At 48.7% G+C, this 72,089-nt stretch overlaps 2 protein-coding genes across 2 annotated transcripts; both read right to left on the bottom strand.

Moving 5' to 3' along the window:
- Window positions 1-24,635: 24,635 nt before the first annotated feature.
- On the bottom strand, window positions 24,636-26,746 carry LOC142310601 (uncharacterized). The gene is made up of 2 exons (XM_075348118.1): window positions 26,736-26,746; window positions 24,636-26,586 (listed from the first exon to the last, which is right to left on the bottom strand). The coding sequence occupies exons 1-2, from the start codon at window positions 26,744-26,746 to the stop codon at window positions 25,665-25,667; spliced, it is 933 nt and encodes a 310-aa protein (XP_075204233.1). The 3' UTR covers window positions 24,636-25,664.
- Window positions 26,747-64,372: 37,626 nt separating this feature from the next.
- Window positions 64,373-70,523, bottom strand: LOC142310461 (uncharacterized). The gene is made up of 3 exons (XM_075347986.1): window positions 70,406-70,523; window positions 70,209-70,322; window positions 64,373-67,234 (listed from the first exon to the last, which is right to left on the bottom strand). Exons 1-3 carry the CDS (start codon window positions 70,488-70,490, stop codon window positions 65,979-65,981), a joined length of 1,455 nt encoding a protein of 484 aa, XP_075204101.1. The 5' UTR covers window positions 70,491-70,523; the 3' UTR covers window positions 64,373-65,978.
- Window positions 70,524-72,089: the final 1,566 nt, after the last annotated feature.

Here is a 72,089-nt window from a genome sequence, read left to right as displayed (position 1 = left end):
CTCCACCTGCAGAGCCGCACACTAGATATATAATACCCTGCACCTACCTCCACCTGCAGAGCCGCACACTAGATATATAATACCCTGCACCTACCTCCACCTGCAGAGCCGCACACAGATATATAATACCCTGCACCTACCTCCACCTGCAGAGCCGCACACTAGATATATAATACCCTGCACCTACCTCCACCTGCAGAGCCGCACACTAGATATATAATACCCTGCACCTACCTCCACCTGCAGAGCCGCACACTGGATATATAATACCCTGCACCTACCTCCACCTGCAGAGCCGCACACAGATATATAATACCCTGCACCTACCTCCACCTGCAGAGCCGCACACTGGATATATAATACCCTGCACCTACCTCCACCTGCAGAGCCGCACACTGGATATATAATACCCTGCACCTACCTCCACCTGCAGAGCCGCACACAGATATATAATACCCTGCACCTACCTCCACCTGCAGAGCCGCACACTAGATATATAATACCCTGCACCTACCTCCACCTGCAGAGCCTCACACTAGATATATAATACCCTGCACCTACCTCCACCTGCAGAGCCGCACACTAGATATATAATACCCTGCACCTACCTCCACCTGCAGAGCCGCACACTAGATATATAATACCCTGCACCTACCTCCACCTGCAGAGCCGCACACTAGATATATAATACCCTGCACCTACCTCCACCTGCAGAGCCGCACACTAGATATATAATACCCTGCACCTACCTCCACCTGCAGAGCCGCACACAGATATATAATAACCTGCACCTACCTCCACCTGCAGAGCCGCACACTAGATATATAATACCCTGCACCTACCTCCACCTGCAGAGCCGCACACTAGATATATAATACCCTGCACCTACCTCCACCTGCAGAGCCGCACACAGATATATAATAACCTGCACCTACCTCCACCTGCAGAGCCGCACACTAGATATATAATACCCTGCACCTACCTCCACCTGCAGAGCCGCACACTAGATATATAATACCCTGCACCTACCTCCACCTGCAGAGCCGCACACTAGATATATAATACCCTGCACCTACCTCCTCCTGCAGAGCCGCACACAGATATATAATACCCTGCACCTACCTCCACCTGCAGAGCCGCACACTAGATATATAATACCCTGCACCTACCTCCACCTGCAGAGCCGCACACTAGATATATAATACCCTGCACCTACCTCCACCTGCAGAGCCGCACACTAGATATATAATACCCTGCACCTACCTCCACCTGCAGAGCCGCACACTAGATATATAATACCCTGCACCTACCTCCACCTGCAGAGCCGCACACTAGATATATAATACCCTGCACCTACCTCCACCTGCAGAGCCGCACACTAGATATATAATACCCTGCACCTACCTCCACCTGCAGAGCCGCACACTAGATATATAATACCCTGCACCTACCTCCACCTGCAGAGCCGCACACTAGATATATAATACCCTGCACCTACCTCCACCTGCAGAGCCGCACACTAGATATATAATAACCTGCACCTACCTCCACCTGCAGAGCCGCACACTAGATATATAATACCCTGCACCTACCTCCACCTGCAGAGCCGCACACTAGATATATAATACTCTGCACCTACCTCCACCTGCAGAGCCGCACACTAGATATATAATACCCTGCACCTACCTCCACCTGCAGAGCCGCACACAGATATATAATACCCTGCACCTACCTCCACCTGCAGAGCCGCACACAGATATATAATACCCTGCACCTACCTCCACCTGCAGAGCCGCACACTAGATATATAATACCCTGCACCTACCTCCTCCTGCAGAGCCGCACACTAGATATATAATACCCTGCACCTACCTCCACCTGCAGAGCCGCACACTAGATATATAATACCCTGCACCTACCTCCACCTGCAGAGCCGCACACTAGATATATAATACCCTGCACCTACCTCCACCTGCAGAGCCGCACACTAGATATATAATACCCTGCACCTACCTCCACCTGCAGAGCCGCACACTAGATATATAATACCCTGCACCTACCTCCTCCTGCAGAGCCGCACACTAGATATATAATACCCTGCACCTACCTCCACCTGCAGAGCCGCACACTAGATATATAATACCCTGCACCTACCTCCACCTGCAGAGCCGCACACTAGATATATAATACCCTGCACCTACCTCCACCTGCAGAGCCGCACACTAGATATATAATAACCTGCACCTACCTCCACCTGCAGAGCCGCACACTGGATATATAATACCCTGCACCTACCTCCACCTGCAGAGCCGCACACTAGATATATAATACCCTGCACCTACCTCCACCTGCAGAGCCGCACACTAGATATATAATACCCTGCACCTACCTCCACCTGCAGAGCCGCACACTAGATATATAATACCCTGCACCTACCTCCACCTGCAGAGCCGCACACTAGATATATAATACCCTGCACCTACCTCCACCTGCAGAGCCGCACACTAGATATATAATACCCTGCACCTACCTCCACCTGCAGAGCCGCACACTAGATATATAATACCCTGCACCTACCTCCACCTGCAGAGCCGCACACTAGATATATAATACCCTGCACCTACCTCCACCTGCAGAGCCGCACACTAGATATATAATAACCTGCACCTACCTCCACCTGCAGAGCCGCACACTAGATATATAATACCCTGCACCTACCTCCACCTGCAGAGCCGCACACTAGATATATAATACCCTGCACCTACCTCCACCTGCAGAGCCGCACACTAGATATATAATTCCCTGCACCTACCTCCACCTGCAGAGCCGCACACTAGATATATAATACCCTGCACCTACCTCCACCTGCAGAGCCGCACACTAGATATATAATACCCTGCACCTACCTCCACCTGCAGAGCCGCACACTAGATATATAATACCCTGCACCTACCTCCACCTGCAGAGCCGCACACTAGATATATAATACCCTGCACCTACCTCCACCTGCAGAGCCGCACACTAGATATATAATACCCTGCACCTACCTCCACCTGCAGAGCCGCACACTAGATATATGGCTGCTCTGTGCTTACAGGACCTGTGATGATGTCACATGGAGGGAAGGAGTCAGGGGTCACATGATCAGCTCCTCAGTGTATGCAGGGCTCTGCTGTGCTGGTTGTCATGGTGCTGGGTGAGGGGATGTTTATGTGTGGGGTCTGGAGGGATCTACAGGGGGTACGGGCCAGCTACATCGGTCGCTGACAATTCGTTGAGTTGTGACTGAACCCGCACCGCTGCCTCCCCAATTAATGAAAGCTGAGAAATAAAGTTACTTTCCTCCTGGCCGAGGGGGCTCTAAGTGCCAGCGCCAGACAGGTTTGTACCGCCCCACGGGCTCGGCTGCGACCGGATCCATGCTCGTACTGCGGGTGGTGGCTCGAGCCTCTCACGGACCCGGGGGTCACGTCGCTCTGCAAGGGAGTTGGCGCTACACGCGGGGATTTGGGTGTTTGGTTTGGGATGTAAGTTAGTGACGCCACCCACGGGTTGTGGTGATTGTAGACACCACCGCTGCGGTGAAGGTATGGGGGCTTCCGGGAGCGGTGTAATGGCGCAGCTAGGTGCTGACCCCTCCGTGGGTAGGGGGTGTTGGTCCCGGGGCCCGGTAGGCGAGGGTCGGGGTGCAGGGTGAAGTGTTGCAGTGCAGTGCGGTGCCTGATGGCACTGGTGTACTCACTCTGACACAACACACTGGAGTCGCTGGTAAACCAAACGGAGTAATGAACAGGGCCCGCAGCCAATTGCAGCTTCTCCCAGAATAGGTTGGTGGTTTCCGCCTTTCTCCTGCACCTCTGTGTGTAAATGTTTGACTCCTATGCCTAGACAACAAGAGTCCACTCCCCGACTGGTATAAGCCGTAGGAGCCACTTTGCCCGCAGACGCTGGCCCTTTGGGTCTCTATGCCTTGGCTGTGGCTTTACCCTGTATGGTTGGGCTGTTGTCTTCTAACGGGACTTGTGTGGGATAGGTCCTTAAGTCCAGCCCGCAATCAGTTGATTCGACTCGGCCCTGTCGGTTCAGGGCTTTGTACTGGGTCTGAGTACCCTGCCTGGTGCTCCGGTATCCAGTTGGCTCCCCGGTTCGGTTCCGGCGGGCCACTACCCTGTCCCGGTCCCTTACGGTTCCACCGGTCATCTTCCCGGTCTCCTGCAGGTGGCCACCACCGTCTGCCTCCTTGCCAATGGTGACTGGGCCCCAACCCAGCCACCTGGTAGTCTCTTGGCAGCCTGTACATAAGACTGTCTGTGAACTTGTCTGTTCTACACCTCCTCCAGACTACTCTCTCCTAGAACTTGAACTTGACTACTCGTTTTCCCGCGTCCAGGCCTGTGAACTCCTCGGTGGGCGGAGCCAAACGCCTGGCTCCGCCCCCTGGTGTGGACATCAAACCTGGAGGGTGGTGACAAGGCTTTTAGTTTGACTAGTGTTACCTAATCGGGAGGGGGGTGTGGTGTTGTGTGTGACTACCTGGGACGACCCGAGTAGTCCGGGACGTCACAGGTTCACAATGCTATTAACCTGTAGATTAACCCCTTGTCTGCAGGTTATTAGTTTTTTTTTACCTGACCCATTCCTTTTAAATATCCCAGCAGTAGTGGACTTTCTGGAATGCATATAAAATCAAAACTGAAAATGATATAAACATATACCCTGCTGTAACTAATTAAAAGTATAATGCATAAAGATAAACATAGGGGACTTAGTAAACACTATTTTTGATCAGAAAAGCGTAAAGCCATCCCACCGCGTCAAGGTATACCCAAATCGGGATAGTACCTACACTCGCTAATATTAAACCTCACTATGTGTCAACAGACATCAATCTGAATAAGGGCAGAGAATGGCTAGATCCCGACTGGACACACAGAAATGCAAGAAGCACTAGATGAAATGCCCAACTCACTGAGAAGGGGGCCGCACCCTATTTGTACTGAGTACAAAAGACTACAAAAGAAAACAAAAAAGTGAGCCGGTGTATGAGTTGGTGTGCATGTGTAGCACCCAGGGATATGGGGTACTCGGTTCCGGGTAGTACAGGTTTTGGGGATGTCACGGTGGTGGCCGTTACCCGGTTCTGTGCCCTGGGCCCTTTTTGTAATGGGGATATTTACAGGGGAGAATATGATAATGTTCACATGTGACGCCACTTGCGGTGTTGCGGCTAAGTGTAGGGAGCCGCCGCTGCAGAATGTCTCTACTGGGGATGATGGTATTAGTAGCTAGAATGGTAGTCCCTCCGCAAGTAGGGTATTGTCCCAGCGGGTGTATGGTGCAGTGGGCGTCGGAAGAAGGAATACAGACAAGTGTTCAGTGCAAGTGGTTTACTCACTGATGAAGATGTTAACTGGTTGCCTGAGGCTGGCTGGTTTCGCCTCCAGGTCCCCTTCGTCCCAGTGCCAGTCTGGTTCTCTGGTACCTACTTCCCCTGCACCTACTTCTGTTAAGTGGGTTCCCGTGGTATAGAACACTGGGGATCCCTGTTCTGTGGTTTGTCCACTTCTGTCCGCCTGACGGTAACGTGAACCCTGTGGGATTGGAGTCTCTGGTCCTGTCCCCGTTTCTCCCTTTGCTCCTGAGTCTTCTGATCTTTAGGGTCAGCAAGGTCCCTGATGGTCTCCTTGCTGTGCATGTGTTAACAGGTCGGCTTGAAGCTCTTTCCTGTCATGAGGTCCTGTAAACCGTCGGTGCGTAGTTCTGGGAGTACTCCACCGTACTCCACCGGCAACTACTTCTCCTGGGTACAAGGTCACCATCAACCCGAGTTGCTTTCCACATTCACACCTCGCATGTCTGACACTCATCTGACTACACTCCACAGTCTGCCCCTCCCACCTGGTTAACTAGTGGACTGGAGTGGCTCCACCTCTAGTCGGCCATCCATTGGTCCCACCATAGCTGGGTACCATTGTATGGGGGAATGTTGGGAAAAACTGGGATTACCTGGGTTTTTTGTTGGTACCGGCACTGGGGTTCTGGGTCCCTAAGGAGGTAGGCCCTGCATCCTTGTGGGGATGCAGAACCTTGTAGCACCTTGATGTGTTCAGGGGCGCTACACATGCAGCTTGTAAGCTCATGTTCACACTGGCCATAAGACATAAAAAAAACAAAACTGAAAACAATATAAACATATACCCTGCTGTAACTAATTAAAAGCATAATGCTTATTAATAAACATAGGGGACTTAGTAAACACTATTTTTGATCAAAAAAGCGTAAAGCCATCCCGCCGCGACACGGTGTACCCAATCGGGACAGTAACACCCAGTCTCTAATGTTAAACCTCACCATGTGTCAACAGACATCAATCTGAATAAGGGCAGAGTGGCTAGGTCCCGACTGGACATACAGCCATTTGGAATGCATATACTGTACAGCTGAGCCGTTATGTGCATAGAGATCTGTGTGTGATAAGTGTAGCTGCAGCAGACACATGTACCAAATAACATAATTCTGCATGAAGAGCCAGTATGACATTCCTTCATGAAGTTGCCAATGTGGCGCTCAGACCAATCTCTGCTTGACAAAATTGGGACTCATAGCTGAAAAGGGCAGACCTCAGTTCTGTTTTTTTGTACTTATTTTCTCTTTATAAAACCTCTTTTCTCTTTATAAAATTAACATAAATGTGTCACAACCTGATGTGATTTTGGGGGGATCTTGGATCAGAACGTCACAGCGTATTGTTGATAGCAGATCCTCCTTAGTACCCTCTCGTCATTTACCCTGAGTTAGGCTATGTCCGCACGTTGCTTTTTACCTGCTTTTTACCTGCTTTTTTGCTGCTTTTTCAACTGCAGCGTTTAATGCCAAAATGGTTGTGTTCTGCTTTTCAAGCAAAGTCTATGGGAATTTGGGTTTCTTGTCCGCACTATGCTGTTCAAACTGCAGCCTTTTTGTTGCAGAACTTTGGTCAAAAACTCAGCTTTGCAGTGCAAAACCCAAATGGCAAAAACAACTGACATGTCAATTGTTTTTGCCATTTGGGTTTTGCACTGCAAAGCTGAGTTTTTGACCAAAGTTCTGCAACAAAAAGGCTGCAGTTTGAACTGCATAGTGCGGACAAGAAACCCAAATTCCCATAGACTTTGCTTGAAAAGCAGAACACAACCATTTTGGCATTAAACGCTGCAGTTGAAAAAGCAGCAAAAAAGCAGGTAAAAAGCAGGTAAAAAGCAACGTGCGGACATAGCCTTAGAGTGTATCTAATTCCATCTGGTACTGAAGGGGTTAAGATGCATTTCTATCCTGCAGAAATCTAAAAGTTAGTAGTAATCCTAGTTGCAGCCACTCACTTCTGCTATAAATGTGACGCCCCTGGAGTAGTCAAGGTGTCACAGGGTACTCCACGCTCTTTATCTCCCAGTGCAGAACTCAACCCCTCTTGGTTCCGGGTTCCCAACTTGCAGCACTGCCTCCATCAGCATCCAAAAATCCCAATCACACACCACACCCTGTCAGGCACACCAGTGGGCTGCTAAGCTGGAATAGGGCCGTCCACCTAGGGGTCAAGCAGGGAGGTGGGAGGTGACAAGTGAGTTGAGTTGTAGCCCTCGAGCAGTGAGAAGCTAGGAGGGAGCATGTGGCTCCCAGAGAGGAGAAGATTGGGTTGCAGACGGTAGTCTGGACCCGGAGGAGTCAGAGACCAGGTCGCGGGATATTGGGACTGGGTGCCTGGCTTAGTCTTGGAGGACGGTCAGCAGCAAGTACAATAGCTGGTCTAGGACCGAAAGCACGTCGGGGAGAGGCTTCAAGCAACTCGGCAATTAACCTGCGGAGGATAGGGCCTTTATGGACTGTCCCCACGAAGCTCAGAGATCGGGGGCACTAGCGTAACGAGGGGGATAGGGCTTTCCAACCAAAGCAGCCCACTGAAATCCCAAGCGTGAGCTCCTGAGAGCACAGCTCCTTCACACAAAAAGTGGGGAGCGGGGCCCGGATAGCTTCAAGCTTACGGGCCACTTGAACACTACTAAAATTTGTGCACGGAGGCAGGCTCCGGACCATCAGCTAGTACTGCAGGGGACGGAGACCCGGACAAGCTCCCCCAAGAGGGTAGTGTGGCGCCCTGGACTAGCTAAGTCGTCATCACACACCCCCACCCTGAGACAGGCACATCAGCCAGACACAAAATCCTTGTTGCCTCCCTCCAGGGGCTGATGTCCACACCAGGTGGGGTGGAGCCAGGCGGTTGGCCCCACCCACTGAGGAGTTCACAGTCCTGGAGGCAGGAAAGGAGCAGTGAGAAGTAGAGTTCAGAGCAGATGAATTAGGGAAGAGAAGGAGTGAGGAGTGAAGTGGAAGTGGAGGAGCAAACTGACCGTGTCCGGGTGTGTGGCCCGGGCACCAAGAGCAAGGTTGGCAGACGGTGGTGGCCGTCTGCAGGAGAAGTGAATCGACGCGGAACCGTGGGACCGGGGTCGTGTGGTGGCCCGCCGGTCCCGAACCGGGGAGCGAAGTGAAGCCAGCACACTCAGGCAGAGCCTGCGGACCCCGACCAGGCTTGGAGCCGCCATTAGAGGTCAAATCCGTCAGTGACCGGAACCCCAGGGGTTTCCTAACAGCCAAGACCCGATTGAAGGCAACCGTCCAACCAGCAAAAGGAAATACAGCTACCGCCACAGCTAGAGTTCTAAGGGCCAGAGCCTGCGGGCAAAAGGGCTCCTCTGGCACATATACACGCTGGGGAGCGGGTTACCGGTGGGAATCCATCGGGACCGAGCATATACAAAGGTGCAGGGAAAGGCAGCCACCACCAACCGTCCGGGAGAAGTCACAGCAGCCGGCTGCGGGACCTGTCCATCCAGCCGTTTGGTTTACCGAGGACTTTGTACATTTCTTACTGAGTGAGTACTACCGTGCCATCCGGCACCGCGCTGCACAGTCCAAGCGACCCTGCACCTTGCCGACCCTGCCTCCCCATCACCTCACCGGGCCCCGGGACCACCAACCCCTACCCACGGAGGGGGAGAATAACATCCCAGCTGCTCCCTGCCATCGCTCCTGGGATCCCCGTCAATAGCAGCGGTGGTGCCCAACCTCACCACAACCTGTGGGTGGCGTCACGGACCAAATCCCCAAACCAAACTACCCCCCTTTCACTCACGGGCGAGGAGCGCCGCTCGAGTCCCCGGATCCGACCCACCGCTCGAGCCACCGAGCAGCCATCGCAGCAGCGCCGGACCCGAGCGTTAGCGAGCGCAGCGGCGCCCTCCCCGCCCGTGACAGCAGCGTCACCCAGAGACTTGGTTTATTACGTTGTCAGCGTCTGCTTTCCTTCTAAGTACCTGATCACCACCTGCTCCCAGCGAGCCTGCACTCCCCTGCAATCCCACCATCCAGAGTCCCGGGGCCTTCCCTACCCATGGAGGGTAATGTCATCTGGCTGCCCCCATTCCATCACCCCTGGTACTCCCAACGGCAGTGCCGGTGCTCCCCATTACCGCACACCATGGGTGGCGTCACAAACCATCTAATCCCCTGTAAATAATCCATTACATTTTAGAGTGACCCTGAGCCCCCGCCTCCGGAGACCCTTGAGCCATGAGTAGCGACACCCGGATCAGAGTGGTTCGACCGCTGCTGGGGTGGTACATAAATATCTGCTCCTCACTCCACCCTATGTCGGCTATAGCGCAAACATTGGCTGTCCATGTTGTAGGAGCTTGTCTCTGCAGAGCTGTGGTGTTGCTACAGTTGCAGCTACAAAGTTCCTGCTAAAGAAACCTTGGAGAATTCATTGTTGTGACTTTCCCCACCTGTTTGTTTGACCTACCTGGTGTCATCTTATTGCAGTGGCACGACTAGCGTCTTGTTAGCCATCACTAGTCAGGGTGAGTTCAAACACATATTTTTGAATATTTAATAATAAAATGTTATAATGCACTGTTTCATACCAATTTTAGTAAGAAATATGTCCTCCTTTAGCAGATATGAGATTTTCAATGCGTTTTGGCATTGATTCTACCAAGTTGTTGCATAAATTCTTCAATTCTTCATCTTGGAACCACACTTGTATGGCGCTGTTTATCATGCGTTCTTTGGTTGTACAGTCCATTTTGCCAAAACGTCTCTTCACAATGCCCCACAAATTTTCTATAGGATTTAAGTCTGGTGAATTGCCAGGCCAGTCCAGCACTTTTACTTTATTTTCTTCCAGGAAATTCTTCATACACTTGGAATTGTGGCATGGAGCCCAATCTTGTTGGAATGTCCCTTCAAATTTACGCATGAATGGCACAATAAAATGTTTTAAAACGTCTATGTATTTGGATGCATTCATCATACCACCTACAGGAAATAAGCTCCCTGCACCATCAGCTGTAAAAAAAAGCCCAAAAACATCTGTTTTTTATGATGTTTTACAGTTTGTTGAATATGATCAGCTCGCAATGGTTTATTTTTGCTTCTTCTAACAACATTTGCTCTGTACCCTTGAACAAAAAGATAGGTTTCATCACAGAAAATTACCTTTTTCTACTGGCTAGTTGTCCAAGATTTATATTTTGTTGCCCATGCGAGTCGTTTTGCCTTCATAGGAGTTGTCAGAAGTTGTTTCTTAATTGGCTTTGTTGCCCTATGACCAACTTCCAGAAGACTGCGCCGAACAGTCAAATCGCTAATATCAATACCTGCAGCGAACAAGTCTCTTTGGAGGTCTTTACTTGTTTTTCTTGCATTAATTTTACTATTTCTGATAAGTGTTTTATTTGTTCTTGGTGTTGTTTTTCTTTTTCTTCCACATTTCCCTTTTCGTTTTAGAGAAAACGATCCAGTTTCATTGGAGTAACATCCATTTTTACAGGCACGAATCACACTGAGAGAGAAACTACAGTAAACCACTCGTCACAGAAACAAGCTCTCAACTGAAGCTGAGGGGCAGCTAGCTGTTATTTTCTGACTAAAACCAGTCAAACCACATTTTGTTACTCAAGGTTGTACACAGACCTGTTCAAAGTAGTTAAAACTGGTTTGAATCACTGACTGGTAACCTACTTACAATTTTACTTAAAAAATGTGTCACGAACCACCGGGGGGGGTCACTCAGAAATCCCCCGCGCTGGCTACCAGTACGTCACAATCGGGGGGTAACAAGTGGGGGTCACCCCTCCTTTATACCTCCCGACCGACAGACAGAGCACGTGACGCGCTCTCTAGCGCCCCTCTTATAGTCAGGCCAATTATGGAATTGCCCGACAATAAGCAAGGAGGCCGCTATACTACTTATGCCGATTATTGAAGGGTCCCCGGTGAGAGCAGGGTATATATTCCCCCGACCTCCGCGGGCGGAATATATAAAACCTCCCCGAATCTCACTGGCCTCCCCACAATAATCCTTGGCACAACTCGCTGCCACCAACCGCTTCACGGTAACTATTAGCCGAACACACAGACGTGGGATTCAAGATCGAGATAACAGAACAGCCCAAGATTAATTATATAATTTAATCAGCCTAAAGCACACTAGAAACTACAATATATACAATAGGGGATCTACAGAATATACATAGGTCAGAGTACAGTTACAGATAAAGCATGGTTTACAAACAGGCATACACAGTTCCAGCAGTTACCTTGTGCGTCTGGCCACAGGGGGGCGCCGTGGACCAGGTTTCTATGATCCTTCCCACAGATGTTTCCTACACGTGACCCCTGGCGAAAGAACACTGGAAAATGGCCGAAGTAGGGTTATCAACCTGGGCAAATCCAGGTCCCCTCCTACCTTAGTGACCTCACAGGGAAGCACTGCCACTCCCCCCGCTTTGAGTCAGAATTATCCAGAAAGGGGATATTGGCCATAACTTTGCCTGGGAGCGTCGTAGACGGACGCCAACGCTCTCATTGTGACAGTTATGAATTTAGCTACAGAACGAGAGGACTCATGACTTGTCTACTAGTTCCCCATTGGCTGATATCACGCCTGGGGTACTTCCCAAGCTCCCACTTCCATAAAAAAGGTGTGCCAGCATCGTCCGCATGCGCAAACACCATTTTTATGGTTGCCATATTTATCGGAAATATGGCTTGCGAGATATGAACCATATTTTACTGGAGTCGTCCTGTCTGGATACTTCCATAGCCTTGCTAATTAGATAGCAGCCCCTACCACAGGGTCACGGCAGGGAGTCATCCTGTGTCCATTGTTCCCACATCATCTAATCTCCATATCACAGGAGATGGCCATGGGATGTGTTGCTAGGATGTGACACCTTCCAAGATGTTGGACATTGAGAACAAGAAGGGAGGGGGCACGGCCATGGAGTGATGAGAGCGATTATGACTGGAAATCATAATTCCTCTTCATATCCCAGGATTTGCCTCACACCTCCCCCCTTTTGAGGGCGCTAGGGGGCAGCACACTCCGGTGTTCCCCCGTGCGCCCGTCCGCGACCTCTCCTTGTCGGGACAGCCCGTCTGCGTTACCGTGGTCCCAGCCCCTTTTGTGGCGAATGGTGAAGTTGTATTGCTGGAGCACAAGGCTCCATCGCAACAACCGTCCATTCGTCCCAGAGACGGTGTGCAACCAGCTGAGGGGATTGTGGTCCGTCTCCACGATGAAGTGGCGCCCGTATAGATATGGTTGCAGACGCTGCAGGGCCCACACTATGGCCAGGCATTCCTTTTCCATCGTGGAATAGGCCACTTCCCTCGGTAACAGCTTCCTGCTCAGGTACAAGACTGGGTGCTCTTGGCTCGCAGAGTCCACCTGGCTGAGCACCGCACCGAGGCCGAAGTCACTGGCGTCGGTCTGTACTACAAACGGCCGCGTGAAGTCGGCTGCCTGTAGCACGGGCGGGCTGGACAGGGCGTCCTTTAGGGCCCGGAAGGCTGTCTCGCAGTCCATTGTCCAATCGACTGCAGAGGGCAGCTTCTTCTTGGTGAGGTCCGTCAAGGGCTTTGCCAGGCTACTATAGCATGGAACAAACCTACTATAGTACCCAGCGGTCCCCAAGAAGGACATCACCTGCTTCTTGGTCCTGGGGGTGGGCCAGGATGCGATGGCCTCCACTTTCTCAGGCTCGGGCTTCAGTGTTCTCCCGTCTACCCGGTGACCGAGGTACTGGACCTCGCTCATGGCCAGCTGACACTTTCCCGGCTTGATGGTCAAACCTGCCTGGTGGACCCGCCTGAGCACCTGTGCTAGATGCTCTAGGTGATCTTCCCAGGTGGGACTGAAGACGGCAATGTCATCCAGGTACGCGGCCGCGTACCCTTCAAGTCCCTTGAGCAGGGTGTTGACCATCCGCTGGAAAGTGGCAGGGGCATTCCTCATCCCGAATGGCATCACCGTGGACTCGTACAGTCCAAATGGGGTAATAAAGGCAGAGCGTTCCCTGGCCTTGCGAGTCAGGGGGATCTGCCAATATCCCCGGCTCAGATCCATGATGGTCAGGTACTGAGCCCCGGCCAACTGATCGAGCAGGTCATCGATGCGTGGCATTGGGTACGCATCGGCGACCGTGACAGCATTGAGCCCCCTGTAGTCCACGCAGAACCGAGTGGTTCGGTCCTTCTTAGGGACGAGGACTACAGGCGAGGCCCAAGCACTGTTGGATGCCTGGATCACCCCCAGCTTCAGCATCTCGTCAATCTCCTGGCGCATGTGTTGCTGCACCTCCAGGGAGACCCGATATGCTGAACGCCGGATCGGGGGATGATCCCCAGTGTCCACGTGATATACAGCCAAGTCAGTCCTTCCGGGCTGGTTGGTAAACAACCCCCGGAAGGGGTGTAGGGTGGCCCACAGCTGGGACCGTTGGTCCTCCAAGAGCTGGTGGCCAACCTCCACATCCTCAATGGATCCGCCTGCCCTAACCTGGGCTAGCATATCCAAGAGGGTTTCCGCTTCTCCCTCCTCGGGCAGGTTGCACACGGGGAGCGCACATGCCTCCCGCTCATGATGTGCCTTCATCATGTTCACATGGAAGGGCTTCCGCCTTCCACGGGCAGGGTCCAGGGTGACCAGGTACGTCACAGGGTTGAGCTGCTGGTACACGAGGTATGGGCCTTCCCAGGCTGCCTGAAGCTTGTCCTGTGGTACGGGGACCAGTACCCACACCTTTTGACCCACTTGGTAGGTCCTCTCACAAGCGTTCTGGTCGTACCAACGCTTCTGATCGGCCTGGGCTTGAGCCATATTGTCGTGTACCAGTTGCGTCAAGGCCTGCATTTTGTCCCGGAAGCGCATGACATACTCGATAACCGACACTCCAGGGGTGGCCAAATCCCCTTCCCAAGCCTCTTTCACCAGAGCCAGGGGGCCCCGCACACGTTGCCCGTACAGGAGCTCAAACGGTGAGAATCCTGTTGAGGCCTGTGGAACCTCCCGGTAAGCAAATAACAGGTGTGGGAGATACCGCTCCCAGTCACGCCCATGGGAGTCGACCAACATCTTAAGCATCTGCTTTAAGGTGCCATTAAACCGCTCGCACAGGCCATTAGTCTGTGGATGGTACGGGCTGGCCACCAGATGTCGCACCTGGACTTGCTTACAGAGGGCCTCCATCAGCTGGGACATGAATTGGGTCCCCCGGTCAGTGAGCATTTCCTGGGGAAAACCCACTCGGGAGAAAATCTCCAGCAATGCGGTGGCCACCTTGTCAGCCCGAATGGACGACAAGGCCACTGCTTCTGGGTACCGGGTGGCATAGTCCACTACCGTCAGTATGAAGCGTTTCCCGGAGCTGCTGGGGATGGCCAGCGGGCCGACCAGATCCACAGCCACCCTCCTGAAAGGCTCATCGATGATGGGCAGAGATACCAGTGGGGCTTTGGGGTGTGGCCCCGCCTTCCCCACTCTCTGACAGGTTTCACACGAACGGCAGTAGGCAGCCACATCGGCCCCCATTTTTGGCCAGTAGAAATGCTGGTTTAACCTGGCCTTGGTCTTAGCGATCCCTAGGTGTCCGGCCATCGGAATCTCATGTGCGATCCGCAACAACTCCGTCCGGAACGGATAGGGTACCACTAACTGTCGGTCCCTGGGCCACGCCTCCGGTGAACCCTGCTGGACCGTGACCCGGTACAGCCGTCCTTGGTCCCAGACCACTCGCTCCGGGTCCGAGTCCGAGGGAGGCTGTGCCGCCTGCACCTTTAGAGCCAGGCTGTCGTCAGCTTCTAACGCTGCCTGAAACCCCTGACTAGATGTGGCCAGAATCGACGAGACTGTCACATCTTCGGTCAGTACCCCGGGACCTGTGTCCTGGCCTCCACCTGACTCGGCTGCCACTTGGTCAGAAGGGGAAGAGCTATCGGACCTCCGGGAGGCCCCTTGGCTTCCAGCACTCCCACTGCGGGTGACAGCGGCCACAGCCGCTGCGACCGTGGGTCGTGCCTGCTCCTCCTCCGTTCCTGACCAAGTCGCCGGTTCAGGCAGACCTACCTGGCTTCCTGACACCCCGGTTGTGGGGGAACCATGTACCGAGATCTTACCTGGGAGCACTTCCGCTCCTGGACCGGCCCCAATCTCACCTGCCTGTTCCCCCCCTGCAGCAACAGAACCCCGCTGTGAAATCTCTGGAGACCCCACATTGGCTGTGGTAGCCCCCACCCCACACACTGGTCCTCCCCCTGCAGCACCCTGCTCTCTGCTTATCCCTGCAGAGGGCAGCAGATCCCAGCTCACTGGCTGATCACTTGTAGAGGCATGGTCACACCTTTCTCTGACCCCCTCCCCTGTCACAGCTGCAGCTGTGTGTGTGTCTATGGTGTCTATGCAAGCAGAAGTATCAGAGTTCACTCCCTCCTCCCTTACATCATTCATAGATAACACATTAACATTGTCCGGAGGCCTGTCAGTACTGGCTGAAGGTTCAGCCCTTGGGGGGGCCCAAACTGGGAGGTTATCTGCCCCAAATCTGTCCCAAGTAGCACGTTTGCAGGGATCCGATCAGTTACCCCCACCTCTCTCACCCCTCGCCCTGCGCCCCAGTCCACATAAATGCCAGCAACAGGCAGCGCCGGGTCAATGCCTCCAATCCCGGAGACAGCGAGGGTTTTTCCAGGGATCAAGTCTTGGGGGGACACCATCTCAGGCCGCACCAGAGTCACCTCCGAGGCGCTGTCTCGCAGTCCTATGGTCACAGACCGGCCGACGGTGACAGGTTGGAAGCTGTCCAGGGACCTACCACCACCCCCACCCACACAATACACCTTGGGCGGCCCTTGGGACGGGGACGGAGCCGGGGCCTTGGGACGCTGAGGGCACATGGCCTTGAAGTGTCCAGGTTGGTTGCACTGGTGGCACCGTCTTGGTTCTGCCACGGGCCTGGAGAGGGGAGTTGAGGGGGACACCCCCTGCAGTCTAGGGGCAGGTGGGGCAGTCGCAGAGTTCATCTTACCCCCTCTCCAGGTGCTGCTGGTGGCTGCTCTCCTGGCCTCAGGAGCCCGATTGTTGGTGTAGTCATCGGCCAGGGCAGCTGTAGCCGTGGACCCCTTTGGCTTCTGGTCTCGGATGAACTGGCGGAGATCCTCAGGGCAGTTCCACAAGAGTTGCTCCGTGATGAACAAGTCCAGGATCTCCGGTCCGGTGGAAAGCTGCAGGCCTTGGGTCCAGTGGTCGGCAGCTCGGGCAAGTGCCCGCCGGTGGTCAGCCCAGGAGTCCTTTGGTCCCTTTTGCAGGGACGGGAACTTCTTGCGGTAGGACTCCGGAGTGAGGTTGTACTGTTGGATCAGGGCCCGCTTGATGGTGTCGTAGCCCTGATCTGCCTCAGCAGGCAAGTCCCCAAGGATATCCAGGGCCTTACCCCTTAGACGGGGGGTCAGGTATTTGGCCCACTGATCCTTGTCCAGATGGTGCTGCAGGCAAGTCCGTTCAAAAGCAGTCAGGAAAGAGTCCAAGTCTCCATCCTTCTCCAGCACTGGGAAGTCCTCAACACGGACCTTTGGAAGTTTGGTGTCTTGAAGGTCACGTGTGGCTGATGAGGGCTGGAGCTTGGCTAGATGCAGCTGGTGGTCACGGTCTGCCTGTCGCTCTCGCTCTTCACGCGCTGCCTGCCGCTCTCGCTCCGCAGCCTCACGCTCTGCCTGCCGCTCCGCAGCCTCAGCCTCACACGCTGCCCTGCGCTCTGCCATGAGTTCCTTGTAGCCCTCCCGGTCTCCAGCCTGGAGTAGGGTCATAGCCATTTGAAGAAGGCTATCCGAGCCTCCCAGGCTCGGTGGAATGGCCCGTGGTGATCTGCGGCACGCTGCAGAGCTAGGCGATTCACTGTCCCTTTCAGAGCGGAGGACTGGCATCTGGCTCGTTGAGGACCCTTGGGCGAGCTCCTCCTCATCTTGTCCATAATTGCCAGGTTGTGCGCTGTCCTCTGCAGAACGGTTCTCTGGCGTCGGGCTCCTGGAGGACTCGTGGTCAACCTCCTCATTGCTGTCCACAGCACCGTCCTCCCTCTCTTCGGCTCCTGCCTTAGCATTGGCCAGTTGCATAGCTCTGCTCCTGGTGCCATCAGCCATTCTTGCAGACTTTTGGTCACTGACACAGAACTGACACCTGATGCGCCCACACACCTTACAGTATCTGCACTCTGACACTCTAGTGTTGAGCTAGTCTGAAGACCCCAGCAGCCACAGCTGCTGCAGGCAGTCTTTAGTGTCTGGGAGTATGGGTCTCACACTCACACACACTATTATCTCGATCCCACCGCTGCCACCAATATGTCACGAACCACCGGGGGGGTCACTCAGAAATCCCCCGCGCTGGCTACCAGTACGTCACAATCGGGGGGTAACAAGTGGGGGTCACCCCTCCTTTATACCTCCCGACCGACAGACAGAGCACGTGACGCGCTCTCTAGCGCCCCTCTTATAGTCAGGCCAATTATGGAATTGCCCGACAATAAGCAAGGAGGCCGCTATACTACTTATGCCGATTATTGAAGGGTCCCCGGTGAGAGCAGGGTATATATTCCCCCGACCTCCGCGGGCGGAATATATAAAACCTCCCCGAATCTCACTGGCCTCCCCACAATAATCCTTGGCACAACTCGCTGCCACCAACCGCTTCACCATCTCACCAGCAACCTCCCAGCGACTTGCCAGCGATCCTTATCAGGTGGAATCGTTGTCGGGATCGCTGGTAAGTCGTTGTGTGTGACTAGGCCTCTCGAGATCGTTACTACATCACAGTTTCCGGATCGTTGTTAAATTGTTGGTGAGATGTCACACAGTCATTTTCCCAACGATTTTATTAACGATGCAGCGACCTGTATAACGATCTCGTTGGTTGCTGGGACCCTGTCACACAGTATCTAAGTAACGATTCCGACCTCGAATAGTGGCGTAGTGTTTGATGCTGTAAGCCACTTAGGCGTGCTTATGCGTTGCCTTTTCCACACCCCTCCGCTAGGATTGGTGGGCAATACTGCGTTCTGATTAGGCGGCCGGCCTAGAAGGCAACTTTGTATCGCTTCATCCTTTTTCCCTTTTTGAGCCTTGCTTTGAGGATAGAACATGCAATTTCAGCTTCGATCCAAAAAACAAGCAAGCAATCGGGAACAAAGTACGAATGAATCCGGGTGTAGTCGCAGGTTCTATCCTTAAAGCAAGGCTCAAAAAGGAACAAAGCATGAAGCGATACCCAATCAGAACGCAGTACTGTTCTCAGCGCCAACCAATCGGTGCAGAGGGGGCGCGGAAAAGGTGACGCAACTACACGCCTACGTGTCACACTTTAAGTTCTCATCTAGGTCGTTAACGAGATCGTTGGTAGGTGTCAAACATACAGATCCATCCTGCCCAGCAGGACTCCAACGACCAAAAAATGTTTCAGGACATTCAGCAACGACCAACAATCTCACAGCAGGGGCGGATCGTTGGTATGTGTCAAACATAAAGAGATCGCTGGTGAAGTCGTTGTTTCATCACAGAAACTGTGACATAGCAAAGTTGTCGTTAGTGATCGTTAGTTGTTTTCAGTTTATTTTGCATGCAGGGATCTTCCCTTTCAGTTGCTTAGTTGGGAAGCTCCCTGCAGTTTGTTTGGAGTATAGCTCCTATAAGTCCATGTGTTTGTGGCTTTTTGTATTTGTAATGATTCTTGTTTTCTGTTCATTGGTATGACAAGAGCGCCTGGTATAGGACGGAGTGCAGATCGTGCGATCTGAGGGCCCTTTTGTACTATCAGGAATTTGGAATTTTGCAGGGTTTTTCTCTGGCCACCATCAGCCCCTTTCCTGTCCTGTCCATTGTGTTTTCCTATATCACCGCAGTCTTTGAATGTGGGGGGCTTGCTATTCTTTTTCTGTTTTCTGAGGCAGAGAGTTGTTCATCTTTCCTTCCTTCAGTATAGCTAGTTCTCCGGTTGGGTTCGCGGTGCACAGGATGTTAGTTCACCCCTCGGCTACTTCTAGTTGTGATGGTTAGTAAGGGGATGGCGGCCAGATTAGTTGCCAATGCTCTTGTCACCTTCTACCAATGATTGATGGTGGTCTTTCATGGTTCCGGATCATAACACACATCGCTGTGTGTGAAGCCACAGGAGCGAGGAACATCACCTTACCTGCGTCCCAGCTGCAATGAGGAAGGAAGGAGGTGGGCGGGATGTTTACGTCCCGCTCATCTCCGCTCCACTGCTTCTATTGCCCGCCTGCCGTGTAACGTCGCACGACCCACCCCCTTAGGAAGGAGGCGGTTCGCCGGCCAGAGCGACGTCGCAGGGCAGGTAAGTGCATGTGAAGCTGCCGTAGCGATAATTTTCGCTACGGCAGCTATCACAAGATATTGCAGCTGCAACGGGGGCGGGGACTATCGCGCTCAGGATCGCTACCATCGGCTTGCGATGTCGTAGTGTGCAAAGTACCCCTTAGTGTTAAAAAATTTGGCAAAATAGATGTAACCATCGGTATTTTAAACGGGTGCCTTACGTTTTTACGTTGTAATGTATATTCTCATGTATAGGTTGTTACTGAAATACAATCACAGCTTGACTTTTAAGTTATGGTTATTTAAAGCTATAGCTAGGAGTAAAAAGAATTAAGTTGTCAGGCTGGCTGATTTGCACTTATACTGCCTTAACCTTGTAGAGTCCATTATGAATCAAATATTCATAAAAACTCCCTATTTTACAGCAATTAAAGAGAAGAGAATTTTCTACCAGATGTGAGGCCAATCTTAGCTAGAATACACAAGAATGCAGAGGACAGATTTATGACCGGTAGAGATAAGAGCAGCAGTTGAACAGAAAACTAGCAGAGAAATTCAAATCCTTTGTTTTCCCTTAAAATATGAATTGAGGTTTTATGAACTGCATCAATATAATAGATAGGAAAGTCATATTTTCGAATTTGTGGGAAAGTGACAAGCGCTAATCATAGTTCTACGTCACTGGGTGATGACCAGAATTCCACCAAATGTATATTGGCCAGAGAGATGAAAATATCTATGCAATGTATTCATGAACAGAAAATCGTTATAGGAAAGATGATACTAGTATCTTCCGCCTGGGACCTCCATGGGTGAAGATATCATAAAAGTCCTGAGTCTAATAATTTTCTAAGACTAAGACACATCCTATATTTCTCTGAAGTCCAACCCTTTTATGAGTCAGCAGAGGTGATGTATGTCAATGTAACTTGTGTTAAAAAAAAAGTCACTGCCAATTATTATCCTCATTCAATGAAAAGGTGCATTACCGTGTAGGATTGATTCACATTCCATTGGTGTCTTTTCCTCCATAAATCTGAAGCCATTTTTGTGTCCCAGGTTCAGTAATTTTCTTTTGTTATTCCATATTATGTAATTGTATATATTGTATTGTTGTGTTCCCCTTTGTAAGATCTATTGTATATTTTTATAAACCTTGCATACAGAAATGCTATGATATGAAACCCATGATCCCTCCAAAACATTGAATGCTGGTCACGCATATGACACTCAATTAACTTTGATGCTCAAAGTGGCCACCGTCAACTGCAATGCACATCTGGACTCTGGACAGCATACTGTATCTTGCTGCACGTTGTGCAATATGGTAGGTGACACGTTTGCACAAGCATCTGTGATACGTCGTCGTAGGTCCTGCAATGTAGGTGGAGGGGTCGCATACACCTGCTGTTTGATGAGACCTCACAGAAAGAAGTCCAATGGGGTCAGGTCAGGTGAGTGTAGAGGCCACTCCATGCAACCACCATACCCAATGACTTGTAGGAAGGTCTCCATGAGGTATTGCTTCACGTCCGCAGCCTTTTGAGTTTTACACGTTCTACTCATAGCTTTTCTGTATGCAAGGTGTCGATTTGTATTGAATGGATGATGCCCTACAACTTTGTAATTCACTTTTTTTTATCTATCTCGTTTCGTTTTCGAAATAAAAATGCTAACTCCGTTGTTTTACACCAGGTGGCGCTATGGTGGTTTCATTGCGTAGCGCATGGCTACTTTACTATACCTAAACACCACTTCTATGCCTATAGCTGCCGCCATTCTCAAGTTAATGGCGGTGGACATGATATGGGTGGACAGTACACACTGTAGATATAGTCCATGAGATACAAACGGTCGTATATATACTATACTCTTACTGTGAGCTCCCCAATAATCGGCCTACTAGTGGTAACAGTCATGGCCTCATCCAATAAATGTTTTTGTTTTGGAGGGATTATCCGTATTCATTGTAAAATTTTAGGGTTCATTTACATATCAATGTGTGCATGAAGGACCTTCATACCAATATATTAACTGCAGCACTCAAAATGTAGTTTATGTTATTTATTGTAATTTATTGATAAAAATGTATGTGGGGTGTACCACGAGGAAGATTAAAGTTTGCATTTCAGAACACTGATATTTGTTTTTCTAGTTCTTCTCATAATATTTCACATGCTTCCCAACATTTTATTGCTGAAAATTTCCGATACATGAACTTATTTGAAGTTCCAGGTATTTAAAGGATCTCATTATTGATCAGAGGAGGTAATAGAAGATCATTGTTAACCCATAAAGCCTTTTGGATGTACAGTCTTGGAACATGCTATCCTCCGGGTTTTAATGCCCGTAAAGAAATGATGTTTCACTTTTGAATAGTGTTTAATTAATTTGTCATCATTTGCCTATCTCCCTTCATGTTGTTCGATCCTTCTTAGACACCTATTCTTGATTGTGGATTAAGTCCTATATTGTCAATAGTCACATTTTTGTATCTATACTAGCTGCTTCATTTGTTAAACAGCTTTCGACGAAGGTTGCCTGCGTGCATCCAAACGCGTTGCATTACATATGTTTTTTGGATCTGCCTTTCAACCTCTTCACCCCCGGCAAAACACCCTAATGACCGGGCCATTTTTTGCAATTCTGACCAGTGTCACTTTGACAGGTTATAACTCTGGAACGCTCCTACGGATCCTGGCGATTCTGAGATTGTTTTCTCGTGACATATTGTACTTCATGTCAGTGGTAAATTTAGGCCGATATTTTTTGCGTTTATTTGTGAAAATTTAGGAAATTTTGGAAAAATTTCGCAATTTTCAAACTTTGAAAATTTATGCCCATAAATCTGAGAGATATGTCACACAAAATAGTTACTAAATAACATTTCCCACTTGTCTACTTTACATCAGCGCAATTTTCGAAACAAATTTTTTTTCGTTAGGAAGTTAGAACGGGTCAAAGGTCATCAGCAATTTCTCATTTTTCCAACAAAATTTACAAAATAATTTTCTTTAGGGACCACATCACATTTGAGGTGACTTTGAGAGGCCGAGGTGACAGAAAATACCCAAAAGTGACCCCATTCTAAAAACTGCACCCCTCACACTGCTCAAAATCACATCCAAGTAGTTTATTAACCCTTTAGGAGCTTCACAGCAACCAAAGCAATGTGGAAGGAAAAAAATGAAAATTTTACTTTTTAACACAAAAATGTTACTTTAGCCATAAAATTTTCATTTTCACAAGGGAGAAAAGAGAAAGTGCACCCTACAATTTATTGTGCATTTTCTCCTCAGTACGCTGATACCCCATATGTGGTAAAAATCAATTATTTGGGCGCACGGCAGAGGTCAAAAGGGAAGGAGCACCATTTGAATTTTTGAACGCAAAATTAGCTAAACTCATTAGAGGACGCCATGTCGGGTTTGAAGACCCCCTGAGGTGCCTAAACAATGGAGCTCCCCCACAAGTGACCCCATTTTGGAAACTAGAGCCCTCAAATAATTTTTCTAGATGTTTGGTGAGCACTTTGAACCCCTGGGGGCTTCACAGAAGATTATAACGTTGAGCTGTGAAAAGAAAACATTTTTACCACAAAACTGTTGCTTCAACTAGGTAGCTTTTTTTTCACAAGGGTATCAGTAAAAAAATGCACCATAAAATGTATTGTGCATTTTCTCCTGAGTACGCAGATATCCCATATGTGGTGGAAATCAAATGAAAAAAAAAAAAAAATGTTATCACTAAACTGTTGCTTCAACTAGGTAGCTTTTTTTTCACAAGGGTATCAGGAAAAAATGCACCATGACATTTTTTAGTGCATTTTTTCCCGAGTACGACAATACCTCATATGTGGTGGAAAGTAATTGTTTGGGCGCATGGCGGGACTCAGAAGAGAAAGAGCACCATTTGACAGCAAAATTAGTTGGAATCATTAGCTGACGTAATGTTGCATTTGGAGACCCCCTGAGGTGCCTAAACAATGGAGCTCCCCCACAAGTGACCCCATTTTGAAAACTAGACCCCTCAAGGATTTTATCTAGATGTTTGGTGAGCCCCTTGCACCCCCAGGGGCTCCACCCAAGTTGATAACGTTGAACCGTGGAATTTTTTTTTTTTTCACCACAACATTTTTGCATCAACCAGGTAGCTTTTTTTTTTACAACGGTATCAGGAAAAAATGCACCATAAAATGTATTGTGCAATTTTTCCTGAGTACGCAGACACCTCATATGTGGTGGAAAGTAATTGTTTGGGCGCATGGCGGGGCTCAGAAGAGAAGGAACACCATTTGACTTTTCAAACGCACAGATGCGGTGCACTGATCGGCCGCTGCAGGGCGCACGTTTGGATAAGATATAAAAAGCGTCGAGGATACGGAAAAAAAAAAAGTCACGCCAAAAATTGAGCAGGGATGCCGATCCATTATGTGCATCCCTGATCAGCGCTTGGCGGGACGCACGGACGGATGCGATACAAAACGCGTTGGGGGTATGGGGAAAAAAAGTCACGCCAAAAATTGACCACGGATGCAGATCCGTTATCTGCATCCCTGATCAGTGCTTGGCGGGACGCACGGACAGATGAGGTGTAAAAATGGACAGGATACAGGAAAAAAAAAGTTATACTCACAGTACCCACAGGATTAGCAGGAGGATCACTTACCAGAAGAACTGCAGGAGGAACAGAAGGCAAGCGAGATAGACAGCTGTACAGGAGCTGCAGGCAGGACGTTGGACAGATCAGCAGAAGACCCAGGAAGAAGGACCCAGCGATGGAGGCAGATGTGATCGGGCCAGTGAAGACCTCGGACGACCCGGTGAAGGCAGGTAAGAGGACGTCGAGGGGAGGGGGAGTGGGAGGGGGGAGAGCAGAGGGGGATACCGGAGAAGCAAAGAAGGAAGGAAGCAGAATAGAGATGACAGAGGAGGCAGGCAGATCGCAGGGGGAGCAGATCGGGATGTCGGGGGGCAAATCGGGGGGGGCACGGGCAGGGGCCATCACGGGAGTGCGTAGGGGCCATAACGGGAGCGCGCACGGGCTGCAAGGGGAGCGGAATACTCACGTGGAGCAGGAGCAGAAGCGGTGACATCAGCGGCGGCAGCAGCGGTGGCGTGGTACCATAAGTACCAGCCAGTGCACGCTGCAGACATGTTGGGGGAAGGCTTCCCAGACCAGCACAGGCCTGGGGAGGGCGGCCACCTGCAGATCAGACCACCCCACTGCACACTGATTGGAGCGACTGCGCGTCATAGCACGATCGCTCCAATCAGTGCTGCAGGGGCTGGGGGCGACATGTTTGAGATCCATCTATGATCTGCTGTAGCTGCTACAGCACCTCATAGCAGGATCTCATAGTATCGCACTAATTCTGGCATTATTTTTGCCGAAATCGGTGCGAACGATGTGGTTGGCGGTTCAGATTTAAACAGCCAATCACATTGATCGTCTATGGGGTTTGGCGATGCCACCCCCCCTGGGGTCAAGCAAAGGTCCCCTGCTGTAAGAAACAGCAGGGGACATCATTTGAAAGCCATTGCTATGGCCACGGCAATCAAATGAACTTTAGGCAGTAAAGTTACATCCCTGGTCGTTAAGTCACATTAAAATAGGACGTAACTTTACTGCCCGCGGTCGTGAAGAGGTTAATGTATGAATTAAATTTTGAAGACGTTTTAGGGAGCTGAAAGTTCTTTTCTTGTTTTTGATCATAAATGTTAATTGCTCTTCACCAATAGATAGACCCTTTTTAGCTCTGGTCTCTTCTACTCCCATAGTGCAAGAATGGCTGCTCCACTGTGGTGGTTTTCTGATGGTCGGCAATACTTGATTTACCAATTAAACATTTCAATTATTCACAATATGAAAAAGGTTCATTCCCTGTGTTGCTTCTTCAGATGCTTAATGAAATCTGATTTCTGACAATTACATTTTCCACATTCAGAACATAAAAAAAAGGTTTATTTTGTGTGACTTTTTTGATGGTAAACAAGACTTGATTTCCTAGTAAAACATTTACTACATTCTGAGCATGAAAATGGCTTCTCCCCTGTGTGAGATCTTTGATGCCTAACAAGATCTGATTTATGAATAAAACTTTTCCCGCATTCTGAACATGAAAATGGCTTCTCCCTTGTGTGAGATCTTTGATGGCCAACAAGATCTGATTTCTGAATAAAACATTTCCCACATTTGGAACATGAAAATGGCTTCTTCCCTGTGTGAGATCCTTGATGCCAAACAAGATCTGATTTCCGAATAAAACATTTCCCACACTCTGAACACGAAAATGGCTTCTCCCCTGTGTGAGATCTTTGATGCACAACAAGATCTGATTTCTGAATAAAACATTTCCCACATTCTGAACACGAAAATGGCTTCTCCCCTGTGTGAATTTTCTGATGTCTAACAAGGTCTGATTTCTGAATAAAACATTTCCCACACTCTGTACAAGAAAATGGTTTCTTCCAAGAGTTAATTTTATGATGGTTAGCAAGGATAATTCTCTGAGTAAAGCATTTTTCACATTCTGGGCTTGAAAATGGCTTCTTCCCTTTTTGAGTTTTTTTATGGATATTAAGATGTGATTTCTGAGTAAAACATTTTCCACATCCAGAGCATGAATATTCCTTCTCTTCTGTGTGAGTTTTTTGGTGTTTAGTTAGTTTTGATTTGAGAATAAAACATTTGTCACATTCTGGGCAAGAAAATGGTTTCTCCCCTGTATGAATTCTTTTGTGTGTAACAAGTTGTGAGATATGGCTAAAACATTTCCCACATTCCGAGCAGGACTGTGGCTTATTCACTATATGTGTTCTGTTATGTTTAAAAAAAATCTGATTTCTGAATAAAACATTTCCCACATTTTGAACATAGAAATGGCTTCACCCCTGGGTGAATTTTGTAATGTCTAACAAGATCTGATTTCTGAATAAAACATTTCCCACATTCTGGACATGAAAATGGCTTTTTCCCAGTATGATATTTTTGATGGTCAACAAGATTTGATTTTCGAGCAAAACATTTCTTACATTGGGGGCATGAAAACGGCTTTTCATGTGTGTGAACTTTTTGATGATCAACAAGATTTGATTTCCTGGTAAAACATTTCCCACATTTTGTACATGAAAATGGTTTCTTCCTTGTTTCATGTTCTACATCTCTTCTGTAACTTTTATTTCGCTTACAATTCTGTGATAAATTGGAATTTTGGACTTGTTTGAAAAGATCAGATGATAGAGCTTTCCGAGGAAGAACTGGAGGTATATCTGGGACAGCAGCATGCTCTTCATATGTAGCATGTGTGATACTTTCATCATATGTTATAAATTCTGAAGATATTAGAGGTCCATCTGAACTCCCAATACAGTCACCTGCTAAAAATAAACACAATGTTATTATTTTTTAATCCAATCTATCTATCTACACACACACACACACCAGCCTGTTTCCTCTTCAGCTTTACACTCTTGAATAAAGAGGCCTTTGGTCACATGACGTTATGTCAAAAAGGTCCTTAAGCAGTCCTATAATCGGCATATAAACACTGGTACCCCTAGGAGAATGGGTGCCCTGTGAAATTGTCCAGTTTTCTCTCCCTTTCCCCTAATACCAGTCCTGCATGCCAGCCTGTGTCCTGTTCAATTCTTTTAGACTCCTGCAATTAAAAGACCTTTGGTTACATCATGCCACATGACTTTGAAGTCAGCAAAGGTTCTTAAACAATCAGCCGCAGAATACAATTGATGGGGTACCTTAGAAAGTGGGGTTCCTGAGAAAATGCAGTTTCACTTTTCCCAACGCTGGCCCTCACTGTGTCTAGGCATTATTTTTGGAGTAGAGCTTATATTTCAATCATTCTCCAAAAATCCCATAAAATCATACTATGGCTTATTTTTGTGGCAAGTCTTATTTTCAAAGAAACAGGGTATTCCTGAGCCTTTGCAGGTCTTTGAGTTGCCTTCATAACAATATAGAGAAGGGACTAGAAACAAACAGCAAAAGAAGCAGAAGCAAAGAAAATACAGTTGAAAAAAAAAAAGAAGAGAGCAGAAAGTCTAAAAGCGTAAACATAAAATTAGTGCAGAAAGTACATGAGTAGATATCTCTTACTGGATAGAACTGGAGGAAACACATCCTGAGGAACATCGGGATCTTCTTGGTTACAGTCCTGTGGGAGAAGAGGACGGGGACATCTCTCTGGTGTTGTCCTCTTACTGGATAGATCTGGATGAAACACATCCTGAGGAACATCGGGATCTTCTTGTTTACAGTCCTGTGGGAGAAGAGGACGGGGACATCTCTCTGGTGTTGTCCTCTTACTGGATAGACCTGGAGGAGACACATACAGGGACTGAATTCATTCCTTACATACAGATAATTATAGGCCATGTGTATTTAGTCCTGTCTATTACCTGGTGATGTGAGGGGCTGGGGAACCTCCATCATGACGTCCTTGTACAGATCTTTGTGTCCTTCTAAATACTCCCACTCCTCCATGGAGAAATAGACGGTGACGTCCTGACACCTTATAGGAACCTGACACATATAATGATACCGTCACCCCCCGATCCCTTCATAGCATTACTGTATAATGTCCCAGCATTCCCAGCAGTGTCACCTCTCCAGTCAGCAGCTCAATCATCTTGTAGGTGAGTTCTAGGATCTTCTGGTCATTGATGTCCTCATGTATAGGGGGGTGAGGTGGAGGCCCCGTGATTGGGCTCAAGGGTCTTCCGCATCCCTCAGACACAGGGACCTGACAGCGCCCACTAGAGGTCTTCTTCACTACTGTGTAATCCTGGTTATGGAGAGACACAGTAAGAAATCTCACTCCAGACATTTCCAGAGTCCTCACCTCTCCAGTTCTGTCCATCTGTTATTCCCATAGATAAGAATGGTGTAATGTGACGTCATCAGAATCTCTCACCTCTCCAGTAAGCCGGAAGAGGATCTCTAGGGTGAGGTGTAATATCCTCTCCGCCATCTTGTCCCTGTCACTCTCCATCCTGGATAGGAAATTTTTCTAAACAGAATAAAATCACTGAGAGGATCTGATATTATAAGGACCCGAACGGGAAGGAGATGAGCCGATATGTAAAATTAATGGAGATAATGGAGGGAAGATATAATTTCGGTAGTAAAAAAAAATACACATTAAATGAGCTATGTAAATAGTACAACTGTAAACGTAGCACGTTATTTTTATAAAACAAAACAATCCTTCATACGGAAATGTGAGCGGAAAAATAAAAGAGTAATTGCTCCCGTAATAAGAATAAGAAAATATGAAAGCGCAAAAACAAAACAATTTCCAGTTTTTCGATTAATAACAGGGTAATGGAATTAGATGTATTCTTGTTTCTAACGGAAGAAGAGGGGCCCACATATGGCGCTCGGATTTGTGCACTCGGTGACGCACACAATTTACCACCCATTTCTTGTATGAAGGCAGCAAAATAGTGACAATTAACTCAATTACAAAATGTACCCACATTATATTTTACTCCTAAACCAGAAAAATTATGTAAATTAAAAAGTTTAGATATTCTAAACTGGTTTCGGTACTCGTAGACTTTACACGTCCGGGCTATCTGACTCCTACTCTGCAGGGATAGTCTACAATGTCATTACATAGCAGTGCATCTATACGCAAACATGTAGCAACGGAGAGGAAATCCATCCATCTCTACATAAGGCAGAGACGGTTTATTACTGCCTCTGCCTTCTCTGTCACTGTATACACAGCTCTGCGGTGCAATGTACCTGGAACAGTGAGGGACCTGACAGAGACACAGATCTCTGTGTGAGAGTCTATTCACCATGGGTACTTCCCAATTGTAAGGGGTCTGGTAAGTGCAATTTTTTTTGGGGGGGGGGGGTTCTACTTTCTTTTAGGGGTGACCGCTTTCTTCTGGAGGTGTCTGCTTTTTTCATAAAAGTCCTGCTGTATTCTTTAACTTTTTTAGCTGCTTAGACAATTCAATATGGAACTTGAACTAGGGCTTATTTTTGGAGTAGGGCTAATATTTTAAGTATAGTAAAAAAAGCCCCAAAAATTGCTTATTTTCAGGGTTTCAAAGAAATGGAAGTAAGAGCTGATGGTGCTTCCTCCTCCATACAGAGAGGATATGGTCACTGCTGAGTCATTATATCAGCCCCAGTTACAAGGGAAGGAAGAATGAAAATAAAAATACCTAAATTCTGAACTGACACCCCCCGAATGTATTAAATACAGGAAAATACCACTGTTAATCCAAATCTCTGTTATTAGCCCCGACCAGGTAAAAAACAGCCATATATACAAAATAATAAGGGTTAGAAAATAGCTAAGAAATATTTACATGTGGTCATAAACATATAATATGACAGTGTCCGGCTTTCAGTCATAGGGATGGCCCCGATGAGGTTTTAGTCATTGCTCAGTAAACAGTGATCCGTGGTTGTATACGCGCTCTCAGTGTGACGCCCTGGACTAGCCAGGTAGTCACAGACATAACATCACACACACACCCTCCCCTGGATAGATTACATCAGTCAAACAAAATCCTTGTTGCCTCCCTCTAGGGTCTGATGTCCACACCAGGTGGGGTGGAGCCAGGCGGTTGGCCCCACCCACCGAGGAGTTCACAGGCCTGGAGGCGGGAAAAGCAGTGAGTTCAGTTGTGGAGTTTTGGAGTTGGAAGTGAGAGGACAGAAACTGTTAGTGTCTGGGTAGGAGCCCAGACACTGTCAGCAAGGTCGGCAGACGGTGGTGGCCGTCTGCAGGAGGTGGTGCAAGTCAGCAAAACCATAGGACCGGAGACGGGCGGTGGCCCGCCGGTACCGAGACGGGGAGCAGATTTGTACCAAGCACAAAGGCAGGGCCATCGGACCCCGACTAGGCTAGCAGCCGCCGACAACGGTCAAATCCGAGAGTGACCGGAACCCCAGGGGTTTCCTAACACCCAAGACCTGACAGAAGGCAACAGTCCACACAGTGAGGATAAAAAGCCACCGCCATAGGCTAGAGATCCAAGGGCCAGCGCCTGCGGGCAAAACGGACTCCTACGGTACATACACGCCGGGGAGCGGACTACCGTTGGGAAACCATCGGAGTCAATACATTCTACAAAGGTGCAGGGAAAGACAGCCACCATCAACCTGTCCGGGGAGAGCAAAGACACTGCAGCCGGCTGCGGGACCCGTCCATCCAGCCGTTTGGTTTACCAGAGACTCTGTGAATCTGTGTCTGAGTGAGTACAATAGTGCCATCCGGCACCGCGCCGCCCCTGCAACCCTGCACCCCAGCTACCCTGCCTCCCCGTATCACCACCGGGCCCCGGGATCACCAACCCCTACCCACGGAGGGGGAACCAACATCCTAGCTGCTCCCTGCCATCGCTCCCGGGATCCCCGTTACCAGCAGCGGTGGTGCCCATTATCACCACGACCCGTGGGTGGCGTCACAAACTATCTCCCCAAACAAACCACCCCCTTTTCACTCGTGGGCGAGGAGCGCTGCTCGAGTCCCCAGGTCCGGCCCACCGCTCGAGCCACCGAGCAGCAGCAGCCCCGGACCCGAGCGTAGCGAGCGCGGCCCCTCCACCCGTGACAACTTGGTGTCATGAACAGGATACAACCGATCTACCTACCGGTAGAAGTGCGCCTTGCAGTCCCCGCCGGCGGCGTCCGGCCGAAAAATTTGAAGTTCCGCCATCTTTGGCGTGAAGATTTCCCGCTTGAGCGTCTTCCCCAAGCAGGGAAGGTACGAACGTGAAGCCCCGCCCCCAGAAGAGTGAAGTGCTAGAAAGAACCAAGGGGGGACGGGTGCAGGTGTACCTGATGTAACCGAAGGTATAAAGAGCAGGGACGCCAGGACTGCTACACATCCGGTTCCTGGAAGCACAAGCGCCAGTACAGTGGTACCTCGCTTAACGAGTAACCCCCTGAACGAGAATTTTGCTTAACAAGCAAAACTTTCTGTAAATTTGTAACCACTTTATGAGAAAGCTTTGCTGGACGAGCAAAATCCTCACCTCACACACTTCCGGTTTCGTACATCCACCACACTCTGACCCGCACTTCCAGTCCACAGAAAAACACACATGTACGCACAAACGCGCACACACACACACACACACACACACACAGTATTATGCTCACCTTACCTTCCGTTCCATCGCTGGCCTCATGGTACTTGTAGTTCCCGGGTACATCGCAACATGCTCGCGGCGAACTACAAGTACCATGAGGCCGGCGGTGGAACGGAAGGTAAGGTGAGCATATAATATGTGTACCTTCCGTTTCATCACCGGTCTCCTGGGTCCTGTAGTGCGCCGCGCCGATCTGCTCCAGGCATCTACATCCATAGCGACGAAGCAGGATCTTCCTGGTTCCTGTCACCGCTACTCAAAGGCAGCGCGCTGGCCAATCAGAGGCAAGCGGCTCTGCCTTTGACGTCAGCGCTCTGGCAGGAAGTTCCGCCCTCGTCGTTATGGTTACCTGATACACGGCCCGCACTGCAGAACAGCAAGTCCCAGGAGACCGGCGATGGAACGGAAGGTAAGGTGAGCATATAATATGTGCATTTGCGTGCGTGCTTGTGTGTTTGTGCATGTTTGTGTGTGTTTGTATGTGTATGTGTGTGTGTTTGTGTGTGTGTGGAATGACAGAATAGGGGACCAGGATGGGACATTTAACTAGTTGTGGAACGAATTGTCAGCATTGCAATGATTTCCTATGGGAAATCTTGCTCTGCTGAACGAGTAACTTGATTAAAAAGCACAGTCCCAGAACGGATTGTTCTCGTTAAGCAAGGTACCACTGTATGTCCGTCCCGTCCGGCAATGCTGAGATCCCGGAGCCCATGCCAGGAACAGCGGGGTGGGTGGAGGCCCAGACCGTGCAAATGTGCTGCCGCCTGCAGGCCCAAGTTCGATTTCTAATGGAGTGATGGGTGGCCGAAATGGAGGAAGTAGTGGCAGCCGTGCGGAGACACAAGGTGGAGACAGTGCTGGAGGAGCGGGTAAGCGACCCACGCCCCTGTGTCCTTGAAGGACCGATCGCTGCGGCTGAGGGGTCCGGTCTGCGTCCGTTCACCCTGCTGCCTCCCCCGCCATCCGCACCGGTTGTTGCTGCCCCGCCACTAGACCCGCTGCCCTCAACACCGGTAGCGGAGTTCAGCCCGTCCGCCCTGGAGGACCAGCCTGTAGGCGTTGCCCGTGAACTACCCGCACCGCTCCCGCTGCCATGAAAGATCCCGCGGGAGGTGCCCGTCCGCGAAAAGAAGCAGTCGGCCCCGGAAGTGGCCGCACCCAAGACAGTCCCGGCTCCGGCAGTCCGTCCAGCTACGGAAGAGGTGGAAGCTGCGAGCAGGAAGGCCCAGCGGGTGAGGCCTGTTGTCCCCCAACTCCACGCCTCGGCTGAGGCTGCGCCGGGTCGCCACTGCAAAGCAGCATCCCACGCCGCGTCACCTCAGGACCCCCCAAAGAGAGTACCGGTCGTGGCCGGTGTGGGGGAAGTCCAGCGGGGCCCGACCCGCGCGCAGGGGCATGCAGACGCCCCTTACTGGGACAGAGAGCCGAACCCGCTGGGCCGCGAGATTGCCGCCCGAGAGCAGCAGAGGTCCGAAGTCCTGGCTCACACCATAAGGGAGAATGCAATGCCACTTTCCGGGTGCGGGGCCCGATTCACGAGGGCCAGGTTAGACGGTTTGACCCTCAGCGGGGATAAGCTTCGTCTACGAACCGGGCCTGGAGGCCGACATATTTGTGGCTCGCCGGGATGTAAACTCCCATTTGCCAATGGGCCACCCTAGTCGTGACCTGCAACCGGGCGACCTGGTGACCTACACCCGACATTGCGGGGAGAGGGGCTGGTTTTCCCTAGATGTGAAGCAGAGGGAAGGCCGCGGTGTTCAGATGCAGTCCCAGTCCCCTCCCCCACCGTTGCCACCTCCGGAGAGGCAAATTGGAGGAAGGACCCGCAGCAGAGTAGGCTGGAGTCCAGCCACCACCAGGACCGGTGGCCATCCTCCGGGAATCAGGGGCCCCCCTGGACGTGGGGTCCCCTGAAATGACAGCCGGGTGCGAGACACCGTACCCGTTCCCGCTCGGGTAACCTGGACCAGGACTGGGGTAAAAGGGTGCTGCCCATTTCTTAGGAGCAGCATCAAGGTGTAGGTTGCTTGGGTGGGGGAGCGGAAGAACATGAACCCGCCCGTTATTAATATAAATGTTTTTATGCCGTTAAGTAATGTTTAAGAGAAAAGCCTCCCGTAATGGAAGAATGAAAAATATGCTTATGTTATATGTTTTCCATGTTAAATCTCTATTTTTCAGAAATACAACCGGTGATGGACGGGCAGCCCGCGGACGGTCTGCATTTCACCAAGGGGGAATGTGACGCCCTGGACTAGCCAGGTAGTCACAGACATAACATCACAAACACCCCCTCCCCTGGATAGTTTACATCAGTCAAACAAAATCCTTGTTGCCTCCCTCTAGGGTCTGATGTCCACACCAGGTGGGGCGGAGCCAGGCGGTTGGCCCCACCCACCGAGGAGTTCACAGGCCTGGAGGCGGGAAAAGCAGTGAGTTCAGTTGTGGAGTTTTGGAGTTGGAAGTGAGAGGACAGAAACTGTTAGTGTCTGGGTAGGAGCCTAGACACTGTCAGCAAGGTCAGCAGACGGTGGTGGCCGTCTGCAGGAGGTGGTGCAAGTCAGCAAAACCGTAGGACCGGGGACGGGCGGTGGCCCGCCGGTACCGAGCCGGGGAGCAGATTTGTACCAAGCACAAAGGCAGGGCCATCGGACCGACTAGGCTAGCAGCCGCCGACAACGGTCACATCTGAGAGTGACCGGAACCCCAGGGGTTTCCTAACACCCAAGACAGAAGGCAACAGTCCACACAGTGAGGATAAAAAGCCACCGCCATAGGCTAGAGATCCAAGGGCCAGCGCCTGCGGGCAAAACGGACTCCTACGGTACATACACGCCGGGGAGCAGACTACCGTTGGGAAACCATCGGAGTCAATACATTCTACAAACGTGCAGGGAAAGACAGCCACCATCAACCTGTCCGGGGAGAGCAAAGACACTGCAGCCGGCTGCGGGACCTGTCCATCCAGCCGTTTAGTTTACCAGAGACTCTGTGAATCGGTGTCTGAGTGAGTACAACAGTGCCATCCGGCACCGCGCCGCGCTGCCCCTGCAACCCAGCACCCCAGCTACCCTGCCTCCCCGTATCACCACCGGGCCCCGGGATCACCAACCCCTACTTACGGAGGAGGAACCAAGATCCTAGCTGCTCCCTGCCATCGCTCCCGGGATACCCGTCACCAGCAGCAGTGGTGCCCATTATCACCACGACCCGGGGGTGGCGTCACGAACTATCTCCCCAAACAAACCACCCCCTTTTCACTCGTGGGCGAGGAGCGCTGCTCGAGACACCGAGCAGCAGCAGCAGCCCCGGACCCGAGCGTAGCGAGCGCGGCCCCTCCGCCCGCGACATCAGCACTGACTGACAGCAGGTTCTAATGCTGAGCGGCTGTCAGTCGCTGCGGGGGCAGGGTATATATGTAGTAATAACAGACATTTCTCTTATTTTCCCACCAGTATCACTAACACCAGCAATAAAAACCCAAGGCTGAAGTTGTTTCTTATTTGGATTTTTTTTCTGTTTTTCTTTTTACAGGTTTAACAACAAACGAAAAAAAAAAAATCCCAATAATAAAGTACAATACAGCGAGGAGTTATTTAACCCTTCGCTGCAACTTTGCTGCTGATTTTTATAATTTTTGCAGCTGCTGCTCAGAGTATTCACATCGGGCTCCGCACTGCACTGGATTTTATTGTTGTCATTTTTTATTTTTGTTGATAAAAACCTGTAAAAAAAAAACAAAACAGAAAAAACGCAAATAAGGCCTGCGCCACACATCCGTGCCTCCGGCACGTGTTTGTCATTTTTTACACGTACCGGCGGCACGGAGACACTTTAACCAATGCTACCTTATTGTAGCAGGCACACACACGTAAAACCACACGGAACGTGTGTCCGTGTGCGTTTGTACGTGTGTGCGATTTTCAAAGCGCTGACATGTCCGTTTTTTCACCGGCAGCACGGGTGTCACACGGCCCGCACCCGTACCACACGGGTGTAGTGTGGATGCAGTCCCGTGTGACACGCGCCAGAGAAAACACACATGTCATTGAAAAAAAAACAAAACATTAAGTCACCTTCTCCAGCCCTCCTGTCTCTGCCGCTGCTGCCTCTTGCTGCCGACCGCCGCTCATTATTCTCATTGAATATTCACTTCACTGCCTGGCAGCAGCAGCAGCGGGGAGACGGGAGGGCTGGAGACCGAGGATCAGCACCACGGACAGCAGCGCGGACATCAGGAAGGACCAGGTGAGTATAATAATTACCGATTCTACGTGTGCTATCGCGGATAGCACACGTAGAACACACGTGTCACGCACGTACCAGAGACACGTACTTACCTGCACGCAACACGCAGGGGAAATACGTGTCTCTCGGCACGTGCGTGAAATTCACGTGAGTGTGGCAGAGGCCTAAGAAACAGACTTCAGCCTCGCCATAAAAGGAAAGAAACAATAAAGACGACAGGAAAATGAAGAAGAGAAAATAATAGAGCCCCTGCACCTACCTCCACCTGCAGAGCCGCACACTAGATATATAATACCCTGCACCTACCTCCACCTGCAGAGCCGCACACTAGATATATAATACCCTGCACCTACCTCCACCTGCAGAGCCGCACACTAGATATATAATACCCTGCACCTACCTCCACCTGCAGAGCCGCACACTAGATATATAATACCCTGCACCTACCTCCACCTGCAGAGCCGCACACTAGATATATAATATCCTGCACCTACCTCCACCTGCAGAGCCGCACACTAGATATATAATACCCTGCACCTACCTCCACCTGCAGAGCCGCACACTAGATATATAATACCCTGCACCTACCTCCACCTGCAGAGCCGCACACTAGATATATAATACCCTGCACCTACCTCCACCTGCAGAGCCGCACACTAGATATATAATACCCTGCACCTACCTCCACCTGCAGAGCCGCACACTAGATATATAATACCCTGCACCTACCTCCACCTGCAGAGCCGCACACTAGATATATAATACCCTGCACCTACCTCCACCTGCAGAGCCGCACACTAGATATATAATACCCTGCACCTACCTCCACCTGCAGAGCCGCACACTAGATATATAATACCCTGCACCTACCTCCACCTGCAGAGCCGCACACTAGATATATAATACCCTGCACCTACCTCCACCTGCAGAGCCGCACACTAGATATATAATACCCTGCACCTACCTCCACCTGCAGAGCCGCACACTAGATATATAATACCCTGCACCTACCTCCTCCTGCAGAGCCGCACACTAGATATATAATACCCTGCACCTACCTCCACCTGCAGAGCCGCACACTAGATATATAATACCCTGCACCTACCTCCACCTGCAGAGCCGCACACTAGATATATAATACCCTGCACCTACCTCCACCTGCAGAGCCGCACACTAGATATATAATACCCTGCACCTACCTCCACCTGCAGAGCCGCACACTAGATATATAATACCCTGCACCTACCTCCACCTGCAGAGCCACACACTAGATATATAATACCCTGCACCTACCTCCACCTGCAGAGCCGCACACTAGATATATAATACCCTGCACCTACCTCCACCTGCAGAGCCGCACACTAGATATATAATACCCTGCACCTACCTCCACCTGCAGAGCCGCACACTAGATATATAATACCCTGCACCTACCTCCACCTGCAGAGCCGCACACTAGATATATAATAACCTGCACCTACCTCCACCTGCAGAGCCGCACACTAGATATATAATACCCTGCACCTACCTCCACCTGCAGAGCCGCACACTAGATATATAATACCCTGCACCTACCTCCACCTGCAGAGCCGCACACTAGATATATAATACCCTGCACCTACCTCCACCTGCAGAGCCGCACACTAGATATATAATACCCTGCACCTACCTCCACCTGCAGAGCCGCACACTAGATATATAATACCCTGCACCTACCTCCTCCTGCAGAGCCGCACACTAGATATATAATACCCTGCACCTACCTCCACCTGCAGAGCCGCACACTAGATATATAATACCCTGCACCTACCTCCTCCTGCAGAGCCGCACACTAGATATATAATACCCTGCACCTACCTCCACCTGCAGAGCCGCACACTAGATATATAATACCCTGCACCTGCAGAGCCGCAAACTAGATATATAATACCCTGCACCTACCTCCACCTGCAGAGCCGCACACTAGATATATAATACCCTGCACCTACCTCCACCTGCAGAGCCGCACACTAGATATATAATACCCTGCACCTGCAGAGCCGCAGACTAGATATATAATACCCTGCACCTGCAGAGCCGCACACTAGATATATAATACCCTGCACCTACCTCCTCCTGCAGAGCCGCACACTAGATATATAATACCCTGCACCTACCTCCACCTGCAGAGCCGCACACTAGATATATAATACCCTGCACCTACCTCCACCTGCAGAGCCGCACACTAGATATATAATACCCTGCACCTACCTCCACCTGCAGAGCCGCACACAGATATATAATACCCTGCACCTACCTCCACCTGCAGAGCAGCACACTAGATATATAATACCCTGCACCTACCTCCACCTGCAGAGCCGCACACAGATATATAATACCCTGCACCTACCTCCACCTGCAGAGCCGCACACTAGATATATAATACCCTGCACCTACCTCCTCCTGCAGAGCCGCACACAGATATATAATACCCTGCACCTACCTCCACCTGCAGAGCCGCACACTAGATATATAATACCCTGCACCTACCTCCACCTGCAGAGCCGCACACAGATATATAATACCCTGCACCTACCTCCACCTGCAGAGCCGCACACTAGATATATAATACCCTGCACCTGCAGAGCCGCAGACTAGATATATAATACCCTGCACCTGCAGAGCCGCAGACTAGATATATAATACCCTGCACTTGCAGAGCCGCACACTAGATATATAATACCCTGCACCTGCAGAGCCGCAGACTAGATATATAATACCCTGCACCTACCTCCACCTGCAGAGCCGCACACTAGATATATAATACCCTGCACCTACCTCCACCTGCAGAGCCGCACACTAGATATATAATACCCTGCACCTACCTCCACCTGCAGAGCCGCACACTAGATATATAATACCCTGCACCTACCTCCACCTGCAGAGCCGCACACTAGATATATAATACCCTGCACCTACCTCCACCTGCAGAGCCGCACACTAGATATATAATACCCTGCACCTACCTCCACCTGCAGAGCCGCACACTAGATATATAATACCCTGTACCTACCTCCACCTGCAGAGCCGCACACTAAATATATAATACCCTGCACCTGCAGAGCCGCAGACTAGATATATAATACCCTGCACCTGCAGAGCCGCACACTAGATATATAATACCCTGCACCTACCTCCTCCTGCAGAGCCGCACACTAGATATATAATACCCTCCACCTGCAGAGCCGCACACTAGATATATAATACCCTGCACCTACCTCCTCCTGCAGAGCCGCACACTAGATATATAATAACCTGCACCTACCTCCACCTGCAGAGCCGCACACTAGATATATAATACCCTGCACCTACCTCCACCTGCAGAGCCGCACACTAGATATATAATAACCTGCACCTACCTCCACCTGCAGAGCCGCACACTAGATATATAATACCCTGCACCTACCTCCACCTGCAGAGCCGCACACTAGATATATAATACCCTGCACCTACCTCCACCTGCAGAGCCGCACACTAGATATATAATACCCTGCACCTACCTCCACCTGCAGAGCCGCACACTAGATATATAATACCCTGCACCTACCTCCACCTGCAGAGCCGCACACTAGATATATAATACCCTGCACCTACCTCCACCTGCAGAGCCGCACACTAGATATATAATACCCTGCACCTACCTCCACCTGCAGAGCCGCACACTAGATATATAATACCCTGCACCTACCTCCACCTGCAGAGCCGCACACTAGATATATAATACCCTGCACCTGCAGAGCCGCAGACTAGATATATAATACCCTGCACCTGCAGAGCCGCACACTAGATATATAATACCCTGCACCTACCTCCTCCTGCAGAGCCGCACACTAGATATATAATACCCTCCACCTGCAGAGCCGCACACTAGATATATAATACCCTGCACCTACCTCCACCTGCAGAGCCGCACACTAGATATATAATACCCTGCACCTACCTCCTCCTGCAGAGCCGCACACTAGATATATAATACCCTGCACCTACCTCCACCTGCAGAGCCGCACACTAGATATATAATACCCTGCACCTACCTCCACCTGCAGAGCCGCACACTAGATATATAATACCCTGCACCTACCTCCACCTGCAGAGCCGCACACTAGATATATAATAACCTGCACCTACCTCCACCTGCAGAGCCGCACACTAGATATATAATACCCTGCACCTACCTCCACCTGCAGAGCCGCACACTAGATATATAATACCCTGCACCTACCTCCACCTGCAGAGCCGCACACTAGATATATAATACCCTGCACCTACCTCCACCTGCAGAGCCGCACACTAGATATATAATAACCTGCACCTACCTTCACCTGCAGAGCCGCACACTAGATATATAATACCCTGCACCTACCTCCACCTGCAGAGCCGCACACAGATATATAATAACCTGCACCTACCTCCACCTGCAGAGCCGCACACTAGATATATAATAACCTGCACCTACCTCCACCTGCAGAGCCGCACACTAGATATATAATACCCTGCACCTACCTCCACCTGCAGAGCCGCACACTAGATATATAATACCCTGCACCTACCTCCACCTGCAGAGCCGCACACTAGATATATAATACCCTGCACCTACCTCCACCTGCAGAGCCGCACACTGGATATATAATACCCTGCACCTACCTCCACCTGCAGAGCCGCACACTAGATATATAATACCCTGCACCTACCTCCACCTGCAGAGCCGCACACTAGATATATAATACCCTGCGCCTACCTCCACCTGCAGAGCCGCACACTAGATATATAATAACCTGCACCTACCTCCACCTGCAGAGCCGCACACTAGATATATAATAACCTGCACCTACCTCCACCTGCAGAGCCGCACACTAGATATATAATACCCTGCACCTACCTCCACCTGCAGAGCCCCACACTAGATATATAATACCCTGCACCTACCTCCACCTGCAGAGCCGCACACTAGATATATAATACCCTGCACCTACCTCCACCTGCAGAGCCGCACACTAGATATATAATACCCTCCACCTGCAGAGCCGCACACTAGATATATAATACCCTGCACCTACCTCCTCCTGCAGAGCCGCACACTAGATATATAATACCCTGCACCTACCTCCACCTGCAGAGCCGCACACTAGATATATAATACCCTGCACCTACCTCCACCTGCAGAGCCGCACACAGATATATAATACCCTGCACCTACCTCCACCTGCAGAGCCGCACACTAGATATATAATACCCTGCACCTACCTCCACCTGCAGAGCCGCACACTAGATATATAATACCCTGCACCTACCTCCACCTGCAGAGCCGCACACTAGATATATAATACCCTGCACCTACCTCCACCTGCAGAGCCGCACACTAGATATATAATACCCTCCACCTGCAGAGCCGCACACTAGATATATAATACCCTGCACCTACCTCCTCCTGCAGAGCCGCACACTAGATATATAATACCCTGCACCTACCTCCACCTGCAGAGCCGCACACTAGATATATAATACCCTGCACCTACCTCCTCCTGCAGAGCCGCACACTAGATATATAATACCCTGCACCTACCTCCACCTGCAGAGCCGCACACTAGATATATAATACCCTGCACCTACCTCCACCTGCAGAGCCGCACACTAGATATATAATACCCTGCACCTACCTCCACCTGCAGAGCCGCACACTAGATATATAATACCCTGCACCTACCTCCACCTGCAGAGCCGCACACTAGATATATAATACCCTGCACCTACCTCCACCTGCAGAGCCGCACACTAGATATATAATACCCTGCACCTACCTCCACCTGCAGAGCCGCACACTAGATATATAATACCCTGCACCTACCTCCACCTGCAGAGCCGCACACTAGATATATAATACCCTGCACCTACCTCCACCTGCAGAGCCGCACACTAGATATATAATAACCTGCACCTACCTCCACCTGCAGAGCCCCACACTAGATATATAATACCCTGCACCTACCTCCACCTGCAGAGCCGCACACTAGATATATAATACCCTGCACCTACCTCCACCTGCAGAGCCGCACACTAGATATATAATACCCTGCACCTACCTCCACCTGCAGAGCCGCACACTAGATATATAATACCCTGCACCTACCTCCACCTGCAGAGCCGCACACTAGATATATAATACCCTGCACCTACCTCCACCTGCAGAGCCGCACACTAGATATATAATACCCTGCACCTACCTCCACCTGCAGAGCCGCACACTAGATATATAATACCCTGCACCTACCTCCACCTGCAGAGCCGCACACTAGATATATAATACCCTGCACCTACCTCCTCCTGCAGAGCCGCACACTAGATATATAATACCCTGCACCTACCTCCACCTGCAGAGCCGCACACTAGATATATAATACCCTGCACCTACCTCCACCTGCAGAGCCGCACACTAGATATATAATACCCTGCACCTACCTCCACCTGCAGAGCCGCACACTAGATATATAATACCCTGCACCTACCTCCACCTGCAGAGCCGCACACAGATATATAATACCCTGCACCTACCTCCACCTGCAGAGCCGCACACTAGATATATAATACCCTGCACCTACCTCCACCTGCAGAGCCGCACACTAGATATATAATACCCTGCACCTACCTCCACCTGCAGAGCCGCACACTAGATATATAATACCCTGCACCTACCTCCACCTGCAGAGCCGCACACTAGATATATAATACCCTGCACCTACCTCCACCTGCAGAGCCGCACACTAGATAAATAATACCCTGCACCTACCTCCTCCTGCAGAGCCGCACACTAGATATATAATACCCTGCACCTACCTCCACCTGCAGAGCCGCACACTAGATATATAATACCCTGCACCTACCTCCTCCTGCAGAGCCGCACACTAGATATATAATACCCTGCACCTACCTCCACCTGCAGAGCCGCACACTAGATATATAATACCCTGCACCTACCTCCACCTGCAGAGCCGCACACTAGATATATAATACCCTGCACCTACCTCCACCTGCAGAGCCGCACACTAGATATATAATACCCTGCACCCACCTCCACCTGCAGAGCCGCACACTAGATATATAATAACCTGCACCCACCTCCACCTGCAGAGCCGCACACTAGATATATAATACCCTGCACCCACCTCCACCTGCAGAGCCGCACACTAGATATATAATACCCTGCACCCACCTCCACCTGCAGAGCCGCACACTAGATATATAATACCCTGCACCTACCTCCACCTGCAGAGCCGCACACTAGATATATAATACCCTGCACCTACCTCCACCTGCAGAGCCGCACACTAGATATATAATACCCTGCACCTACCTCCACCTGCAGAGCCGCACACTAGATATATAATACCCTGCACCTACCTCCACCTGCAGAGCCGCACACTAGATATATAATACCCTGCACCTACCTCCTCCTGCAGAGCCGCGCACTAGATATATAATACCCTGCACCTACCTCCACCTGCAGAGCCGCGCACTAGATATATAATACCCTGCACCTACCTCCACCTGCAGAGCCGCACACTAGATATATAATACCCTGCACCTACCTCCACCTGCAGAGCCGCACACTAGATATATAATACCCTGCACCTACCTCCACCTGCAGAGCCGCACACTAGATATATAATACCCTGCACCTACCTCCACCTGCAGAGCCGCACACTAGATATATAATACCCTGCACCTACCTCCACCTGCAGAGCCGCACACTAGATATATAATACCCTGCACCTACCTCCACCTGCAGAGCCGCGCACTAGATATATAATACCCTGCACCTACCTCCACCTGCAGAGCCGCGCACTAGATATATAATACCCTGCACCTACCTCCACCTGCAGAGCCGCGCACTAGATATATAATACCCTGCACCTACCTCCACCTGCAGAGCCGCACACTAGATATATAATAACCTGCACCTACCTCCACCTGCAGAGCCGCACACTAGATATATAATACCCTGCACCTACCTCCACCTGCAGAGCCGCACACTAGATATATAATACCCTGCACCTACCTCCACCTGCAGAGCCGCACACAGATATATAATAACCTGCACCTACCTCCACCTGCAGAGCCGCACACTAGATATATAATACCCTGCACCTACCTCCACCTGCAGAGCCGCACACTAGATATATAATACCCTGCACCTACCTCCACCTGCAGAGCCGCACACTAGATATATAATACCCTGCACCTACCTCCACCTGCAGAGCCGCACACTAGATATATAATACCCTGCACCTACCTCCACCTGCAGAGCCGCACACTAGATATATAATACCCTGCACCTACCTCCACCTGCAGAGCCGCACACTAGATATATAATACCCTGCACCTACCTCCACCTGCAGAGCCGCACACTAGATATATAATACCCTGCACCTACCTCCACCTGCAGAGCCGCGCACTAGATATATAATACCCTGCACCTACCTCCACCTGCAGAGCCGCACACTAGATATATAATACCCTGCACCTACCTCCACCTGCAGAGCCGCGCACTAGATATATAATACCCTGCACCTACCTCCACCTGCAGAGCCGCACACTAGATATATAATAACCTGCACCTACCTCCACCTGCAGAGCCGCACACTAGATATATAATACCCTGCACCTACCTCCACCTGCAGAGCCGCACACTAGATATATAATACCCTGCACCTACCTCCACCTGCAGAGCCGCACACAGATATATAATAACCTGCACCTACCTCCACCTGCAGAGCCGCACACTAGATATATAATACCCTGCACCTACCTCCCCCTGCAGAGCCGCACACTAGATATATAATACCCTGCACCTACCTCCACCTGCAGAGCCGCACACAGATATATAATAACCTGCACCTACCTCCACCTGCAGAGCCGCACACTAGATATATAATACCCTCCACCTACCTCCACCTGCAGAGCCGCACACTAGATATATAATACCCTGCACCTACCTCCACCTGCAGAGCCGCACACTAGATATATAATACCCTGCACCTACCTCCACCTGCAGAGCCGCACACTAGATATATAATACCCTGCACCTACCTCCACCTGCAGAGCCGCACACTAGATATATAATACCCTGCACCTACCTCCACCTGCAGAGCCGCACACTAGATATATAATACCCTGCACCTACCTCCACCTGCAGAGCCGCACACAGATATATAATACCCTGCACCTACCTCCACCTGCAGAGCCGCACACTAGATATATAATACCCTGCACCTACCTCCACCTGCAGAGCCGCACACAGATATATAATACCCTGCACCTACCTCCACCTGCAGAGCCGCACACTAGATATATAATACCCTGCACCTACCTCCACCTGCAGAGCCGCACACTAGATATATAATACCCTGCACCTACCTCCACCTGCAGAGCCGCGCACTAGATATATAATACCCTGCACCTACCTCCACCTGCAGAGCCGCACACTAGATATATAATAACCTGCACCTACCTCCACCTGCAGAGCCGCACACTAGATATATAATACCCTGCACCTACCTCCACCTGCAGAGCCGCACACTAGATATATAATACCCTGCACCTACCTCCACCTGCAGAGCCGCACACAGATATATAATAACCTGCACCTACCTCCACCTGCAGAGCCGCACACTAGATATATAATACCCTGCACCTACCTCCCCCTGCAGAGCCGCACACTAGATATATAATACCCTGCACCTACCTCCACCTGCAGAGCCGCACACAGATATATAATAACCTGCACCTACCTCCACCTGCAGAGCCGCACACTAGATATATAATACCCTGCACCTACCTCCACCTGCAGAGCCGCACACTAGATATATAATACCCTGCACCTACCTCCACCTGCAGAGCCGCACACTAGATATATAATACCCTGCACCTACCTCCACCTGCAGAGCCGCACACTAGATATATAATACCCTGCACCTACCTCCACCTGCAGAGCCGCACACTAGATATATAATACCCTGCACCTACCTCCACCTGCAGAGCCGCACACTAGATATATAATACCCTGCACCTACCTCCACCTGCAGAGCCGCACACTAGATATATAATACCCTGCACCTACCTCCACCTGCAGAGCCGCACACTAGATATATAATACCCTGCACCTACCTCCACCTGCAGAGCCGCACACTAGATATATGGCTGCTCTGTGCTTACAGGACCTGTGATGATGTCACATGGAGGGGAGGAGTCAGGGGTCACATGATCAGCTCCTCAGTGTATGCAGGGCTCTGCTGTGCTGGTTGTCATGGTGCTGGATGAGGGGAAGTTTGTGTGTGGGGTCAGGAGGGGTTTACAGTGTGGATGTAGCAGAGCCGTGTGTGTACGAGGTGTACGGAGCGGAGCCATGTGTGTACGAGGTGTACGGAGCGGAGCCGTGTGTGTACGAGGTGTACGGAGCGGAGCCGTGTGCGTACGAGGTGTACGGAGCAGAGCCGCGTGTGTACGAGGTGTACGGAGCAGAGCCGTGTGTGTACGAGGTGTACGGAGCGGAGCCGTGTGTGTACGAGGTGTACGGAGCGGAGCCGTGTGTGTATGAGGTGTACGGAGCAGAGCCGCGTGTGTACGAGGTGTACGGAGCAGAGCCGTGTGTGTACGAGGTGTACGGAGCAGAGCCGCGTGTGTACGAGGTGTACGGAGCAGAGCCGTGTGTGTACGAGGTGTACGGAGCGGAGCCGTGTGTGTACGAGGTGTACGGAGCGGAGCCGTGTGTGTACGAGGTGTACGGAGCGGAGCCGTGTGTGTACGAGGTGTACGGAGCAGAGCCATGTGTGTACGAGGTGTACGGAGCGGAGCCGTGTGTGTATGAGGTGTACGGAGCAGAGCCGTGTGTGTACGAGGTGTACGGAGCAGAGCCGCGTGTGTACGAGGTGTACGGAGCAGAGCCGCGTGTGTACGAGGTGTACGGAGCGGAGCCATGTGTGTACGAGGTGTACGGAGCGGAGCCGTGTGTGTACGAGGTGTACGGAGCGGAGCCGTGTGTGTACGAGGTGTACGGAGCAGAGCCATGTGTGTACGAGGTGTACGGAGCGGAGCCATGTGTGTACGAGGTGTACGGAGCGGAGCCGTGTGTGTACGAGGTGTACGGAGCGGAGCCGTGTGTGTACGAGGTGTACGGAGCAGAGCCGTGTGTGTACGAGGTGTATGGAGCGGAGCCGTATGTGTACGGAGCGGAGCCGTGTGTGTACGAGGTGTACGGAGCGGAGCCGTGTGTGTACGAGGTGTACGGAGCGGAGCCGTGTGTGTACGAGGTGTACAGAGCGGAGCCGTGTGTGTACGAGGTGTACGGAGCGGAGCCGTGTGTGTACGAGGTGTACGGAGCGGAGCCGTGTGTGTACGAGGTGTACGGAGCGGAGCCGTGTGTGTACGAGGTGTACGGAGCGGAGCCGTGTGTGTACGAGGTGTACGGAGCGGAGCCGTGTGTGTACGAGGTGTACGGAGCAGAGCCGTGTGTGTATGAGGTGTACGGCGCGGAGCCGTGTGTGTACGATGTGTATGGAGCGGAGCCATGTTTGTACGATGTGTACGGAGCGGAGCCATGTGTGTACGAGGTGTACGGAGCAGAGCCGTGTGTGTACAATGACTACTGAGTGGAACCATGTGTGTACGAGGTGTACAGAGCAGTGCTGTGTGTAGTGAGTGGAGCCGTGTGTATGACGTGTAGTGAGTGGAGCCGTGTGTGTGACGTGTAGTGAGTGGGGCTGTGAGTGTGATGTGTATGGAGCAGAGCCATGTGTATATGACGTGTAGTGAGTGGGGTTGTGAGTGTGCAGTGACCCAGAGTAGACACTACTCGAATGTCCCCTGATGGCCGTGTGTTTCTCTATAATGTTGCGCATTGTCTGTGCCTCCTGAAGCCTTGGTCTGAGAATTGTAGCATCTACACTGACCTCTGCTGGACGTTCTCAAAACTACCTTTGCCTTATATGGTAAAAGGAAGTGACGCAGCTGTGGGGAGATTACCGGGTCCTTTTCTGTCAGGAAAAATAGAGAAAGATGTCTGTGGCTGAGGACTCAGGAGGTGAGGACTGAGTATTGGTGGAGAGGTGTATGACGCTGGAGGCGGTGGGGCTACTTCCAGTCACTTCTATCCTCTAGTGACGGTGTCTGGTAAGGAGAAGGAAACACTCTGTGGAAAGGAAAATCCAGGCGCCATTTATCCTAAATCAAGGAAGGCCCCGAACATAGCGAGATCCAGAAAGCCACAAACTGCTCAAAGCCAATATGGTTATAGAGGCCAAGATGCTACCTGCTCCCAGGAGGAGCTTGCTCCCAGCTCCGCCACTGCTTTCTTTTATGTACATCTTTTTGTATTAATAAATCCATTTTTTATGGGCCTTGGAGTGGAGCCACTTTTTCTTCTGTGAATAATTCTTCGGACATTTTATTTCTCATCTGAGTGTGCTCCTCCTGGCTCGTTTTGTTACGAGGACTGGAGCAGCTTTTTTTGAGCCACTAAACTGTGAAGGTAAACCCTGGTGGTGCAGGATCAATTTATTTTTTATATTTGAAGTCCACTAGAGGTCACTAGCATCCGCAGAAGGATGCAATAGAATGGTCGATCAAGCCGTAATTCAGTACCAGGAAGTCACGTAGGTACAGAGGGATAAGTAGAGCCAGATTCAAGTGAGAGCCGACTGTTGTAAAGCCAGGAGGTATCGTCAGGGGCCGGAGGGGAGCAGAGCCATAGTCAGATAGCAAGCCGGGGTCGTAAACTGAGAGGACAAGTAAGTATAGAGGGAGTGGTGACAGGATAACAAAAGGAGAGAATGGGTTAGGGAGACAGAGAGGTAAGACAAGATGGGAAGGATGGAGGTCAGAGAAAGGAGTACTAGGTAGCGGGCAGCATCAGAACAGACTCACAGGAACCAGAAGTTCACACTGCAGAACAGGAACTATTCACTCGTGGTGAACCAAGGAAAACAGTTCCCAGATAAGGCAGCGTGACCCCTGGAACAAGCCACGACAGAATAGGGTCTGACCCCCTTCTTTGGAAACAAGTAACTAAAGAGAATCCTCTAGCAGATGTGAGGCCAATCTGAATTTGAATGCACAATAATGCAGAAAAGAACAGATTTATGACCGGTAGACATAAGAGCAACAGTGGAACAGAAAAATAGCAAATAAATTCAAATCCTTTGTTTCGCCTTACAGAAAATTTGAATTGAGGTTTTATGAAGTGCATTGATATAATAGAAAAGTCATATTTTCGAATTTGTGGTAAAACGGAGAATGCAAAGCATTGTTCTGCATCAGTGGGTGATGGCCAGGGTCTCACCAAATGGATATTGGCCAAAGAGATGAAAATATCTATGCAATGTTTCCTATCTATGAACAGATAAAATCATGAGAGGAAAGATGACAGTAATATCTCCCGCCTGGGACATCCAGGGGAAAAGATATTGTAAAAGTTGGGAATCTCATAATTTTCTAAGACTTAGACACATCCTATAATTATCTGACGTCCAGCCGTGTTATGTGTCACCAGAGGGGAAGTATGTGAGTGTAACTTGTGTTATAAAATGCTAATTCCAATTATGATCCTCAATCAATGAACGCAACATTGCTGAATAGGTTTGTTCCACGTTCAATTGATGTCCATCCCTTTATAAATCTGAATCTATGTTTGGGATCCAGTTTCATTTATTTTCTCTCGTTATTCCCTTTTATTTTATGTAATTGTATATGCTGTATTGTTTTGTTTCCCTTTGTAACATCTTTTATATATGTTTATAAACACTGCCTACTTTTCAGATTAAATATATAAAATTTAATAGCGTATGGTTTTGGGATGTGGTTTATAGATTAGGAGGAATAAAGCTACCTCCAAGACCTGTATAAGCAAAAGACCCTGATTCCAGCGATGTGTCACTTACTTGGCTGCTTTCTGAAGTTTTGATAAACCGTTTTATCTACTTATGATCTACCAGTTCTCGAAATACTGCTCTGTGTATAACCCCACCCACACCACTGATTGGCAGCTGTGTACAATGAGCATAGACAGAAAGCTGCCAATCAGGTGAGGGCGGGGTTATACAGAGGTAATGGAGATGTAGGATATATGGCAGCAGTTTTACTAGCTCTGTAGTGATAATCCCCTAGGGATAATACAGTGATATTATCAAAACTACAGCAAGCAGTAAATGACACTTCATTGGAATTAGAGTCACTGTTTGTCACGGGTAACAGACAGTCCTACGGTGTCCGACAATAGAAGGTCACAGCCAGCGTCGGTCTGGCATGCCGGGGTAGCGGGGGAACCCCCGGTAGGCCCCGACCTTGTCTTCGATCTAATCTGTCTCGGGCAGCCTGCAAGGGACCCCGCCGGGTGTATTAAAATAACCTGCGGCCGCGGCTCCTTAGACCATCAGAACGCCGCCGCAGGTGATGATACTGAATGTAGCAGTCAGATTATTACATAATCTGACTGCTACATACACGTCCCGATGGTCATTTTAATACACCCGGCAGGGGCTCTGCAGGCTGCCGGAGCTACAGGGGGGGCAGAGGGGGCGGTTCTGACCTGGAGCTCATGAGCAGGGGCAGAACAGAAAGCTGCTTCCGAGAAAAAGAAGACGCATTTAGTGGTGGATCAGCAGGACCTGTGATGACAAATGCCCATGTGACCATGTGGGAGGAGCCGGGCTAGAGCGGACAAAGGAGATGTGCCCGGGGCCGGTAATGAGACTAAGGAAATATTGTGAACTTGCTTTTGTGAAAAATCTTGCTTTTCACCGGTAATGAGAGATGACGGGTGCTGGGGGGGTGCAGGGTGAGTGGCATATGAGGGGCCAGACTGTGACAGAGGGGAGCTAAGTGATACAGGGTGTGTGGGACATGGAGTTTCAGTGTGTTTGAGAGAGGGGTAGTTTGGGGTACAGCCAGTCTGTCTGAGAGATATGCAGTGCATGAGGGTGATGGGTGAGTGTGATTTGGGGGTGCAGGGTTGTGATTTGTTGGTGTAGGGTGTGTTCACAAGTCCCTGCTTTGTGACATGAGTGAAGTCCACACAGTAACCATATATCAGTAGGGATTAGGGAAAAAGGGATAGCAGCAGTTACAGCATGGGATGGGATTGGGAAAGCTGGGTGCTGAGCTGAAAGAAAGGCACTCTCTTACTCATCACCCAACTTTCCTATGTTCTGATATCCGTCTTGTCCTCAGCTCACCAGCTCCCAGCTTTCCCATTCTCTGAAGCGCTGCAGAATATGTTAGCAACTTAGCACTATATAAAAATAAAGATTTGATTTGATCATGGGAAAGCTGGGTACTGAGGACAAGCTGGCTATCAAAACATAGAAAAGCTGGGTGCTGAGGTAAAGAGCCAGGTGTCAGAGTAATCCTGTACCCCCAGTGTCAGCGTCATTATCCTGTACCCCCAGTGTCAGTGTCATTATCCTGCACCCCCAGTGTCAGTGTCATTATCCTGCACCCCCAGTGTCAGCGTCATTATTCTTTACCCCTAGTGTCAGTGTCATTATCCTGTACCTCCAGTGTCAGTGCAGTATCACGAACCCCAGTGTCAGTGTCATTATCCTGTACCTCCAGTGTCATTATCCTGTACCCCCAGTGTCATTATCCTGTACCTCCAGTGTCAGCGTTGTGGAGACACAGGGCTCAGTGGGTGCTCTCGTCCACTAAAACCCACCGCCTTTAGAAAGACAGCGTGGCTCAGGGCTCATCCCAACTGAACGCCGGCCTCCTTAACCATGGGCGTAACACTACTCAGACAACACAGGGTGAAGGAACCACAATAATTAGACTTTATTGGATCCCCAAACAATTAACGGCACATAACACATACATTCCTCCCCCTTCTTAATATTAGCCAGACATGATAGGCTTCCGATCATCCTTCTCCTCTTGACGGCATTGTCCTTTTTAATGGTGAGGTCAGCAACAGAGGCTTGCATCTATACACCTCCCCCTGATTACCTCCCCCAAGTTGAGAAGTCATATCGCGGACAAGCACTAATGTGGGGTCCATGAGTTGGGCCTGCACAAATCTCCCACTATCAATCCTTCCCCAGGCAATAGCCACAGTGTGGTTAGGCTTACTCACGGTTCTTGGCTCAGAAATGGATGATGGAGACCGGGAATGCAAACCATCCCTGGAAAAGATGTTAGAAAGATCCACATCAGGGTCCTGCTTGGCTTGGAGGTGGGTGATGGCTGCTTCAAAGTGACTGGATAGTCCTTGTCCTAGGTCATTCTCCAAAATGACTGGTGTGAGCAGGTAATTCACAAGCCCCACTTTCACTTCCCTTTGAGTGGTATCCGAAACAACAGGCTTGGTGGGGCCATCTATGAACCCCACTTCAACTTCCTCCTGGCTAGTCCCCGAAACAACAGGTGTGGGGAGGCTGTCCATAAACTCCATATGGACCTCTTCCTGGTCAGACCCCAAAGTAACTGGTGTGGGGACGGTGTCCATAAGCTCCAAATCAGCCTTGCTCTGATTAGTCTCCACAATAACAGGTGTGGGGAGGCTGTTCACAAGTCTCACATCAACCTCTCCCTGGTCCTTTCCCGAAATAACTGGTGTGGGGACGGTGTCCATAAGCCTAACATCAGCCTTGCTCTGGTCAGTCTCCACAATGTCAGATATGAGGAGGCTGTTCACAATCCCCACATTGATCACTTCCTCGTTGGTCCCCAAAATACCAGGTGTGGGGAGGCTCCACCTCGACCTCTCCCTGGTCGGTCCTTAGGTCCAACTGCACACATGCCAGAGGAATGACTGAGCGCTGGCCCTCAGCCCGGGAGATGGATAATTGGGAATCTGGTACAGGGTTTTCTGGGGAAACAATAACTGGACTTACCAGGGTAATGGAGGAAACAGTGTCTCGTAGTCCCTGGCTCTTGACCGGCTGAGCTGGTAGATGGGCTCCAAGCATGCGGCCTCGGTTTTGGAGACAATCTCTATCTATATGTCCATGGTGCCCACATGTATAACAGCGCCATAGATTGGGCGAGTCACAGGCCCTGTTTGTAGTCCTTTGTTTTGGCGCAGCTTCTGCTGGGTAGCGGGACCATCCTTCTCGACCGGCTAGTGTTAGCAGTACTGCAGCTCTCAATCCCATAAACATATTCCAGAACATAAGCCCTCTCTTCTCTTGAGGATCTAGGCCCCAATGCATCCAAAAACGCTGTGGCTTGTGTCATTTTGGATAAAGTTGATTCCCAATTGTCACTAGATCCATGATGTGGCACATAGTTTAAATCCTCTGGGTCAATATCGGTGGGATCCTCATCGTCCTCTGCATCATTCTGGGCATCCCAACGGACTAATTTCTGGATCAAGTCCGACCGAGTCTCAGCGTTCCAGTAGATAATCTTTCGCCTCTGGCACAGATCCTGTAGCATCCATTTACTGCAGCGGTCGTAACTCCTCTCTTGTCCTTGTCCCATGGCTGAGCTGGTGGGGTTGGACATGGCAGCGTCCGAAACCTGAATGCCTCCCCTATGGCCTGCTGGGTATGCTTATGTGCCTCCCTGGTTGTTGAGCCCTGGACGGTGTCCGAAAACACCAGTCCGCTGCAGCTCCCCTGGGTAACCCAGGCTGAGTAGTATCCCACCGCTGCCACCAATTGTGGAGACACGGGGCTCAGTGGGTGCTCTCGTCCACTAAAACCCGCCGCCTTTAGAAAGACAGCGTGGCTCAGGGCTCATCCCAACTGAACGCCGGCCTCCTTAACCGTGGGCGTAACACTACTCAGACAACACAGGGTGAGGGAACCACAATAATTAGACTTTATTGGATCCCCAAACAATTAACGGCACATAACACATAACCAGCAAAACACAAAAATGTAACAGGCAACAGAGTCTCACCCTTCCGCTGGCTCACCAGGGATTTAGAATGTCCATGCCTCAGAGGTTCCAGGGCTATTTACTCCAATCCAGCAGCACCCCGCTTTTGGCGGGCACCCACCGAGAAAGGAATAATGCCAGATTTAGGAAGCTGGCTGAGGTCTGCAAAGTCTGTAACAGGTGACTGAACTGTCCCAACCTGAGTGTCCTCCTTAGGTAGTCCTTGTATGATGATACAATCCTGGCAGCCGGAGTCGAAATCCCTAGGCTGTGGATATGGTCTCCAACCGGAACCGGAGTCCCTAGATTGAAACCATAAGATATCCTGATCCTCTAGTCAACTCCAAAGAGCTTAGACTGGATCCATCAGCATCCATCAACCACCTGGTGGCTGAAAGAAGTCCCTTTTATAGCCACAGCCTTCCACTTGGATACACTGCGTCCTCATCGATTGGTTGGACAAGAGCACCTCTCCCATTGGATGAATCTCAAGCTGCATGGACAATGTTCATCCAAGTGATGTCTACAGAAAGACTGAGGGTATACATGTAGTCTGGGAGTCACCGACTAGACAATGGCTACTAAGGTAATCACATTAGCAATACACAACTACAATACAATGATTACTGGAAAAGTCTGGAGAAACAATACGTCTGGCTTTCAGTGGCCAACACAATTACATGAGTCCAAAAGAGTCTTGCAAAAACAATGAGGGACTTATCCCCCATCTATAAACAATCTATCATCCTGTCTGGCTGAATGTTAAGAAACTTTAACCCATGAGAGTCCATGTTGTCACAAGCGTCATTATCCTGTACCCCCAGTGTCAGTGTCATTATCCTGTACCCCCAGTGTCAGTGTCATTATCCTGTACCTCCAGTGTCAGTGTCATTATCCCGAACCCCAGTGTCAGTGTCATTATCCTGCACCCCCAGTGTCAGTGTCATTATCCTGTACCCCCAGTGTCAGTGTCATTATCCCATACCCCAGTGTCAGCGTCATTATCCTGCACCCCCAGTGTCAGTGTCATTATCCTGTACCCCCAGTGTCAGTGTCATTATCCTGTACCTCCAGTGTCAGTGCAGTATCCCGAACCCCAGTGTCAGTGTCATTATCCTGCACCCCCAGTGTCAGTGTCATTATCCTGTACCCCCAGTGTCAGTGTCATTATCCCATTCCCCAGTGTCAGCGTCATTATCCTTTACCCCTAGTGTCAGTGTCATTATCCTGTACCTCCAGTGTCAGTGCAGTATCCTGTACCTCCAGTGTCATTATCCTGTACCTCCAGTGTCAGCGTCATTATCCTGTACCCCCAGTGTCAGTGTCATTATCCTGTACCCCCAGTGTCAGTGTCATTATCCTGTACCCCAGTGTCAGTGTCATTATCCTGTACCCCCAGTGTCAGTGACATTATCCTGTACCCCCAGTGTCAGTGTCATTATCCTGTACCCCCAGTGTCAGTGTCATTATCCTGTACCCCCAGTGTCAGTGTCATTATCCTGTACCCCCAGTGTCAGTGTCATTATCCTGTACCCCCAGTGTCAGTGACATTATCCTGTATCCTAGTGTCAGTATGCTGTACCCCCAGTGTCATTATCCTGTACCTCCAGTGTCAGTGCAGTGTCCCGAACCCCAGTGTCAGTGTCATTATCCTGTACCTCCAGTGTCATTATTCTGTACCCCAGTGTCAGTGTCATTATCCTGTACCCCTCAGTGTCATTATCCTGTACCTCCAGTGTCAGTGTCATTATCCTGTACCTCCAGTGTCATTATCCTGTACCCCCAGTGTCAGTGTCATTATCCTGTACCTCCAGTGTCAGTGTCATTATCCTGTACCCCTCAGTGTCATTATCCTGTATCTCCAGTGTCAGTGTCATTATCCTGTACCCCCAGTGTCAGCGTCATTATCCTTTACCCCTAGTGTCAGTGTCATTATCCTGTACCCCCAGTGTCAGTGTCATTATCCTGTACCCCCAGTGTCAGTGTCATTATCCTGCACCCCCAGTGTCAGTGTCATTATCCTGTACCCCCAGTGTCAGTGTCATTATACTGTACCCCCAGTGTCAGTGTCATTATCCTGTACCCTCAGTGTCATTATCCTGTACCTCCAGTGTCAGTGTCATTATCCTGTACCCCCAGTGTCAGTGTCATTATCCTGTACCCCCAGTGTCAGTGTCATTATCCTGTACCCCCAGTGTCAGTGTCATTATCCTGTACCCCCAGTGTCAGTGTCATTATCCTGTACCCCCAGTGTCAGTGTCATTATCCTGTACCCCCAGTGTCAGTGTCATTATCCTGTACCCCCAGTGTCAGAGTCATTATCCTGTACCCCTAGTGTCAGTGTCATTATCCTGTACCCCCAGTGTCAGTGTCATTATCCTGTACCCCCAGTGTCAGTGTCATTATCCTGCACCCCCAGTGTCAGTGTCATTATCCTGTACCCCCAGTGTCAGTGTCATTATCCTGTACCCTCAGTGTCAGAGTCATTATCCTGTACCCCTAGTGTCAGTGTCATTATCCTGTACCCCCAGTGTCAGTGTCATTATCCTGCACCCCCAGTGTCAGTGTCATTATCCTGTACCCCCAGTGTCAGTGTCATTATCCTGTACCCCCAGTGTCAGAGTCATTATCCTGTACCCCTAGTGTCAGTGTCATTATCCTGTACCCCCAGTGTCAGTGTCATTATCCTGTACCCCCAGTGTCAGTGTCATTATCCTGCACCCCCAGTGTCAGTGTCATTATCCTGTACCCCCAGTATCAGTGTCATTATACTGTACCCCCAGTGTCAGTGTCATTATCCTGTACCCTCAGTGTCATTATCCTGTACCTCCAGTGTCAGTGTCATTATCCTGTACCCCCAGTGTCAGTGTCATTATCCTGTACCCCCAGTGTCAGTGTCATTATCCTGTACCCCCAGTGTCAGTGTCATTATCCTGTACCCCCAGTGTCAGTGTCATTATCCTGTACCCCCAGTGTCAGTGTCATTATCCTGTACCCCCCAGTGTCAGTGTCATTATCATGTACCCCCCAGTGTCAGTGTCATTATCCTGTACCCCCAGTGTCAGTGACATTATCCTGTACCCCCAGTGTCAGTGTTAGTGTCTTAGGCTATATGTAATTACTCTTCAGGGGGCCTCTATATGTGATGATAGTACAGGACGGGCCTCAATATAAATACATGTAAAAAATAAAAAAGCCTGATCTGCCTATAGAGCTGTGTTGTCAGAATACACAGGACTAGTAAAGGGTTTATCCAACATGTAACACTAATGTGGAACCCACAGTGCAGCTTTATAGGCCTTTGTCCCCACAGAATGACTGGTCACATCCAGTGCAGACACTGGGGGCCGATCAGTACCTGATAATTATGTAATGTGTGACTGTGGAAAGAGAAAGAAAGAGAAAACAAATATTCACCAGGGTCTCCATATGGAAGAGTGTATGGGTAATGCTTCACACCTCCACATACTGACTCTTAGGCCCTGTGCACACTGGAAAATGCCATTGTCTTAAGAAAACTCTGCACCCTCTGACAAAATTCTGCACATAAAACTGCATGCAAATTTGCCGCGATTTCTTGCGTTTTTGGTGCAGATTTGCAGCGGTTTTTCCGTGGGTTGATCCCTGCGGTTTCTAACCATTATTTAATGGCAAAAATGCAGGTACCTGTGGAAATTAAGTGAAATTATGCTTTTTGGTGCAGAAATTCTGCAGCAAAACCTGGAGAGAAAAAAAACGCAGTGTGCGCACAACATTTTGATTTTCTCATAGATTTTGTTGGAGGACTGCAGGAAGGTTATAAACAAATTCTGCAGCTTTTCTGCAGCAAAATCCGTGGCAAAAAACGCAGTGTGCGCACAGGGCCTAATAGGAGATTTCCTTATAAGGGTGGATAGATGGAGGCAGAGGTGGATTAATTTTAGTAATCTTTTCCATGTGAAGATGCTGGATAACGTTCTGCTTCTCTTTGAATATTATTTGGCTGATGGGCTCGGTGGTTTTCCTAGGACAAGGAATGTCCGTGTATAAGAAAAACTGCGACTGACTGTAAATAATAGATTCTATTAACCAGAATAAATAAGATGCTACAAGAAATCTTGCGATATATGCATGGCACAATACAGGTATCTGCACACTGTATAGTTTGCGAAAAGCTGCATGTTATTCTGAGAGAAGCCAAAAATGAGCAAGTAATAAAAATGTTTATGGTAGCCATAGTGTGGGCCCCTAGAGGTAATTATCGTAGACTTGTGCTGGTGATATTCACTTCTTTCACAAGCTCTGGATGCAAGCAGGCGCCTTGCACACACCATTGTTGTTCTTTACCGAACTTCTTACTGAGTCATCTAGAGATAAGTTGTATATTGTTCCCCTTGTTTGTTATCCCTGTGTGTTCTTTAGTGCCTAGTGAGGTTGATGAAGAGCTCATCCCATCTGCTCCCTACCAGATCATGGTCAGTCTTGGGTCAGGTATCCGGCTCTGCTCATAGATGTGGAACCTACCTAAGGCGGTGAGGGAACCCAGAGCCCAGCGGTAGGCTTGATCAGAGGTCACCATCCCCCTTTGCTACACACAGGGTTTCCCTTTCGCCGTTCACTTGGTACTTCCCCGTACCTAATGTGACACTGTTTTTATATTATTTTGATTTTTAATTAAGGGGTAAACACTTAGTGACAGAATCCCATAAAATTCACAAAACCCCAGAATAGGTACCATAAATGTTACTTCCTCTCCACCAAGAGCTAGGCCCCTTTCAGTTCTGGTCTCTTCTACACCCATAATCTACACTGTAATAAAGGTTTGTGGGCAGAGATGAGCGAATCTAAATAATAAAATTCGGTGTTTGTACCAAATACAGACTTTATAAAAAAAATCAGTGTTAGAGTTCGGAGTTCGGGTGCTTTATGTATCCTAACCACTCGATCTAGCATCGGTGTGCTCGGGTACACTCAGTGCTCGGCCCAGTGCGAGCCGCTTGCAGTGTTTGAATGGCTTTCACGGGGAGGTAAAAACATAGGATTTATTGTGTACAAGGAAAAAACCCGCCCTCCCTCCCAAGATACTAAATACTCTGTTTAGGGCTAGTTGCATGTGGGCAGAGACCCAAACTGCCCAATCAGTGACTTCCAATAGGGTTCCGGATAAGTCCGGTTCCCAAACTGAACTTTATCTAAAGTCCGACTGAAAAAGCTGAACCCGAACTCAGGGCTGTGGAGTCGGTAAGCCAAACCTTCGACTCCGACTCCTCAATTTCCCTTGCACCGACTCAGACTCCCAAATATATTGCTTATAGTTAAGTGAAAAATGTATTGTACAATGTGAACATCAGACATTTAATCATTTTTAGGATACAATAATCAAGATATTTAGATAGAACATAAAATATATTTACTGGAATACAACTTTAGAACACAAAAAACTGTAATAAATTGTAAATATGCAATACAATATTTAATATACAGCAGATTACATATATATATCTTGTGTGTGCATGTATAATCATATATATATATATATATATATATATATATATAATATATAAAGCTGAATGTGTGTATGTATGTGTGTGTGTGTATGTATGTATGTCCGGGATTGGCATCTGCACCGTCGCAGCTACAGCCACAAAATTTTGCACGCTCACGCTTCTGGACCCCGAGAGCGTCATAGGCTATGTTGTGAGGGAAAATTTTAACCCCGCGCTTTACAGTTATTCACCAAAAAACCTGCTTCCATTAAAGCGAATGGAGCTGGGAGCCACAGTGCAGCCAGAACTTCAGAGGAATGCGCAGCCACGCCCTTAAATGGAATGTTGGCGTGTCACAATGCAGCCAGGGAAAGAGACAGACACAGACAGGGAAAGAGGCAGACACAGACAGGGTAAGAAACAGACATAGACAGGGTAAGAGACAGACACAAAGAGACAGACACAGACAAAGAGACAGACTGACAGGGAAAGAGACAGACAGGGAAAGAGCTAGACAGGTTAAGAGACAGACACAGACAGGTAAAGAGACAGACACAGACAAAGAGACAGAGACAGACACAGGGAAACAGACAGACAGGGAAAGAGAGGGAAAGAGACAGACAGGGAAAGAGAGGGAAAGAGAGACAGGGAAAGAGACAGACAGATAAAGAGAAAGAGAGACAGAGAGATATATACAGAGGGGGAGACAGACAGAGAATGGGAAAGAAACAGAGAGACAGTTACTATCCCAGGCGTTAATACATTCTATTTATACATTCTATTCCGGGAATGTTAATACATTCTATTTTGTTAACAACATTTATGAACCCGGGCGTGTGTATGTATGTGAGTGTGTATGTTGTTAACAGCAGTTATTAACCCAGGCGAAGCCGGGTGGTATAGCTAGTATATATATATATATATATATATATAAAAAAATATAAATTACATATTGTATTACATATTTACAATTTATTACAGTTTTTTGTGTTCTAAAGTTGTATTCCAATAAATATATTTTATGTTCTATCTAAATATCTTGATTATTGTATCATAAAAATGATTAAATGTCTGATGTTCACATTGTACTACAATAAATTTTTCACTTAAATATAAGCAATATACTAAATGTTATATATAACACTATGTAATACACTATGTAAGTGGCAAAAAACAGTTTTCAACAAAAACATACTAAATAGCATTTGTGCAGTCTATGAATTTGTTGTAAGAAATAGAATTGCCTCCATCAGATCCTCCTTCGCAGATGACCTCAAATCTGATCTAAAAGTATTAGGCTATGTGTCCACGGTAGAATGTACCTGCGGATTTTTCTGCATGAAAATCCGCGACTTTCGCGGCAAATCCGCACCTTTTTTTTGCCGCGGATTTTGATGCGGATTTTTTTTTTTCCCCATTCTATACCCAAAATCCGCAACAATAATTGACATGCTGCAGATTTTTCCGGATCAAAATCCGCAGCAAATCCGCCGCGGAAAAATCCGCAGCATGGACACAGCATTTCCAAAATGCCATTGAAATGGCTTGGAAGTGCCGCTGCTGCAGATTTTCGGAAAATCCGCGGCAAATCCGCGGCAAAATCCGCGCAAAATCCGCAGCGTGGACACATAGCCTTAAGGCTAGAGAACAACTTCTCTACACTAACTTGGGTTGGAGGCAAAGCCATAACCACATGGGCAACATCTCTAACAATTTCCGGGTATAAAGGAATTGCCTCATGCACAGTCAATTTTGATGAACGGTTGAATTTTTTTATTTCTTTGAGAGCAAGTGAAAAATTTTACTGAAATCTGGTCAATCTGCTGCTATAGGAGATAGAGTGAAATCTTTTTCCTTGCGGCAACGCTTTGCCTGTTCCATGTCATCCACATACTTGTCAAAGTTAAACTGCTCATCTGATGAGGATGAAGATATGGCAGCAGTAGCACTGTCAGGCCCCAAGTCCTCTTGCGCCTGGCAGTCCTGTAGCTGCTCATCCTAACTGCTACTTCATTCAAAGCTTCTTTTCCTTTAGTAAGCTGTTGATGATCAAGCAGTATACGATGACTTGGATCCACATAAACAGCTGCCAGAAGAATTTTATTTTCCAATAGCTGTGTCTCTCTCTGTTTCATTGAAGCAGAAATGCCATCTGTGATTAAAACTCCTCTTTGGGACAGGCAAAATAGCAAGTTCTTCCACTCCCTTATGAAAATGCCAGGAGTTAAATCCTCAGCTTGAAATTTTTTAGTCACAGTAAATGGGTGATAAGCAATTCCTTCAATTCAGCCACCTGTGTCCATTGACCTTCATTTAAGGTTTCTTGATGGTTCACCATATCTATAAGAAACGATATTAGTTCAAGCAATCGCTCAGTCATTAAATAAGTGCTGCCTCATCGAGTGGCTTGATCAACAATTACCCCTTTCCCAGCACGTCTCTTCAAGATGGAATCAATTTTAGGTGTTCTGGCAGCAATAACCAACTTCCTCACTTTTTCAATCAGATTTCCAGCATGTCTGCCCAGTTTCACATGTCCGACTTTTCGCCACTTTGGCGGATGTAGCGCACGCCAGTACAGTACGATACAGTACAGTGGCAGCGCCACAACTTCCGGGTCACATGCTCCAGTCACATGAAAGCATGGGACCGTCGTTTGTCACGCTGCCACTGTACTGTATACACTGTACTGGAGTGCGCCGCATCCGCCAAACCGACGAAAAGCTGGATGTTTGAAACCGGGGTCCCTCTTGCAGACTCTCTCTTATTGCCAGCTGCAGCGTGTGCACAACACAGCGCATGTGATGAATATGAAAGTGTTTTGAAGCAGCTTCAACAAGATCATCTAATCCTAAAGTATCATTTTGCTGTTCTTGTGTTGTAATATCTGTTTGTTCCTCAGTTACATGAACAGCACTGTGGCCTTCCATCTCTAACATACTAAATCCTAAATTTTCTTCTAGCTGTTGTTCATTACTCTCATTCATCAGTTTAATTGTACTTATGTTTGAAGCATTATCCGTTACAATAGCAAGAACCTGTTCTTTTTTGCGTTCCTAATCTTGCAGAACTTTTTCCACTAAAGGCCGCTTTACACGCTCCGATCTCGCTGGCGAGATCGCTAGTGTGCATACCCGCCCCCATCGGTTGTGCGTCACGGGCAAATCGCTGCCCGTGGCGCACAACATCGCTCGGACCCGTCACACTACTTACCTGCCTAGCGACGTCGCTGTTGCCGGCGAACCGCCTCCTTTCTAAGGGGGCGGTTGGTTCGGCGTCACAGCGACGTCACTAACCGGGCGCCCAATTGAAGTGGAGGGGCAGAGATGAGCAGGACGAACATCCCACCCACCTCCTTCCTTCCTCATTGTGGGCGGCCGCAGGTAAGGTGAGGTTCCTCGTTCCTGCAGTGTCACACATAGCGATGTGTGCTGCCTCAGGAACGACGAACAACATCGTACCTGCAGCAGCAACGATAATTGGGAATAGGGGAGCATGTCAACGATTCACGATTTTGCACGATTTTTCCAATCGCTCGTAGGTTTCACACGCAACAACATCGCTAAAGAGGCCGGATGTGCGTCACGAATTCAGTGACCCCCAACGACATCGCTTTAGCGATGTCGCTGCGTGTAAAGTGGCCTTAAGGCCTGGAGAAACTGTCTGATGTGATGAGCTTTACTATCTTTTACTACCAGTGTCTTGCTAACAATTTCTTTCTTGTCACAAACATATCGAACATTGATGGCAAAATAATTCAGTGAAATGCAGTGACTCTCGGCATCCCAGCAAAGGCAATGGGTTTCAAAATAGACACAGCGTTTTGTGAGGATCCTCACAAAGAATGAGCAGTCAGTTTGTGGTGTTTTTCTAATCTGCTTTTGCTATTAAAAACATTATTTATGAGCTCAAAAATCTTTCAGGTGATGCTTTTTTTGAAAAAGCTGATCTGCTTTTGCAGCTGAAAAACGTATCCTCAAAATACGCAGCAAAAACTGTGTGTGAATGTAGCCTTAGATCAGGAATAGAACATCCATTTATAGGACCTTTCATAACTTTCCCAAATTCCTATGCAAAAAAATTCAGCACATTCTGCATTGCACGCTGGACCCAATTTATTATATATTTAAGGAGTCCGGCTATTTTATACAGACTCCGACTCCACCAAAATGTGCTCCGACTCCACGACTCCACAGCCCTGCGGCCGGACTTCAACGGGTGCACTTATCTCTATTTATGGATAGCCCCACAAAACAAATAATCCCTTGGATATCAGACATATAAAATCCATTAGTTTTTTATTACATCAATTATCCTTTGTAAAGAGAACATTTTTATAACATAAAGGGCCCAATTTATGCGGGGGGTTACACCTGATTCATTAAGTGGTGCATACCTCTCCATGAATCTGGAGCGTTTGACGAGTGCCATGCTAGAAATATTACTTCCTTCAGGGACTGGAGTGAAATTTAAGGCATAGGGAACGCCACAGCTCGTCATGAATTAAAGAACTTGTGGCGTTATGCCCCCATCCCACCCAAACTGCCAATTTTGGAGTGAAAATGCCAAAAGCCTCCAAATGTTAACACAGCTTTTCCAAAATTTTGAGACTTTTCAGAGCTTTTTTGGCAATTTTTTGGGCATAAAAGCTTTGATGATTTGGGACCAGAGCGTCTTAACAACGTCCACATATCTAGAATACAGTATGATTCAATTCTCCCCTCACGCCTACAGCTCTGCCTCAACTCCAAAGGTTCTGAGGCAAAATCATCACATCTAGACAATAGAGAAAGACAGGCATGAAGAATATATATTTACAAGCATTTATTAACAAAACAACAAGATTTGAAATGCAATTATATACAATGTGATATACTTCAGAGTTCCTATCTCCAATCTGGGGCTGCGCTTTTTAGTAAATAAAGCAGTGGGAAACCTGAGATTAGTGAATTTTCTAAATATAATCCAGTATCAAAACTATTCAAAAATATTCCTAAAGGCTCTCAAAAGGGCTAACAGTGTGCCAGCTAAAAATTAAAATAAATATTCGCTGCTCTCTACGCCATAATCCCGCCCACCTCTAGGCAATGAAGCCAGCGCCAACCAAGAGGTGGGCGGTATTATTAGCATGGGCAGCAGTGCCGGCTTAGTGCTGTGGCTGGGCGATCACGTGTGTCTATTAGTGAATGAATATTCACTCCTCCCCAAGCCCATAATCCCGGCTATGGGGAGAAGTAAATATTGTGGCAGCTGTCATGCACTGTGCCACTTACATGGTGAAGTCACTTGCCAACATCAGAAGAGAACACCATGCACCGGGAGAGCGGAGGGATGGTGAGTATAATCATTTATTTTCTTATGTGTGCAGCGTGATGGGGAAATATATACAACAATGGGCCCGAGATGAAAGCCATATATACAAGGATGGGAACATACATACTAGGACAAGAGCCATATATACCAGGATGGGGATCATATATACCAGGTTGGATAAAGATGGGCAACTTATATACCAGGATAAAAGACATATATACAAGTATTGGAGACACATATACCTGGAAGGGGCCCAGTATGGGGGACATTAGTACAGAATTAGGGGATTTTATCCCCGTAACAGTGTCAGCAGCAGATCCCACCCCATAACAGTGCTTCATGACCACACTTTTTGTGTGAATCTTTTTCCCTATATTCCTCCTTCAAAACCTAGGTGTGTCTTATGGTCCGAAAAATACGATAAGTTTAAAAAGAAACAAAATGGTTCTTTCCCTCACAAATTCTTACTTAAGGAATTGTAGCCAATTTTAGATAAAAAAACATTTGAATTATAATAGATCATGATGGCTTCTCCCGTGTGACTCATCTGACAACAGGACTTGATTTATGATAAAAACATTTGGCAAACTCTGAAAGCAAAAATGACTGCTCCGCTCTGTTGGTTTTCTGATGTCGGCAAGACTTGATTTACCAGTTATACATTTCAATTATTCACAACATGAAAATTACATTTTCCACATTCAGAACATAAAAATGGTTTATTTTGTGTGATTTTTTTATGTTCAATCTATTTTTATTAAAGTTGATTTTCATTATTACAAAAATAATTAGGCTTGAAAATTGGAAACATTTACAGAAAGGTCCATGACCTAAAACAAACAAAGAATGGTAGTATATCAGTTTGATGAACACGTAAGTAACAAAGGAGACGAGTCACATCCAAACAATCAGGACCAAACAAAAAGTTCAACATGGTCTTGTCCGGGTGAAGCTGTCCATGGTAAGAAATGAAGTGTCAATTACAAACCATTAGATTAAAGCATTTCACTAAAACAAAAAAAATGTACATGCCTTCGAGGAAGGTTAATAACTTTAGGAAGAAAATAGATATACATAAGAGGAAAGAGCAGCGAGATATAAAAGAAAGGAAAGAGAGGCAAAAAAAAATGAATGTGAGAGGATGGGGGTGGAAGGCGGGGAGGAAGTGCGACCAAGGAAAAAAGAAATCTGTGGCTCACTCGTTTCATATCTTGTGTGATTTTTTTTGATGGTGAACAAGACCTGATTTCCTAGTAAAACATTTCCCACATTCTGGGCATGAAAACAGCTTCTCTCCTGTGTGAGATCTTTGATGCTCAGCAAGTTCTGATTTCTGAATAAAACATTTCCCACACTCTGAACATGAAAATGACTTCTCCCCAGTGTGAATTTTCTGATGTCTAACTAGTTCTGATTTCCAAATAAAAACTTTCCTACATTCTGAACATGAAAATGACTTCTCCCCTGTGTGAATATTCTGATGTCTAACAAGTTCTGATTTACGAATAAAACCTTTCCTACATTCTGAACATGAAAATGGCTTCTCCCCTGTGTGACATCTTTGATGCACAACAAGTTCTGATTTCCAATTAAAACATTTCCCACACTCTGAACATGAAAATGGCTTCTCCCCTGTGTGACATCTTTGATGCACAACAAGTTCTGATTTCCAATTAAAACATTTCTCACACTCTGAACATGAAAACAGCTTCTTCCCTGTGTGAAATCTTTGATGCACAACAAGTTTTGATTTCTGAATAAAACATTTCCCACACTCTGAGCATGAAAATGGCTTCTCCCCTGTATGAGATCTTTGATGCCTAACAAGATCTGATTTGAAATTAAAACATTTCCCACACTCTGAACATGAAAATGGCTTCTCCCCTGTATGAGATCTTTGATGCCTAACAAGTTCTGATTTGAAATGAAAACATTTCCCACATTCTGAACATGAAAATGGCTTCTCCCCTGTTTGAGATCTTTGATGCCTAACAAAAGCTGATTTCTGAATAAAACATTTCCCACATTCTGAACATGAAAATGGGTTCTCCCCTGTATGAGATCTTTGATGCCTAACAAAAGCTGATTTCCGAATAAAACATTTCCCGCATTCTGAACATGAAAATGGCTTCTCCCCTGTGTGACATCTTTGATGCCTAACAAGATCTGATTTGAAATTAAAACATTTCCCACACTTTGAACATGAAAATGGTTTCTCCCTTGTAGGAGCCGTTTCATGTTCCACATCCCTTCTGTAACTTTTATTTTGCTTACAATTCTGTGATACATGGGAATTTTTGACTTGTTTGAAAAGATCTGATGATAAAGCTATCCGAGGAAGGGCTGGAGGTATATCTGGGACAACAGCATGCTCTTCATATGCATCATGTGTGATACTTTCATCATCTGTTTTAAATTCTAAAGATAATAGATTTCCATCTGAACTCCGAATACAGTCATCTGTTAAAAATAAACACAATCTTATTATTATTTAATGATATTATATTGAAAGTCCATTTTTTTAAAACCATAACATCACAAATTAAATTAGGAAAAAATGTATTCTGAATCTGTTTTCCAATTTCGACATATAAGAGTTACATCTTCGTTAATTCGGATCTCCCATTACTAGCATCAGTTCTCTGGAATGTGCTACAGTAAATTATCTGATTGATTGTCACAATGTGACTGCAGGATAATGAGGGACAGGGGGCTGCTATACTGTCCCTGACGCTAGGGACCCTAAACTATTCCTAACCTCTCGATTACCCCTTAAGATGGAGATGCCAGAGTCCCGTGACTTACTATTCTCCTGACCAGATCTAATCTGTTATCCCCCGGGGAAGAAAGGGGCAACACAGATTAAGACTGATGGGAAACACAGATTAAGACTGACAGGACACATTACAAACTCATAGAAATAAATAGTGAGAGACTAAGGAGAAAAGCAAGAGCAGAAAGGCAGCAACAAAAAGACAACAAGGGTTAACACTACAACAGCTCACAGCAATAATTCACAACAACCTCCCGTAAGTCTGGATCAGAACACGTCACCAGACCAGTATAGGTAACCTATAGCTTGCATTAATGAAATAGTCCAGCCAGCATACACAGAAGGGGAGCAATAGATAATGTCTTTGATCACATGCTATAGAGGAGAAAGTAACAAGCAGCCCAGCAGAGAATAACTCTTGCTAGACTGCCCAAGCCTGTGTTTCGATGCCTGTGTCTCCCTGCGCTGCTCACAGACATCAGAGCAGTTAACATGCAGAGCACCAGAATCTATCATTTCCACAGATCCTGACGCCGCCATGACAGTTGGCAAAACCTGCAAAAATCTCCTTGTAACATTGATCCACAACATAGACAATTTGAAAGAAATTTTATTCAAAGACGAACATGAAATAGTTACAGACAGATGCCGGATATTTAACGGGGTTGTCCGGGACTATAAAGTTGATGGCCTATCCTTAAGGCCGCTTTACACGCTGCGATATCGTGACCGATATCGCTAGCGTGCGCACCCGCCCCCATCGTTTGTGCATCACGGGGAATCGCTGCCCGTGGCGAATTAGAGAAGCGATGGCATCACACCCTTCTTCTGGCCAAGCTCTGCCCATTTTGGCAACACTAGTGTGACGGACCTGGCCGGGCCAGGTAGTCACAAATAGTGCCCCGCATTACACCTGTCCCTCATAGGTAACACACAGCCAAACACTAAAACCTTAGTCACCCCCCCAGGGCTTGATGGATATACCAGGGGGTGTAACCAGGCGGTTGGAAGACGCATACCAAGGAGTCTCAGACAGCCTGGGGCGGGAAAGTTCAGAGTTTCTGTCTAAAGTTCAAGTGGAGAGGTGGTGGGCTGGAGCTGTGCTCAGCTCCAGCATAGGCAAAAACCTAAATTGAACCGATGTCAGGGTAGGAGCCCTGGTACTGCTGGCGAAGAGGCAGACGGCAGTCTCCGTCTGCAGGAGCCATGAAGACGGCTCGGTGGAACCGAGGCGGACCGGGACAGGGTAGTGGCCCGCCGGTACTGACCCGGGGAACCGCCTCGGAAACCGGAGCACAAAGGGGGTTACTCAGACCCTGAAGCTAGGTCCAGAAGCTACTGGGGGCTAGCTAATTAACTGATTGCGGCAATGACTAGAGGTCCTGTCCCACCTAAAGTCCTGACTGAAAACAACAGCACAACGAGGGGGATAGAAGCCACCGCCACGGCTCTGAGATCCTACGGGCCAGCGTCTCCGGGCAAAAGGGCTCCTTAGGCGACCACAAGCCGGGAGCGGACTCTGAAGTTGCAAGCGCAGGTAGTCTACCATCACAAACAGGTGCGACAGAAAGACAGAGACCACCAGCCTGGTGGGGGATCAGACTGCAGCCGGCTGCGGGCACCGACCACCATCACCTTGGTTTACCAGACGCTCGTGTGTTTACTAATAGTGAGTACATCAGTGCCCTCCAGCCGCCCATCTCCCTGCACCGCCAAACACCCTTAACGGGTCCCGGGGCCACCACCGCTGCCTACGGAGGGGTTAACAACTTGCTGCGCAACATCTCCCCCGGGTGCCCCATAACTGCAGCGGTGGTGTCTACCTCCACCACATCCCATGGGTGGCGTCACGAACTTAACACTGCTCCGGCCGTACATCTACGTCCCCAAACCACAAACCCCCTTTTGATTGAAGTGACCGCAGGACCCCCGGGTCCGGAGACCCTCGAGCCACCCACTGAAGGTCCGGATCCGAGCGGCTCGGCTGCCGAGCACGGGGCGGTACACTGTTTAAAACTGTCGTGAACAGACACACAAGAGCCTTTGGTCACATGATGTCATGTCAAAAAGGTCCTTAAGCAGTCCTATAATTGGCATATAAACACTGGGGTCACTAGGAGAATGGGGGCCTGTGAAATTGCCCAGTTTGCTCTCCCTTTCACCTAATGCCAGTCCTGCATGCCAGCCTGTGTCCTGTTCAGTTCTTTTAGACTCCTGCAATTAAGAGACCTTTGGTTACATCATGTCACATGACTTTGAAGTCATCAAAGGTCCTTAAACAATCAACCTTAGAATACAACTGATGGGGACCCTAAGAGAGTGGGGTTCCTGAGAAATTGCACAGTTTGATTCCTTCCAACTCCTGACTGTAACTATGTAACTAGGGCTTATTTTTGCAGTAGGGCTCAAGTATTCTCCAAAAATCCCATAAAATCATGCTATGGCTTATTTTCGGTTTTGGTCATCATTTCTGGGAAACAGGGTATTCATGAACCCTCTGCAGGTCTTTGAGTTGGCTTCATAATGACATAGAGAAGGCACTAGAAACAAACAGCAGAAGAAGCAAAAGCAAAGAAAATACAGCTGAAAAACCCAGAGCAGAAAGTCTAAAAATGTAAACACAAAATTAGTGCAGAAAGTGCATGAGTAGATATCTCTTACCGGATAGAGCTGGAGGAAACACATCCTGAGGAACATCGGGGTCTTCTTGGTTACAGTCCTGTGGGAGAAGAGGACGGGGACATCTCTCTGGTGTTGTCCTCTTACTGGATAGACCTGGAGGAGACACATACAGGGACTGAATTCATTCCTTACATACAGATAATTATAGGCCGTGTGTATTTAGTCCTGTCTATTACCTGGTGATGTGAGGGGCTGGGGAACCTCCATCATGATGTCCTTGTACAGATCTTTGTGTCCTTCTAAATACTCCCACTCCTCCATGGAGAAATAGACGGTGACGTCCTGACACCTTATAGGAACCTGACACATACAATGATACCGTCACCCCCCGATCCCTTCATAGTGTTACTGTATAATGTCCCAGCATTCCCAGCAGTGTTACCTCTCCAGTCAGCAGCTCAATCATCTTGTAGGTGAGTTCTAGGATCTTCTGGTCATTGATGTCCTCATGTATCGGGGGGTGAGGTGGAGGCCCCGTGATTGGGCTCAGGGGTCTTCCCCATCCCTCAGACACAGGGGCCTGACAGCGCTCACTAGAGGTCTTCTTCACTACTGTGTAATCCTGGTTATGGAGAGACACAGTAATAAATCTCACTCCAGACATTTCCAGAGTCCTCACCTCTCCAGTTCTGTCCATCTGTTATTCCCATAGATAAGAATGGTGTAATGTGACGTCATCAGAATCTCTCACCTCTCCAGTAAGCCGGAAGAGGATCTCTAGGGTGAGGTGTAATATCCTCTCCGCCATCTTGTCCCTGTCCATATACATCCTGGACAGGAAATTGTCTTAAAACAGAATTAAATCACTGAAAGGATCTGATATTATTAGGACCTGAATGGGAAGGAGATGAGCCGATATCTAAAATTAATAGACATAATAATGGAGGTAAGATATAATTTGGGTAGGAAAAAAAAAGATTCTACAAAAAATGAAGTAGCAAAACCGACCCATAAAAGTATTGCACCTAAAATGGTATCAAGAAAATTGTTGGCTCATCAAGCAAAAAACAAGTCCTCACTCAACTCTGATGTTGGAAAATGGAGACAAACTGATTTTTTTATGTTTTTTTTTTTTTTTACAAAAGTCTGATCTTTATTTACTACTAGAGATGAGCAAATCTGAAACTCAGACTTTTCCAAGATAGTAAAGTTCAGTTTTGGAGATCGGGAGCTTCACGTCCGCAAACCACTCTCGTGTGATCAGATGTATTGTGCCCCAAGAAATAAAACTGAAAAAACCCACACCAGAGGGTGTCTGCTTTCTGTTGAGGTTGTCCACTTTCTTTTGGGGTAGTCCGCTTTCTTTGGGGGGTGCCTGCTTTCTGTTAAGCGTGCCCGCTTTCTTTGACAAGAGTCCTGCTATATTTACTTTTTTTGGTGCTTTGACATTTGCTTATGGAACCTCAACTGGGGCTTATTTTTGGGAGTAGGGCGCAACGAGGGGGATAGGACTTTCCACTCACACGGTCCAGAAAATCCCAAGCATGAACCCTGAGAGCAAGCTCACCCAGTTAGCCATACGGGTGAGCGGGACCCGACTAGTTTCATACTATAGGGACCAACTAGAGAACAAGGTGCCAGGAAAAGGTCACAGACTAACAGGCAACACCAACGGGCACGGGATCCAGGTGTGCTCCCTCCAAGCGGCAGCGGTGTCAAGAACTTTGGTTTGCCACAGTTGTCGGTGTCAGAGTTATTGGACTGAGTAGAGTGAGTAAAAAAAGTGACCCTTACCGCCCCAACGGCACCTCCCCGTCACCAAAACCAAGTCCCGGGGCATCCCCCCTGTGGAGGGGTTAAACATCCGGCTGCCCACACGATCGGCACCGGGTACTCCCCATTGCAGTGGTGGTACTCCAT

Source organism: Anomaloglossus baeobatrachus, chromosome 5, assembly GCF_048569485.1.
Source record: "Anomaloglossus baeobatrachus isolate aAnoBae1 chromosome 5, aAnoBae1.hap1, whole genome shotgun sequence".
NCBI lineage: Eukaryota > Metazoa > Chordata > Amphibia > Anura > Aromobatidae > Anomaloglossus > Anomaloglossus baeobatrachus.
Note: the sequence above shows the minus strand (reverse complement) of the source record. Positions and strands in the feature narration are given on the sequence as shown.

Coding starts and splice junctions, on each gene's coding strand:
- LOC142310461 (XM_075347986.1), bottom strand. CDS start 70,490: ATGGAGGAGTGGGAGTATTTAGAAGGACACAAAGATCTGTACAAGGAC. Junction 70,323..70,405: donor CCAGCCCCTCACATCACCAG/GTAATAGACAGG, acceptor TGTCTCCTCCAG/GTCTATCCAGTAAGAGGACA. Junction 67,235..70,208: donor GTTTCCTCCAGCTCTATCCG/GTAAGAGATATC, acceptor TATTTTTAACAG/ATGACTGTATTCGGAGTTCA.